Genomic DNA, 72,089 nt, shown 5'->3' with positions numbered 1-72,089 from the left:
TTGACTACGCCGATACTTTTGTTCCTGTTGCCCGTCTTGAAGCAATCATAATCTTTCTTGATTATGTTGCTCACAAAGGTTTCAAGGTTTACCAAATGGGTGTTAAGAGTTCTTTTCTAAATGGTGAACTTGATGTTGAAGTATATCTTCAACAACCTCCTGGTTTTGTCAATCTCTTATTTCAGAATCATTGCTACAAGCTGAAAAAAGTTGTATATGGCTTCAAGCAAGCTCCCCACGCCTGGTAGAAAACACTCACTGACTTTCTCAAATGCTCCAGTTTTCAAAGAGGAATCCTCGATCCAACCCTATTCCGAAGATCAAATAGAAAACATCTCATGCTTGTCCAAATTTATGTTGATGATATCCTTTTTGGATCCACATATTCATCTATGGTACACGACTTTGCTAAATTAATGATCAATCGATTTCAAATGAGTATGAATCGTGAATTGATCTTCTTCATTGCTCTCCAAGTCAAAGAGACCAATCGAGGAATCTTTATTCATCAAGAGAAGTACATTTCTGAACTCCTCAACAAGTACTCAATGGACACTTGTGCCTCAGCAAAGGTACCTATGGGTTTCGGTCACAAAATCTTCTCGGACCCATCCGGTGTTGCAGTTGATGAAAAAGAAGTACAGAGGAATGATTGGATCCTTACTCTATCTTATAGCAAGTCGTCTGGACATCATGTCAATCCAAAAATGTCACTTCTTTTGGCTGTAAAACAAATATTAGGATATCTAAAAGTAACAAAGAGTCTTAGAATCTGGTACCCAGCAAATGAGAGTTTTCTATTCAAGCATACTTAGACTCAAACTATGGTGGTCTTCAATTGGATAGAAAAAGCACTTTTGGTGGCTGTTAATTTTTAGGAGGTTGATTGGTTAGTTGGTCATCCAAGAAGCAAAACTGCATTGCTCTCTCAACTTCTGGATTATGGCTATCGCTTTCAATGCATTCCGATCTATTGTGATTCTCAAAGTGCAATTGCAATCTTGCACAACCCAATTCAGCACTCCATGACAAAGCACATTGATATATGGTACCATTTCATAAAAGATCATGTCCTAAATGGCAATATTGAAATCATTTTTTTTCCATCTGAAAATGAAATTGCTGATGTCTGTACTAAGGCATTAGACAAAACCATGTTCAATGGTTTTCTGAACAAAATGGGTGTGATGATGCCTGATCCTCAATTCTTTCAAGAGCTATGTTCTGTCTGATGGAAACATCAGGAAGTATAGTTGGTTCCGAAGCATAATCATTTTACATATCAAAACTACTATCTCTCGGACCAATCAGGATCATTTTATGTATCTTTTTATCTAACCTTTTGTCTCAGTATAAGTTGAACATCTCCTAAATCTCTTGACATTCAAAGACCAATATAGTCACATTGGTAATAACTTTATCTCGGAACTTACTTCATAATGTCATCCCGAAATTCAAATCCGGAAAGGTATTGTATTCTAAACTCCGAAAGCTTTTGAAATCTCACTCTAGAAAATTTTCAAATTATGCTCCGGAAATTCTTTCAAAATGCACCCCGGAACATCTCAATGATCATTCCGAAATTTCAAAGTTTTGCTTCGGGACTTTAAAAAATATTTGCTCCGGAACTTCAAGGTATCGCTCCGGAGTTTCTAAAATTTCATTTCTGAATTTTAACTCAAATTTTCACTCCGGACTCTTTTCAAACATGTTTTTCGTCACCTTTCCTGTTTTTTAAACCATGTTCCAGAATTCTTTCAAGTTTTTCGGACTTGTTTTTCAAACTCACCTCACTCCGGAACATGCTTCATATCATCCGAAACTCAATGGTTCCGAAATCAAACATGTTGAAGTCCAAAGGTTTTTAAGATGAAATGCTTTCCAATGATTAATTTTGTTGATAACTATCCTTTCACATCAAAATTCGCTCCATGAATGCACGTCTCCGAAAAAGCAAACATCCCATCACTCAAATGACGGTTTCTAATTCTTGCATTGATCCAATAAGAACTTTCGTGGTCACATGTCAGCACACTCTCAAAATAGCAAAACATTAAATGCAACCCATTTCTAATTCCGGATTTCATCATTTCCCATCCTAACCCGAACCCTTTCTATCACCTATATATACTCCCTTAAAACCCCTTTTACCTCTTTACACGCACAAAACCCTCAAACCCATCTTCTTCAAGCTTTCAAACTGTATTTCAAAGCTCTCAACTTGTTAGTCAAAGGCGTCTTCTTCTCCCACTGAAAATGTCCAAACTGCTCCAAAAATCTCGAAGTCCACTACGAAAAAGAAATCATCCAAGGGTTCCTCTTCTTCCATGACGACAAAACCTTTCATAAGGGAAACAAGTCAACTCTTTTCGCTGGATCTTAACGACTATGATGAGTCGATTAGAGTGATGATCGAGTTCATCGCTCATCGCCCAATCGTTGTGCCTCTCATAAAGATTCCAGATCCTCCAATCCCATTTTCTCTACTTCACACAACGTTTGAACCCATCAAGATTCACAATGGAACTCTTGAAACAAAAAACACTAGAGATAGGATCGTGCCTATTCACAAATCAACCTTCCTTAAGGCAATTGGGGTTGCAGAAAACCCAGAAGACTTCATTATTCAAGAATCAATGACTGAAGACTTTCAGTCATTTTTGAATCACATTGGGTACCATGGTGAATACAAGGCAAAAATTTTCAAGAAATCAGCGGTTTTAGGCTTGTGGACTGTTCTGATGCACTTTATTGTTCAAGGTTTGTCGGGAAAACACGGTGGTACCGACTCTTTAAGCAAGGATTTGTTTTACGTCGTATACAACATTTACTCTGGGAAAAAAATGTTGTTGATCATACGGAAGTGTTATGGCAAGATTTTAGAAAGTTCGCCATCAATCACAAGCCTCATTAAATTTCAAGCCCTAGATTTTAGGTTCTCATCATTCAAAAATTGTACAAGGAATGACGTGAACCAATTGATGTCAACATCATTCCAAAAGATGCATTTCTTTCATTTAACACTATTAAATCCTATCGTCTTCCGGACCAAAAGTCCTTCAGACCCACTAGGCGCTTACCAGAACACATGCTAGCCCTTATTCCATCCGATTCCGTTTATTTGAAACAACATTTAGAGATTTCAATTGTGTTCGACCCAACAAAATGCACCCATGTCTTTCTTGAGCCCATCTTGGACAAGGGCAAAGCAGGTGCTTCTCGAGGAAAGAAAAAGAAAGCGGCCAAGCGCAAATCTTCCCCATCTAAACCAAAAGCCAAAAAGAGATTTAAATTCGACCCCTCCTCTCAACATGTAAGTCCCAAATTTTCTTGATGTATCAATCAGATCCAATTGATGGTGCGGAATCCCAATCAATTGGATGATGCAAGATCAAATTAGAGAAGATGGAGAAAAAGAATTAAATGAATCTATGATGTTTATATGATATGAATGATAGTCCAACACTAGATCCACACACACACTTGCACCTTCTCTACTTTCTCTCTCTAGAACACCTTAGAGTACACACACTTAAGCTCCTTTCTAGCTGTCTTCCCTTTACCACCTAACATCTATTTATATGGAACATCGGCCGTGAACAGGTTCATGGCTGTGAACCAGTTCACGGCCGTAAACACCTACATGGGCCGTGAACACTCCTAACTGTAAATCCATGGTTGTTTCGGTCCTAGACTAAAATTACAATTGCCTAGAAAAGTAAAGTATAAACCATATTTTAGACCCAAAAATCTCGCCATTGGTTTATAGCCTTTTTTTTCTAATTGACCCAGCAAACTCCCCCTAAAAAGTAACTGGCTTTTCTTATCAATCTTGATTTGGAGCTTGGCTTCAACTTTAATCTTTAAATTCTTCACAGCTTCAAGATGAACTTGATGAATCTTCAATAAATGACTTCATCTTTAGCAGTTAGGCTTTTCTTCAAAATTTGACACTAAACGCACATTGGGTGAGGAGGCTTCATGTAAAGATTCTTCAAAATTAGCACTTTCAGCTAGAAAATCTTAAGAGAGAATAGACAATGAAATTTCTGGATCACTTTAGCAAGTACATAGATATTAACAAATTGATTGAGGAGGCTACAATGAAATTCTTCACATAATCTTCAAGTCAGCTTCACCTTGCTTCTGGGGTTGAAAGATTGAACGTTGAAAGATGATCTTCACTTCTAGTTCCTTCGAATGAATGTACTTGAATGATCACCGATGTGTCTTGAGAAGTAACCGGCCGTGACTAAAAAGTCTATGTGGATCACAAAAAGAATCATAAAGACCCTTCTCACCACAGTTGTTCAAGGATGAATCCTTGATTCAGAAAGAGACTTCTCTTAGTATTTGTGTGAACTCAGAAGAACAAACTGCGATTTGTTGAGTATCAGAGAACTACTCGTGGCTAGTTTTGATGTTAACCCCTGTATATCCTTGATCACAGATCTCAATATAATTATAAAGTTAACGAGTTAAGTTGGCCCTTTGCAAGACGTTCTGATATACCCGTTTCCCGATTGGGTGAATTGCCCTGGTGTCGTGACAGTTCTTAGGTAAAGAAAGCTAACAAGACCAATCTGACAATTTGTATAGTTTTAGACTTTCAATTCCTTAGATACGACAATTCTTAGATAAGAAACTACCTGACTGGAATTTTGTACAATGTCACAACTGGTATGAACCATTATCCGTCAATTCATGGGTGAAATCTAGAACATATAAAATGTTCATTGTCAATTAAGAAATAAATGGAGTTGGATTTTGGGTTTCACTTAGAGTCATGGTGACAACGACATCTAAGGTCATAAACATAGACTTTTTGGCGATCGTCAGCCGAGTTGTTTTATGCTCAAACCTCAAGGGGTACCGATACGTGGAAATGATTTGATGGAGAAAATTTTAGATATGGGTGAAGAATGGTTGGGTGTTTCAGGTTGGTCAAGGTGAAAATAACCTTTGATCATTAATATTTGATGCAATGACTCCTATTAAGACTGGTATATGTCTCAATATGGAAGAGGCTATCACTCGCATTTGAATTTTCTGTCAATTCCTTGTGAAAGTAGTGTGAAGTGTAATGACCGCCAATTCCTTTCCACTTTCAGGTTTCTTCTCCTTGCTCAGAATATTTCGATACATTCTTCTTGAGTCTTGTCTTCTCCTGAATGCACTTTTCAAGACAAATGAAAATTTTGAGATAAACATAAAAAATAAAAGTAAACTTAGCACATTAAGAAATAAAAATAAAAGTAAAATATGCTCAAAAAAACAATATTTTTTTGATTTTTGGTTTTTCTGAAAAAGAAATAAAAACATAAATGAAAATATTTTTGTATTTTTGACATTTTATAAATTTTTTTGTTTTATTTCTTTTAATTTTCCCCTATTTGTGCATATAAGAAAATATGAACAAATTTAACTACAAAACAAAAGTAAAATAGAAAATGTACAATTTTTAATTTTTGATTTTTCTTTTTTTTCTTTTTTTTTTTTGTATTTTGACTTCTCCCCCTTAAATTGAGCACAAGGAAGAAATAAAATAAATGTGCAAAATTAAAAGAAAATTGTATTTGAAACGAATCATTTTAAGAAAAAACTTAGGAGCATCTAAAGAATTCAAACCGAAAGACAACAAGTGAGGACGCAAGCAACAACGAATTCAACCTTAGCAATGTTTCAATCTCGGAAAAAATCCGAAATTTTTTCACATCATTAAGCACAAACCCCATTAGTGATCCTTTCCTTTCTTCCCTTCCCGCAGAGGACACATACTCTCAAAAAAAGTTCTGAATGCTGTACAGTTGAGAGATATCCCCTATCATGTGCCTGGAACAGCCACTTTCAACAAACCGAAGTTGGATGATATTCCTCCAAAGCTGCTCCAGCACAGAGTCCGGGATTAGCTGGTCTTTGTAACCCAATTCATTTTGAAACTGGGTTGACCTTTTTCATCTATGCAAGGTACTCTCTCCCACGACATATCCTACTTATCACAAACAGAAGATGTAGAAATTTTAGAATCGTTAGAAGATTTGGGAGATTGAACCTTTGGTACTTATCTGTAGTATGGGTTTAACCCATTTCTTGTTCAATCGGATGCGTGCCTCGACACTTGATTTTGAACTTGAAGCTGATCTTCGAGATGACTTTGATTTAACTGATCTTGGTCTCACTGGAGCATCTCTTGGATTGGACTTCTTAGCTGGCATTCCCTTCTTGCCCTTGGGATGTTGATTCTAGGCCTTCTGCGCGTTCCAGTCGTCGTTGCGCGATTGTGACTTCGAATGATTTCCTTTGGAGAATCTCCCTCTTGGCGCATTTTTCCATCATTATGTGTAGTAGGGAACGTATGCGCGATTTGGACAATTTCTGGCAATGTGTCCTGGTTTTCCATAGTCAAAAACATGTCTTTTTCTTCATGTAGGAATTGTTTCTTCCTGCACCTGGCGGCGTGCCCTTGCCTTGTCTCTTATTGTTCCTACAAGCACAGTTGCAGGAGGCACTATGATTTGCTGCTTTTTGTGGCCTGTATTTACCAACAGCTGGTTGATTAGTATCAACTGACTTAGAAGCAACAGATTCTGAGTTGAAGGAGTCATTTGTCTGTTCAATAGTGTTCTCCTTGTTCTCATCTTTCACTACTTTACCTGCATAATAAGTAGAAGCATCAGAAACGTTCACCTTAGTATTCTCAGTTGGACCAGATTGTTTAGTATTAACTGAAGCTGGAATAGCGGTTTGGCCAAACTAAGCAGGAATTTCTTCCTCGTTGGTCTCAAGGGTGGGTTATAGTTGTCTTTGAAGGGAGGTGGAACACTATTATACCATAAACCCTTATTTTGATTATCTTTAAATTTTGGTTGTTTTTCGATCATAGATGCAACTAACTCACTTGACACATCAAATTTCTTAAAGTTAAATTCAGCACCATTATATTTAGCTTTCAATACATCAAGTTCGGTAGTTAATTTGGTAATTTCCCTTTTAACATAGTTGTAATTTTTCACATTTATTACTATATTCTTTTTGAAGTCTTCAAAAGTCCTTTGTTTTGGCCTCTAATTGTTCTTTCAGGGGTTTCTGACCTTTCCTAAGAGTATAGCCTTCATATTTAAGGTCCTCATTTTCCCTTTTTAGCAAATCGATTTGTTCACGAAGAAATTTAATTGTAGCTTCACAAGATTTACTACATGAAACCTCATTGATCGGGATGCTTGAAGAACTCATTGTTTTAAAAAATTTCCCTTTGACTTAGAAACTCAAAAGTAAAACTTAAATGTCAAATTTAAAAAGTCAAACCGAAAAACTAAATTTGAAAATTTGAAAGTTAAACGAAAAAGTCAAAGTTTAAAGTCAAAGGTCAAACTTAGAAGTCAAAGTCAATTTTTTAAGGTCAAAAGTCATCATAGTTGTTCAAGGATGAATCCTTGGTTCCGAAAGAGACTTCTCTTAGTATTTGTGTGAACTTGGAGGAACGCACTACTATTTGTTGAGAATCAGAGAACTACTCGTGGCTAGTTTTGATGTTAGCCCCCGTATATCCTTGATCATAGATCTCAATATAATTATAAAGTTAACGAGATAAGTTGGTCCTTGGCGATACGTTATGATATACCTGTTTCCCGATTGGGTGAATCGCCCTGGTGTCGTGACAGTTCTTAGGTAAAGAAAGCTAACAAGACCAATCTGACAATTTGTACAGTTTTAGACTTTCAATTCCTTAGATACGACAGTTCGTAGATTAGAAACTGCCTGACTGGAATTTTGTACAATGTCACACCTGGTATGAGCCATTATCTGTCAATTCATGGGTGAAATCTAGAACATATAAAATGTTCACTGTCAATTCAGAAATAAATGGAGTTGGATTTTGGGTTTCATTTAGAGTCATGGTGAGAACGACATCTAAGATCATAAACATAGACTTTTTGGCGATCGTCAGCCGATTTGTTTTATACTCAAACCTCAAGGGGTACCGGTACGTGGAAGTGATTTGATGGAGAAAATTTTAGAAATGGGTGAAGAATGGTTGGGTGTTTCACGTTGGTCAAGGTGAAAATGACCTTTGATCATTAATATTTGATGTGAAGACTCCTATTAAGACTTGTATATGTCTCAACATGGAAGAGTCTATCACTCGCATTTGAATTTTCCGTCAATTCCTTGTGAAAGTAGTGTGAAGTGTAATGACCGTCAATTCCTTTCCACTTTCAGGTTTCTTCTCCTTGCTCAGAATATTTCGATACATTCTCCTTGAGTCTTATCTTCTCCTGAATTCACTTTTCATGAGAAATGAAAATTTTGAGATAAACATAAAAAATAAAAGTAAACTTAGCACATTAGGAAATAAAAATAAAATTAAAATATGCTCAAAAACAATATTTTTCTGATTTTTCATTTTTCTGAAAAATAAATAAAAACATAAATGAAAATATTTTTGTATTTTTGAAACTTTATAATTTTTTTTGTTTTATTTCTTTTAATTCTCCCCTAAATTTGTGCATATAAGAAAATATGAACAAATTTAACTACAAAACAAAAGTAAAATACAAAATGTAAAACTTTTAATTTTTTATTTTTCTAATTTTTTTTTGTATTTTGATTTCTCCCCCTTAAATTGAGCACGGGGAAGAAATACAATAAATGCGCAAAATTAAAAGAAATTTGTATTTGAAACGAATCACTTTAAGAAAAAACTCAGGAGCATCAAAAGAATTCAAACCGAAAGACAACAATTGAGGACACAAGCAACAAGGAATTAAGCCTTAGCAGTGTTTCAATCTCGGAACAGATCCGAAATTTTTTCACATTGTTAAGCACAAATCCCATTAGTGATCCTTTCCTTTCTTCCCTTCCCGCAGAGGACACATACTCTCAAAAAAATTTATGAATGTTATACAGTTGAGAGATATTCCCTATCATGTGCCTGAAACAACCACTTTCAACAAACCGAAGTCGAATGATATTCCTCCATAGTTGCCCCAGCACAGAGTGCGGGATTAGTTGATCTTTGTAACCCAATCCATTTTGAAACTGGGTTGACCTTTGTCATCTATGCAAGGTACTCTCCTCATGACATATCCTACTTATCACAAACAGAAGATGTATAAATTTTAGAATCATTAGAAGATTTGGGAGATTGAACCTTTGGTACCCATCTGTAGTATGGGTTTAACCCATTTCTTGTTCAATCGGATGGGTCCCTCGGCACTTGATTTTGAACTTGAAGCTGATCTTTGAGATGACTTTGACTTAACTAATCTTGGTTTCACTGGAGCATCTCTTGGATTGGACTTCTTAGCTGGCATTCCCTTCTTGCCCTTGGGATTTTGACTCTTGGCCTTCTGCGCGTTCCAGTCGCCGTTGCACGATTGTGACTTCGAATGATTTCCTTTGGAGAATCTCCCTCTTGGCGCATTTTCCCACCCTTATGTGTAGTAGGGAACGTATGTGCGATTTAGACAATTTCTGGCAATGTGTCCTGGTGTTCCATAGTGAAAACGTGTCTTTTTCTTCATGTAGGAAATGTTTCTTCCTGCACCTGGTGGCATGCTCTTGCCTTCTCTCTTATTGTTCCCACAAGCACAGTTGCAGCAGACACTCTAATTTGCTGGTTTTTGTGGCCTGTGTTTACCAACAACCAGTTGATTAGTAGCAACTGAGTTAGAAGCAACAGATTCTGAGTTGAAGGAGTCATTTGTCTGTTCAATAGAGTTCTCCTTGTTCTCATCTTTCACTACTTTACCTACACAATAAGTCGAAGCATCAGAAACGTTCACCTTAGTATTCTCAGTTGCCCCAAATTTTTTAGTATTAACTGAAGCTGGAATAGGGGTTTGGCCAAACTAAGAAGGAATTTCTTCCTCATTGGTCTCAAGGGTGGGTTAGAGTTGTCATTGAAGGGAGCTGGAACACTATTATACCATAAACCCTAATTTTGATTATCTTTAAATTTTAGTTGTTTTTCGATCATAGATTCAACTAACTCACTTGACACATCAAATTTCTTAAAGTTAAATTCAGCACCATTATATTTAGCTTTCAGTACATCAAGTTCGGTAGTTAATTTGGTCATTTCCCTTTTAACATAATTGTAATTTTTCACATTTATTACTATATTCTTCTTGAGGTCTTCAAAAGTTCTTTGTTTTGGCCTCTAATTGTTCTTTTAGGGGTTTCTGACCTTTCCTAAGAGTATAGCCTTCATGTTTAAGGTCCTCATTTTCCCTTTTTAGCAAATCGATTTGTTCACGAACAAATTTAATTGTAGCTTCACAAGATTTAGTACATGAAACTTCATTGATCGGGATGCTTGAAGAACTCATTGTTCTAAAAAATCGCCCTTTGACTTAGAAACTCAAAAGTAAAACTTAAATGTCAAATGTAAAAAGTCAAACTTAAAAAGTCAAACCGAAAAGCTAAATTTGAAAATTTGAAAGTTAAACGAGAAAGTCAAAGGTCAAACTTGGAAGTCAATGTCAATTTTTAAGGTCAAAAGTCAAAAATGATAGACAAAAACTAAAAGTCAAAACTTTTGGTTGAAAATGAAGTTTGAAAATTAAAAAAATTGAATTTTGGGCAAAAAGTGTCAAAAATGTGAAATTAAGTTTGAACCAACGAAGCTTTATGAATTAAATCGGGAAGGAGATATCATCCCGCAAGCTAGGTGAGTTGGAAGACGTGTTGATTGAGGAGGCAAAGGACTCGAGTTCGATCCTCGACACCCCCAAAATCATTTTAATTATTTGTTGTTGCTGCGAACTAAACCATATGCGAGGACTTTATGCACGAGGACCGCACACGCTGCTGGGCCGAGAAGGAGGATGACCAGGAACGCGAGCTGAACACTCGCGGATGCTGACCGTAAACCCACCAAGGACCAGGAAATCTTCTTCGGATCCAGCCGTGAACCCTTCTTCGGATCGCGAAAAAACAACATTTTTCACCTCTTTTTTCTCCAAAACTCGATCAAAATTCGTTTTTATGAAAAACACAAACAACAAACCCCACTATTTTGCCAAGAACTATCCAAAAACGAAAAAATGATTCAAGAAAAAGATCAAAAACGATCAAGATCTGGCCAAAATGATTGATACAATCCAAGCTCTAATACCAACTGTAAGTCCCAAATTTTCTTGATGTATCAATCAGATCCAATTGATGGTGTAGAATCCCAATCAATTGGATGACGCAAAATCAAAATAGAGAAGAAGGAGAAGAAGAATAAGATGAATCTATGATGTTTATATCATATGAATGATAATCAAACACTAGATCCACACACACACTTGCACCTTCTGAGGTACCCCTCGGAGTTTCAAAATCACCTGCAGAAACTTAGGGGGATTATGCTAATAACCGACCTTCACCTTCCCATCAAGGTGATGTTGGTGTTGAACAAAGTTCCTTGCCCTTAGAACGAACCACGTGTCACATTTGATATCCCACCTTCTTCTACACACGCACAGTCCGGTACCCCTGTTCTGGACCACAAGCATTCCGTAGATGGAGTTGTCCCTCCTACTTCAGATGCCTCAACTGCTTTGATACCCGGAAGGAGTACAGGACGATCAACCATTAATGACCCACTTTGGGATGATTTAAGGACAGGGCTCACTCAAGGCATCCGGAGCTCACAAGATCCCAAGCTGCAAGAACAATCATCTTCATGAGGAACATGGCAATTCAGAGCAACATGCCTTTTGTTGTACCTTCGGATGAAGTAGCTGATTTAGAGTTTGCTTCTGGAGAAACTTCTAAAACTCCATTTCAAGATTCATTGCACTCAGATCCCAATGAAGTGCATTCTGACGAGATTATGTTCGCTGATGAAGGTGCCTCCGTTGCTGTTCCCCAATTGTTCACATCACTCCTTTTTCCCTCAAAGCCTTCCTCATCAAGGCCAGATTTGGACTTCGGACTTTCATCATCCTCTTTGGAATCAGTTGATGAAGAAATTAATGTTGAGGATCATGTCCAAGCCACTCCTAAAGGTGAAACTGAGTCCACTCCCAAGAACATTGTTGCTTATCTTACTCCTCCTGACTCTCCTAAACAACAACCAAATCAAGAAGCTGACAAGAATAAGTCTCGGGACTCCACTTCGGACATCGGATCATCTGATGGAAACTACATTGATCCGTTTTCCCTTCTTGAAATCCATACTAATATCTCAGATACAATGAAGAGGGTGAAAACCCTCAAAGTATCAGCAGTGGGAGTCAACACTAAAATCGATGACAAAGTTTCTGGATTAGATTCATAGCTTGATGCCATTCTCCAGTCCTTATCCGAAGTCAACAAGGTTAGACCCCCCATTGTGGCACGAGAAGCTAAACTGGATCAACTCATTTCCTTAACACTCAAGCACACCATTAAGGAAGTTGAGAAGAAATATGATGAAAGTGTTGATCACTACCTTGACACCATCACCAAAATGATAAAGGTCCATGTGGATATGCTCAGTGCTTCCAACGAACTCATTAAGTAGACTCATATTCGTCATGAGAAGAAGATTCAACTATTAGAGAAGGAGATTCGAAAGAAGGATGAAATGAATCTCATCATGCAACAAGTCCTCATAAGCTTCTTAGAGCATGTTGGAACATCGTAGATGTTCCGAACCACAAGTTTGACGAAATGCTCTCGATCATCTGTCAACTATTTGATCATCTCAAATCTCAAGCTCCCGCTTTGCTTGCACCAGCTCTGTGGTTCACCAATGCAAGAGGGTGGAAGGTCGAAGTCATAGACATCCACCATGGAAATCTACCTCGGAATATGAGCTCCAAGATGAAAATTCCGATGATGAAGTCCAAGTGCTTTCTGGACTTCTAGGAATTGATGATGAAAGTGATGAAGTAGAAATGGAGTATGTCACAAATTCCATAGTAGGTCTTCAGGATCCTAGGAAGCTATCCACTTAGGTTTTGACGGAGGAAGAACAAAGAATTTGGTCCGCAATTTCATGGCCATCTTCACGGCCGGATGTTCTCAAAAGGAGTATTCAAATGGCTAAGGTCAAAATTAAATTGACGGTTGATGCCTTCCGGGCCACTTCATCCATGCTACCTCCTATTTCGGCTCCAAAAATTGATCCAATCGATGAAGGTTCTCCACTCCGGAAACCAAATGATATTCTGGAAGAGCGCCTACCCACCTCTCCTCCTAAATTTATGGTCGATGAAAACATGCAACTTATCCGCTCATCTCTTTAGAAGAATAAAGACAAGGGCAAGAAGCCCATTTCAGACGTCTCTTACACTCCTCCACCCTTGGCTGATAGGAGTGGCTGTTCCACAGAAGAGATTAACATAGCCCTCGAAAATAGCATCTAGATCCAATCATTCAAGGATGATAATCCACATCTGATGTTGCGTATCTCTCCGCTTTGTAGTGATGGAATCTTGAAGGATGTAGACATAGTTCCTTTATGTACTATGATCTTCCGAATCAATATTCAGACCAAATCGACCTGCCTTTATTTACGTTCAGCAACACCTACACCAAATTTGCTCCTCTACCTCCAGAACATGATCCTCAAATGATATTCTAAGCCAAACGTGAAAGATTGAAGACTTTCTATTCCAAGAATGCACTCCCTCTTAAAGAATTTTGGTCTCGGAAAAGGATCACAAAAATTCCCCGCTTCGGAAGAAAGATCTTGATCAAGTTTGAACTCGACTGGTGATGTTCCGGTATAACATATTCCGGAACAAACCCATTCAAAAAACCATTACTGATGCTGACTTTCCGGCCATCAATCCAAATGACATCCTGACTAATGTTGCTCACTTTTGAAGCATTCAGTCAAATGATCTCAGTATCGGAGCTTATCATTCTGCTCTAAGCTTCCTCAACAACTATGTTGCTGAATTCTACAAATGTGACTATGAACTGGCCCATATGTTTGAAATAGAAAAATTCCTGGCCAAAATCAACTTTAGACTGCCAAAAGTTGAAATCTTGGCAGAGGGCCCCATCGATGAACCAGTGCTTGGTTTTGTCTTCCATCAAAGAAAAACAAATCAGAATGACTTCTTCCGAGTTCAAGACAAACATCTGTTTCCCACCAAGACACTTCAGAAGTTCATTAGTTGAGCATCTAAGTCTAGAACTCCTAAGCGCCTGAAGACCAAGTTCATCAGTTAGTTACAGTGGTACATTGGAGTCTGAGAATGGTTGTACCGGGCGTATGTGTTCATCAAAGAAGAATCAAGCAGAACTGACTAGATTTCTAAGTTCACTTAGGGGGAGATTTTTGGAACCTAAAAGTGAACCTCTAGAAATCACTATCCTATGTATGTTCCGGAGTCAACTATGTTCCGAAGTCAGTCCTCATTCCGGAATCAACTCAAAGTCCGAAGTCTGTATGGTATCCGCAGCGAAGATTGGAAAATGTCCGAAAATACTCTTTCGTTTGTATTAATTATATTTTTCATTTTGTTTGATGTAACATGTCATATGACTTAGTCTATTTTGTCAAAACTAAGATAATCAGAGTGTCAGAAGCAAATCTTTTATCCGGTTCTATGTATGTGTTATGGTAAAAATGATGTAATCAATCTTCCTACTTATAGGAGAATTTAATGACAAAATCCATGTCGGATTTTTCAAACAAATATAGAAATATTCTAGCTTACTTCACCTTTCAAATTATTCTCCAAAACATTCTTCTTGTTCTTCATTTATTATCTTTACCTTGATCATTAACTTCACTCTTCATTTATATCTTGAATACTTTGTTGAATTCATTAACTCAAACTTGACTGGTCTTGCCAGACTTGACTGGAACATTTCTTAGTAAGTAGACATTGATCTTAAGCATTAAATCAAGGTTTGAGTTTTCAAACCTTGTCCCTATGCATTAGATCTCTTGCACTGTCATAGGAAATCAAAGATTTTTCAGATTCACCTAAGCACTTCAGATTAAAAGTGTTGTTCATTAATCTTAAGAACAAATTTTTACAGACCATTAGGGCTTTGTTGTAAGTTCTTATGTCCAACATTAATATAAAGAAGAAATATCTGCAGATCATGAGGGATTTATAACATGTTCTTATGTCCATTAAAAATTTGATCATTGGTTTACTTCCAAAATACAAGTGTGGGAACCTAATATGTGTTATGTTGGGGGTGTTCAATTCAGAATGGAAATTATTACCTAGAGAATATAATTTGAGGAATGTTTAACTTTGAATATAGGTATGGGACTAAATATATGTTATTGGAGGTCTATATTTTAGATTCGAAAAACAATATAATGCCATTTTTATGTTAATAACTGTGACAAAATTTATGTAATCAACATACTGTACTAATAACATTTATAAATCTATTGGTAATTTTATTGATTTTCATCTTCATACAAATTTTCCAGTATTTTCTCATCTTCATACAACTTTGCTTCCTCTAACAGCTTGATCAAGTTTGATGAAATACACTAAGATGATGGAGTTTGAGTTGAATAATGTTTTTTTATGGAGCAGAAGGTAGATGTCTAGTATATGTACTTTTCATTGGTTTTAAGTTTATCGAAACCAAATATTATACCGATCCACATCAGGTAATACACACCGAGCATAATTTTATGCTAGGGTTTTAAGGATTCAATAATGTGATCACATGTGTATCAACTTGATATCATGTCACTTTCCCTTTAAATTTTGTATCCTCAAACATAATTTCTCTAGGATTCAGTTAAGAACCAAATCTTTCAATTTCTTTCTAGGGTTTTAAGGATCCAATAACAAGATGAAACATGTATCGAATTTATTTCACATCTGATGAGTTTTTAAGTACTACATGCACTATGCACGCTCTAAAATAAACCATCACAAGAGTGTAAAATTTAAAACCTCCCCTTTTTTGTTTGTTATGTTTATATCTTTTTCTATTGATTATTGCTCAGTCAGTGGTTTTCATTGAAAGGGACACTCGCTTAGATAGAATGTAGTGCCCTCTGAAAAAATGCATTTGAAAAACATGTTTTTACTGATACTTTATCATGTAATGTGAAGGACGCACTTGTCTTAATCCAACCAAATATGAATGTGAAGATAATTGTTGAATACCTCAACAATTTAAAAATGTTTGAAGTGTTTCTAAATACAAAGATGTACCTTAGTTTCTATTACTTAGCGCAATTTCATCTGCTAGAGTTATTGACGAGAAGGTAGAATTCTATGTTGATGAAATGTTCAAATGGACATAACAAAAGAACTGTTCAGAAAATTAAAGAGTGTAGATGTTAATGGTGATTTTGTTGTACTATCTGACCAAGATCTTTCTAGATGGTTACTGATATGGGTTTCATTGGAGAAGATTTGAATGTTGAAATAAAAAAATCATGTTTATACCCATTGAAGTTTCCTTGCTACTATCGTCTTGCGATTTTTTCTTTGTTGAAAAGGTGGTAAAGACCAATTGGATTGAATAGTTCTGACGATGTGCTATGGTATTTACACTGGATTGAAGGTAAATATGTTGAAGTTAATTTGGGATGATTTTTTATATTTCAATTAAGGAAAGTGTCGATAGATATGCATCCTTTATTAGATGGTGGACTTTTATCATTGGTGAATGCTACCAGTCTTTTAATTTAGAAATGTATATACCTAAAGGTAACAAGGATAAAGCATTGATTAGAAAAATGAAAGGTTTGTAGCTCATAATTAGTATTCTTTTAGGGCATTAAATTTTGTACATGATCATATTTTATATGTGTATAGTGTTAATTGTAAGATGATGAAGCAGTATAGAAAGGTATTATGAATCGAAAATTCAAAGTTAAAAGTAAGTGAAAAAGGTAAGACCTCCAAACTTTTAAAGAAAAGAAATAATCAACTGGGAGAATCCAACAGAGGAAAACATATGAAGAGTGCAATAAGTATATCGCAAAAGAAGAATATAAGTAACATTAAGCAAAATGGTAATGCTCTTCATGAGGAAGAATCAAACGAGGATGAAGAATCTTATAAAACAACATTGGAATCTCCTTTTTATGAAAGAATTAGGAATGATGATCATACTGATCCACCTTACTCTTAAATTAATATAGTGGACAGGTCTACTTTTTTTTTGATGAAGAACCAAATAAGACTAAAAATATACAAAATACACCAAATGAGTCTCCTCTACAAAAGACTTCAATAAGTACCTTTTTTTTAAATTTACTTCTCAAAACATGAATAAACTTATCCGACATATTATGGTATTCATAGAAAAGTTGGTAGATGAATTAAAGATTTGGATGATGGGTATGAGGGAATTCAAGAAGGTGTGAAATACACACTTCTTGAAGTTAAGGATAATTCAATGTCTTTGATATAGAGATCGAATTATGAAATTGAAGGAAGCAATGCTTTTATTATTTATGAACATGGGTCTTTTTTTTTTACTTTTTAGGTGTTGACATTGATGAACCTGATTATGATCCTTTCAAAACTATTGGTAAATTGATATTTTTTGTACTTTCATTGTAATTTATATCACATTAGGCTTACATAGGATTTGTTTTGCATGTTGTTAGTGAAAGTCTCAAGAGTCAAGATGTAAATTTATTTAACTTATACATTAAGGAAGATGAAGAAAAATTTATACAATCAGGTCTTGTGAAATCAAATAATGATCCAAGTAGCCTAAGTGATTGAAATTGTTGTGATGATGATTTTAGTGGAACGGATTTGAAGGATGATTTGATGAAATCTTTGAAAGATAATTCCAATTTGATTACATAATAGGGGATCAAAGTTATATAAAAAACATTGAAGACTGATTTTCAGACTCTCAAGGGACAAAATTAGAAAAGCCTAGGAGCATTCTACAAATTTAGAGAAGAAATGAACTTTGAAGTTGCTAAATTAAGTAAAAAAGTTGAGAAATTTACAATCGAAGAAGATCATACATTAGAGCTTACTACAAAACAAGTCAAAACATTAGAATCGACAATCTCCCACCAACAAGAAACTAAAGAAAGACAACAAAAAAGATTGAAGAACTTGACAAGGTCATCATGTCTTCTCTGACGTTAGATCCTAAAAGACCAATAACTTTATCTAATCCATTTGAACATTTATACAAAACTATGCATGCATAGTTAAACATGAGAAAAACCTAAATTGCTGTTATCCATGTTTGTATGAAAGCTGGTGAACACAAAATGGTCTCTCAAGATGAAAACATTAAAAAAGAAATATATTTAGTACAAATTGTGAAGGACTGAACATATTATTTTGAAAGCTTTAAGGAGGATATAAGAAAGAAAAGTGATTCAAGAAAAGTTTGAACTCTTGAGGTTACAAAACTTAAAACTAAAGGTGGAATAAACAAAGGAGATAGTGCAAGTAGTCAAGATGATCATGGAAGTATGGATGCTTATTATAACCAAATTCAAGTGAAAAACTAGAAAAAAAAAGTTGATAAAATTTTGGAAAAGTTAAAATCATCAAAAACCCAAATGAATGTTAATTTAGCTCCTTCTGGTAAAGATAATGAGAAACACAACGACATGTGTTTCTCTAAGAGAGATTGTAAGACTATACAAAAACGAAACAATCCAATGTGTTTAAAAGAAAAGAAATTAAAACATTTTATCCAAGTTATTCGGTCTAATGAGGATACTAATTTGGGAGAACAGTTAAGATAAATTCTTTAACAAGGCAAGAATACACATATGAAGAGATTGTGAGAGAAGTTGACGAGGTGATATCGAAAATAAGAGAGCAGAAGTAGCAGGGAACTTGTGTGAAATTTAGAAAATAAGACTGCAATAAGAGATTAAATTCGTTGTCCTTCCAAAATATTTTGATGTTGGAAGAACTTTGATTCCAATTATTACATATGAGAATTATTACAAGGAAAATGGAATTATTAAAATATATGATATACCAAATTCTCCTCAGGTAAAAATATTCGATATTTATAGGTTGGGAGAGAATCCTACTATGTATGAGGTATATAAGATGACACTACAGTTAAAAAGGTTTTATGAGTTTTATGAATTTGGCTTAACCTTTAGGATTTAAGTTAAATTCAAATTTGTAAACCCTAACATGACTCCCTTCCTACTTAAATCTTTAACAATGAATTTAAGAGAGGTGATAAGGTGGAAGTTTTGGGACAAGAATCGGGTTTCAAAGAATCTTTCTTTCTTGCAAACATGATTTCTTTTACAACAAAACGAAACTTCATTCTCGAATTTCACACTCTTCTCAATGAAGATGGTTTTCTCCCATTAAAAGAGTTTGTTAAAATTGATCAACTCAGACTATTCCCTTTCTGAAATTTTGATAAATGATTTTTTAGCTTCATGTATTGTTGACGCTTGGCACATCGATGGTTGGTGGGTAGCAAAGACTATCATTAAAATATGTGAAAAATATTTGGCGTATTTCTAACATCCAAAAGAAGAAATTTTAGTCACAATGGATAAACTAAAGATTCATCAAGACTGGGTTCATGATGTTTGGGTATATGCCAAAAAATGGTTAGATTGTAGTATTTAATATGTTTTTTGAATAATGTAACATTTAGATTTGTGTAATGGTTAAATTACTTATTTTTTTGGTGTGAATATATGTGGTGTGCGTATGTATATGTAAGTCAACATTAGTATATTATACATATATATATATATATATATATATATATATATATGTATATATATATATATATATATATATATATATATATATATATATATATTTGTGTGCATGTGTATATTAGGCATCTTTGTACTTTGGATTTGGTTTTTACAGACACATATATGTTCCTTACATTTGAAAAATTGAGTATTTCAATAAGTGGTTCAACTAGATAGAGTGGAGATCACAAAGTTTTGATTATGTGTTATTTAGTTTACCACTAATATGTGTAAGTACAAACATCATATTGAAATGTTGTAACTATCTCTTTTTGTTAATCGGTTTTGAAGATCAATATCTTTGTGTCTATGTTGCTCTATATTTTCACCCAAATTTTTAGCCTTATTTCATAAAATTGTCTCTTTTACCTATTTTGAAATAATACATGACTAAAAGGAAGCAAAGAGAGTATATAAGTAAAAAATAAAAGAGATAAAAGAAGAAATACAAATATATATATATATATATATATATATATATATATATATATATATATATATATATATATATATATATATATATATATATATATATATATATATGACGAACTGCTAATGAGAAACATAATAGCTAAATACAAATAATGAAGTAAATACATTTAGTTAAACATTTAAAATGGTAATTAAAAGGCAATATCAATTATATCGAATGAAAATAGTGTAACACCTGGATTCCCAGGTATGATATTTTGTTCCTTTATTTTTGGGTTTTGTGGGGGAAACTCGGCGAGTTGGCGTCTTGACTCGCCGAGTATGGTCGTGGATTTGTACGCGAGTTCATAGCTGGACTCGGCGAGTTCTTGAGTGGACTCGGCGAGTCCACATTGTTTAATAAAACCTTAATTTCTAGGGTTTGAGACCTATTTAAAGGGCCTTATGGCCGTCATTTGTGGCCACTAACCCCCAAAGAGAAACCCTAAAGAGATCTAGAGCGTTTGTGAGGAAGGAGAGGTCAATCTTGAGCTTTGGTGGGTGTTTTTGCAAGAAGGAAGTGTTCACGGCAAGAGGAGCTGAAGGAGGTGCGATTTTGGTGGTTTTTGAGCTCATAGTGGTTGTATTGAGGTATTATTCTCGGACCTTCTTCAGTTTTGATGTTGATCCTTTGTGTTAGGGTTTTCTAACCCTTTTAGAGGTGGATTAAGTAGAGCACTTGGTCCCTTTTCGAGTTTGTGTTCTGGATCTGGACCCAAAGAGGTCCATAGACCTTAACCCTTGGAGCTTTATGAGTCATTTGGGGATTCTTGAGCTTGGAATGTCATTTTTTGGGGCTAAATCACCATTTTGGACCATTTAGATGTGATATGTGTGTCAAGGTCCAAACTTTACGTGATTATCATGCTTGGGGAGGCCAGATCTATGATTATATGGAAAAGATCTGACCTCAGGAGTTGTTTTGAGTTTGTACATGGCATGAACTCGCCGAGTCCAAAGAACAGACTCGGCGAGTAGCATGAGGGTTGCCCGTTAATCACTCAGTGAGTGGACTTGCCGAGTTGGGGGAATGACTCGGTGAGTCAGGGGTCTGAGTTCCAGTTGGAACTCGCCGAGTTATTCTTGAGAGTCGACGAGTTGAGTCAGGGTGGCCCCGCGATTCATGTCAGGTGGAACTCGTTGAGTCAAGGGAAGTACTCGACGTGCTAATAGAGGGTCTAAGAGAGAGTCAGTGGGCACGTGTAGACTCGCTGAGTCGCCCTAGTGCACTCGCCGAGTCGGGTCAAAGTTTGACCGTTGACCTTGTTGAATTTTAGGGTTGAGTACAGTTGTATTTATGAGAGTATTACTTTATGTGATTAGGCGGAGGCTAGATCACACTTCTTCCGAGTTAGATATTTACCGAGACATCGAGGTGAGTCTTCTCACTATACATTACCTAGAGTGGTACTATGCGATGACCAGAGGGTGTTATGTGTTATGTATGAGATTATGTGTTATGTGATATTTGTATGTTGTATGATGAACACTTGGAATAACCTTGAGAATAAGGATACTTTGGTTCTCTCTAGTGAAATCGGCCTTGCCCTTTTTTTGTACACACTCTAGTGCCCATTTCACCAACCAAGGACATCTTTATATAGTGCGGTGATTAGGGTTAAACCCATGACCCTTCATTTCATATGATCCATGGGTTAAACACTCCATGGACTATCCATGAAAGCTTAGCCCAACCTAAATGAACTTGGCCCATCGCACATATATATCTAAGAGTCCATATTTAAGTAGTTCCTTTTTGATCACTTAATTAATTATAAATTAATTCTTGATCAATACTAATTAAATAATATGATTATATATTAATATATTAGAACTTATAATATATTAATATAAATCACTAGTATCCTTTTTCCTCATCTTGTCTATCCAATTGTCCCGATGCCATGCAACCCAAATGGACCATGTCGGGTCGGGTGAAGTCTTACCAGTTATAGTTATGGACTTAGACATTAATCCAACAGTATCCCACTTGGATAAGTCTAAAACTATTACTGAGTATGACTTCAAACCCCGACTAGCAATCATAGCTCTCAAAATCTTCTATCAAACTCTGACCTTGCCGATGAACTCTGACCTTTGTCAATGACATGTCCGTTAGATAAGCGATCATATATTCCTCCATTCTAGATATCATATGGACTGAGAAATGGATTATAATCATTCTCTCTATCCATTTATTGTTTCCCGATTTCTGATTTATGATGACTGAATGATTGAACAGATCAAATCAGTCCTGGCTTGGCCAAGCACTCATATGTGTCATCACTAAATCATTGAGGGGCCCACATATATCGCTTTTATCCCGAAGGTAAAAGGAATGGATAAACTCCGACTCATATGGCTTGTTCTACTACTTGTTGAGTCATACACAAAGGCACATTTTATAACATCGAGTTACCAATGTGTTTTCGTGCAATCAATGTACTATCAACTCATTGTAACAACTCATATCTCTAGGTTTGTAGAATATAAGATATTATCATCTCATGATTACTCGTGATAAAATCCATGAAGTGATTCAAATGAGCGCAGGTTGAATCCAATACTCAGAACTTATGAGCACTCATGAGTGTTGTGGCACCACTTTGTCCACCAACTTGGACCTCTACAATCCAACCCATGATAGTCTTGATTCATATCTACTTCCAACATATAACCGACTGTGGATGGTTTGAATAACTTAGTCATTCTGGAAGAATAACCTAGTTATTATGGAAGTCAAAACATGCAAAGTGAAACACAAGAATAAATGAATCAAATATGGTATCAAACCCTATGAATATAAATAGACCACTTTTATTGATCACCATAATGATTACTCATTATTCATTGTTTCGGTTTTATCAGCTTTATACCTGAATTAAAAACACTAGTTTGTCCCATGCTCCAAGCATGTACACTATGTTTTTCTAAACAATAGCTTTGCCATACACCAAGTATGCACTCTATGTTTGTCTACGATCCTTTTCTTTGTGAGCTAGATTAATTGAACATAATTTCAATGATTCTCTTTTCACACTCCCAAATCCTTCTCTTAAATGTAAGAATTCCAAATTCATATCATTTATCGAAATTTGTTTAGATTTTAAACTTATATGCACTGTTCCTCTTGTATTGATTATGCACAAAGCCACAAAGACTTGGCAACAATCATTACAGAGTATTCCAATCGAGAGCAATTCCATGGAAACGATGTCTCAAATTCAAAGCGCATTGCTTTGCACATGCTTCTTGCATTAAGTTTCTTTAACCTTACACAAATTTCTTCCACCTATGAAGACAACTCTATATTCCCATTTTGACTACCACTTCTGAACAAGAGTTGCCTCTTTTCAAACTATGTCAATATGGTCCTTCCAATATTAACATTATACTTCCAACTGTCCTTGAGCAACCAATCTTTGGTAAACCTTAGATTGTCCTCGACAATTGCTTAATCACTTTAGTTATATCCAATTCTAGACATTTTCCTCCTTAATGTCCTAAGGCATTTGGAAAATTCAGAAAGGATAAACATTATAGCACATGTAATCGATCTTGTACCCAAAGTAAATGGGACACGATTCATGATGTCTCATATAAAGACATTGTTCTAGACCAGTCTTTTTCCATAATAATTTTTGTTTGCCATATTCACAAAATTTGACTATGAAAAGGGATGTCGTAATCATAATCAAATTTTGAGAACGCAATATATAGAATTTTCTTAAGTTGAACCAATCCAACATGAAATTCATATATATATTCTTGACTAAAGGTGATTAAAACCTCAATATAAGCTCTTTAGAATGGATATAAACTCAATCTAAGCTTTTTAGAATTGAAATGAAGTATAATTTCCTCTCCCTTAATTATAGCAAAACAACTTTTTCAACCCCTGCAACCTCACGAATTGAAACTTTTGTTTTCTATAATTAACATTACTAACTTGAAATACTTACCATAATTATCATGCTCCCACTAACATGATGATTATTAGCATAACACTTATGCTCTCACTAGCTTTGACATGTACCCAGAAATCAACTGGACTTCTAGAAATCAATACTTTATTGACTTTCTTACCAAAGTTCAGATTTCTGATACTAGATTGCCCTGATAAGACTTTATCAAAATCATACACCTCTCTTAGATAGCTCATAGGTGTGTCTAAACAATTATGAAGATGGATTCTGTAATCATAATGTTTAGACCTTTTGTCATTCCCACAATTGCTATCTACTCAAAATCTACTTAGTGAAATAGTTTCCTTACCATAATTTTCATGAATCGAATAGAAACCTTATGACAGTTAGATTTTATGGTGTAAGTGTTGCTATCCATGTGAATTTGTTAAAACCATAATCACAAGAATAGGTTAGTGACAAATCCTAACTCATATGGATTTAACTTGTGCAATCTTAACTTCTTGCCACCTGGCAGCTCAAGGGACCGCCATTGCTTCCAAGTAGCTATGCAAACAATTGAGAACATGTAGAACTCAAATGTATAGCCAACTTAACTGGAATGGGCACAGAAATGTCAACACGATAGGTTATAAACCTCTAGTCCTGTGCTAGTGAAGAATTTCAGGTTTTATTCTTGATTAGGTCTTAAAACTTTCAAGAGCTTTAGGACTCCCACTGTCCTCTTGACATATAAGACTCACTTGCCAAATATACAAGAGATAGTGCGGATTCTTTATCAAGACAAACACTTCACACAATTGGTCTAAGTTGGTCTCTGTTTTATCAAAAACATCACAACTTACCAATTTCAAATCTACAAGAGTAGATAACCTTTTACTCTTACATTTGACTAGTGTTAATAAACCTTCTTTAAGGTATGTCACTCAAGTTACAATCTTGGAGTATGACTCTAAGAATTGTTTTGAAATGAAGTATGACTCATCTTTTTGATTTAACCATTTCAACAATTCATGACTCCTCTTCTTAGTCATAAGAATGTACTAAGATGACCTTAGAGGATCAATTGTGGAATGGTATCTTAATCATTAAGATGATCATAAAAATGATACTAAAGTACTCTCCCATCTTTTCAGATTTGAGAAACTTTTATTTTTCAGCTAAATTTGATTCTTCTCATTCATTCTGCCATACATTGAAGCATTTTCAATGTTTCAGAATTATACTTAAACTTGTAAGTATAACCATATTTACTAAGATTTAATAAATCATGACGAATATTCTTTGTGGTGGACCAGACCAGCACACACCCAAGTGTACCCGATCCCTTTGTCCTTCCCTTGACTAATATATACTTGTGCATACGTAATTAGTCTTAATTTTCCAAAGATGAAAATTCTCATTCATCATACTATACAACTTGCATGATTCCAAGTTTCAGTCCAATTTAAACTTGGGTGTTGAGAATCTTTCCTTATTTCGTAAAATTAGACACTACCATAGACGAAAAAATCAAATCCATTTTCAATATTGCTGTGAATGGAATCTTATAAGCAACAATTTTTCCACAAATGCCAGTGTAAGGATACTTAAAATAAATGAAATCAAAAAATTTTCCTTTTATTTTAAAACTTTGCGGAAAACCTTATCCTTAAAATCCATATGAAAACCTTGTTGTTATCTATAACTAAGCAATATATCATAACTCTTAAGCAACAGCTCAAAGAATTCTGATCACCAAACCACGCGATCGAAATTCATCTTCGCAATCAGAATCAGGATATACTTCCTTTAAGTTTCCTTACTTTTCTTTGATTCTTAAAACATCAACATGTGACCCAGTCACATCATGTAATAAGAATCTCCAAGTAGGAACTTAATAGAGTTAGACAATGGACTTTACCTGAAATAAAGTCAAACTTATTGACTTTACCATCCTTAGGTAAGTTTGGCAGCTTCGTAACCAAAGCCCCTTCCTTTGGCAATAGAAAGATATGGACCCTTAGGTAATTGTACATGGGACTATCTCAGACTTAGCCTTTCTCTTTACCATTTGGTCAACCAAGTTGACTATGGCCAATCCCTTTCCATTGGGAAGAGAATGCTTTTCTGTATTTCCTGTGTCACTATTGTCCCTGTCCATAAAGTTTTTGGGAAGTTGATCTCCTAATAAAATTTGCTTTACTAGTACACCAAATCATTTCTGATTTTGCAGCACCAAGCAAATAGATAAGATCATTAAGGGTCTTGTCATAGTCTATTTCATAGGAGTCCCAAAGGAATTCACTATGTGACTTAGAAAGTGATTGAACATCCACTTCCTCTAGACTTTGACACCCAACTCTCCCGGCTTGTCAATACGTGACTTCATCTCCAAGATGTGATCACACATAGACCTTGCTTGCCATTAGCGATTGAGTGACCTTAAACTTTTCAAGAACTTGTGGGTTAGTGAAAATAGTTGCAGGAGGTGAAAGAAGTAAAGTTCCAAGAGATTTAGCAAGATCATAGACGTCTGAACTTAGAGATCTTTTGGGAGATATTCAAGATACTTGATCTAAAGTCCTTAATATGACACCCAATATGAAATATTAAGGCTAGGACCCAACAAACTATTTTATAACTTAGAAGAGGGATGTCGTAATCCAAGCAATAAAATATTTGAAGGTAAGTGAACGACGATTCACTAATTTCCACCAAGATAAACAAAATGTATTATTAGGTTTTAATTGGATTTGAAACTCCTAGATCTTTTGAGATTCATTGAACTTTTCAATGGCATGTTTCAATCTCGAGTGTGCCCTTCAGGTTTTGTGACTAGGATGCCGACGATCACAAACCAAGGTGTGAAGTAACCATGCAAATTACTTGGTACCCTTAAGTGTTTACCCCTCAATCGATGTGCTGGTTAACCACACACGCTCCATCGATACTATGATAAACATTAAGTTACCCTTTTCCTACCTTGTTAAATACGAGTTAGTGTGCCGGTTAACCACACACGCTCCACTAACCGACTTAAACAAAGTGCAAAGCGTAATTTCATGGATTAGCACCTTATTCACATTTTCCTAAAGTAACTAAGATTGGGAATTATAAAAAGCATTTAGTTACTTTATATTTATCGTTAATACTTTTAATGAAGGGAGAATTGTAGTCCTTGTCCTTCCCGTTCGGCTAACGACCCTTCACCGGTCAAGGAAGTAGTGGGTGAGAGTGGACACCCATTAAACTGTCATTTTATAGGCAGTAACCTTATACCTCCTTATAGATCGGCTTCGTGAATGAGGCCTACTAACGGTAAGACTGACTTTCTCTTATACATATATAAATATTATTAACTTATAATATTATAAAGTATAAGGGTTGAATTTTAACTCTTTAAAAATTTAAGGCTTAACTTGGAATTAAAGTATTCATAAAAGAAAACTTTTCAAATTCCAAAACTTGAGGGCAAGTTTTGAAACTATTCAAAACTCTTGGATTTTCATAACTTATGATTTTTTATTAAAGCTTTAAAACTTTTAATGAAGAGACTCTTGGACATCCATAACTTGAGGACAAGTTATGGAGCCATAAAAACTATTTATAAGGAAAGACTCTTCATTTTTTTTTTGTAACCTAAGGCATTTTTATGAGTTTTTAAGATTCATAAATGTGACATTTCATATAACTTGAGGACAAATTACCAAAACACATTTTATGAACAACTTTTAGATTAATTTGGATTGAAAACTACTAGCACATATTTTTCATTAATCTAAAAAATAACTCATAAAACAAGGTAGCACAAAAAAAACTTTTGGATTCCATAAATTATGGAGCTTAATGTTTCTTTTATGATGAAACTTTTTCATGTTCCATAACTTAAGAACAAGTTATGGAATTCTTTAAAACATTAAGACCAAGTTTTGTAAGTCCATAAAAAACTTTGAATCAATTTTTTTTAAAACCTTTTCATATCCATAACTTATGGAGGTTTCAAAAAACTCTTTAGACCAAAATTTTAAAACTAATAAAATAATCATATAATTTTATCTTTTACTAAATTTGACCTAATTCAACTCATATAGCAAATGATTCAAATTTTACAAATAATTAGTTTTTCACAAAAACAAGTAATTATCTTAAAATTTGACAAACGTCAAGTTTTTTTTCCTTTTTTTTTTTCAACTTTGAAAATAAAACATTTGCATTAATATAACAGAAAACAACCCATGGCTCTGATACCACTGTTGGGTTTTGAGCATTCTAACACTCCTAAGTGTACATGCAACCCTAAATACCTTGGATCTATGTTTTCTCTATTATACATGCAAATATGAATATCCAAGGTATTATCCTAACTAGCATACCAAAATGTTGATACATAGTAATGTAACAAGTTAGAATACATACCTCTTTGTTGTAATCTTGTCTTCATGAAGCTTGAGTGCCTAGTTCCCCAAGTGTGACACCTCAAATGGTTCGCACAACACCATGAACACCTGGAATAGCCTTGAGAATAAGGATACTTTGGTTCTCTCTAGTGAAATCGGCCTTGCCCTTTTTTTGTACACACTCTAGTGCTAATTTCACCAACCAAGGACATCTTTATATAGTGTGGTGATTAGGGTTAAACCCATGACCCTTCATTTCATATGATCCATGGGTTAAACACTCCATGGACTATCTATGAAAGATTTTCCCAACGTAAATGAACTTGGCCCATCACATATATATATATATATATATATATATATATATATATATATATATATATATATATATATATATATATATATCTAAGAGTCCATATTTAATTAGTTCCTTTTTTATCACTTAATTAATTATAAATTAATTCTTGATCAATACTAATTAAATAATATGATTATATACTAATATATTAGAACTTATAATATATTAATATAAATCACCAATATCCTTTTTTCTCATCTTTTCTATCCAGTTGTCTCGATGCCATGCAACCCAAATGGACCATGCCGGGTCGGGTCAAGTCTTACCAATTATAGTTATGGAATTAGACATTAATCCAATAGGAATAACATCACTTGAATATTGCAAATTATTATGATTAGTGTAAATTTTAGATTACATCCATACAAATAATGTCTCTAAGATTTAAGTACATGAACAGCCACTGCAAGCTCGAGATCATGTATGGTTAGCCAGCTCATCTGATTTCAAATGTCTTGAGGTGCATTTAATAATCTTGGCTCAATACACCATTGTCATCCCCTGGTTGGGTCGCTTCCACTAAGCAACAACATATTTGTGACATGAGTCCAACATCAAAAATGCAGACCTTCCTTTGAGATGTCATGCTTCTCGAGGTAGAAAGCTTAATCCAACAAGTAAACGTCTAACATTCTCTTGTCTGATCTAAACAAGGGTATTTATGGATAAAGTTTCTAACTTTATTCATTCATAAGTCTCAAAAAAGTTAACATCATAGCCTAGGTTAAAAATGGATCAAAAAGCTAACACTTTCTTTTCATGGGTCAAAAGAGAAGTCCAAAATGACTTCAAAATAACACAAACAGTCCATAACATCAACCAAAACCATCTTTGGACCTGGAGTTATCCAAACTCCATATGCATCATGAGAAAAGGGACCAAAAACCAATAAAATCTTGATCTCACATCAATCATTCAAAACCTTGAGACTTGATCACTTGCTGAACTTGAGGGGACCACAAGAAGGTACAAAATCATAGTTGTTTGCTTCTCTTGACACAAAATAGCAACGAAATCACTTCAATCTCTCTCTCTCTCTCTCTCTCTAAGGCACCAAACACCAGGAAATAATCTAAAAGAGGATAGGGTTTTAGGGGTGAAGGATTTCTCGGGTTAGAGACTGAGCAATAAGGAGACCTTAGGAGTTAATGTCATTATATAGGGCTCAAGGACCGAGAATAGGATTTAAGATTTTCATGGCTTCACGTCACTACCCCTACATGGTCATGTCACAGTTTGTGACGTATCTCACCTTGCTATACGTTAATACATGTGTCGTGAATAAGGGTTTTATTTCCTAATATCATCTAACTAGAAATCCTCAAATTGACAATTTGACAACCTCGGAAATGCGTGTTACATATTGACCATTATAGGATAAAAAATCATCCTATTATGGCCCAACTAACAGAGAATTTGGCCTCGCAACAGGTGGCACACTCCCAACAAAGTCTAAGTGGTCCATATATGGACCGTTAAACAACCAAAATTTACATTTTCTTTCTTTTATTCCCTTTAATCATTGTTACACATTAACTCATATCAATATGATTCCATACCTTAAAAATATTAACAACAATGACTAACTTAAATAAAAACTGACATATAAACATTTACCAAAAATTAAACTTTATTAAGTGCTTAAGTCATTAAGCCATTAAGTACTTAATTTATTAGACATGCACCTTAATAAAACATATAATTTAGATATAACGAACATTCACTTTTAGCTAAAAGCCTTCCCTTGGTGCACATGATCAAATTCATTGCCACAACATATTCCTATAATATATTCAGCACTTTAGAATATTTCTTAATACATTAAGAGCTTAATTGCCATCCATTATTACAATGACCACTCACTTGTTGCCAAAACTTTCCACGTCAATCTTTTATCATACATGAATATCAACTTATGTACGACTTAACTTATTAAGTATTTAGCTCAATTCAGGTGATATATTCGAGTTTAATCAACTCATTTAGTTTCACCCTAATTGAACACATAAGCTTAACATGAATGAAAGTGGATATCTTAGTCCACATGATAGCTTCATTCTTGTATCATTATGCTTGAAAAAATATTTCACCATCTCAAGCTGAAAATCACCATGGGTTTTCTCTAGTTTGTTTCAGGAAGAGAATAGCCCAACTAAAATAATTTTTGAAACTTATATACTGATATAAAGGTTGGTGATTATGTGTACATTTATGCATCATATCCAACTAAGTTGGATCGTGTTCCTCGTTCTGACTTAACCGCACAACAACATACTTTAAACGTGTAGTGTATGTTCTAACTTATGCTTCGTATTTTAGCAAAGTAGAATACAATTTCCAAGAATAGTAACATACGTCACCGTTCTATATCAAATCAATCCTACACATCGATGTCTTGGTGTTTCCTACTTCAACATTGAACATTCAACATGTTGTGTAATGTATGCTTAAGCATTGTGTTTAACTACTGTACATTTTCCTTTCTAAAATATCCATGTACAACACCATGTTATGTTAATTACCACTCGACTCACTATGTACTCCTTACATTGAATACTTTTACTATTTAACTATAAAATTATGCAGGTGATGAAAGTTAAATCTAATACCTTTAACATCTTTTAAAATCTATTTACCATATATATATATATATATATATATATATATATATATATATATATATATATATATATATATATATATATATATATATTGTTTTGGTCAAAAGTTGGTCAAGTGTAATTCGACTAAATTGTATGAGAGGCTATGGTGTTAGTGTAATGTAAGTATCAAATGGTAATCAGGGAGAGACAAATGAGTTATAAGGAAAGCCCTTGATCATTTGTAGGATCTCCGACATAAAACCTTAGGAGGTGATAATAATGACCTTCCTTGATGTGTTTTATTGATTTTAATCTGAGGTTACGAAGATTGTGAAAGTAATACGAGTACAAGAGTAATTTTAGGACAAGAAGTCTGATAATTTTGGGATCCTTCGGGATCAACATATGAACGTTATTTGACTTGGTATTCTAAGTCTTTTGCATGTTTGAGATGATTCTCCATTGAGAATGGGTCTTGTATTTGACTAGTTCTGCACATGTGAGAAAAATAAAGAAAAATATAGTTGTTATAAGCGTTAGGAAATATTAGTGACAATAATCCGGATTCTGGAGCATGTCTAAGAACTACTAGAAAAGCATCCTTTTACAAAACGCAAAACGTATCGTAAAACACTCAGACGATGCGCTAATGCGTGTCAAGGAAGGCCATGTTATAACGATAGACGACATGCTTTGTCGCGTCGTAACCTTACGACGCGTATTTACGATGCGCAATATGTGTCAACGAAAGCCCTGTCATAAAGAAGATGACACGCATTTGCGAGTCATAAAGAAAGACGACACACATTTTTGCGTGTCATAAAGTTTAAATGTTTTAAAATATATATATATATATATATATATATATATATATATATATATATATATATATATATATATATATATTGTAAATTTACTAATTTTCAAATTAGATCACACATATAATGTCTCATAATATAAAATAAAATTTCATACATAAAAAAGAAAATAAATTGCACAAATTATAATATGTCATACAAATAATCATTCAAATGTTAAACAAAAATAATACATTGCTAACTTGGGTTATACATTCCTGTCAAACTAACAACCCTCGGTGACCTTGATCTAGATCGTGGTCAACTTGGATCAATGGCGACGATTGGATTTTAGATACACAACATGATTAGTGGCCTAAGACCTTGTGCAACAAGTTCATCCCATGCCCTATTTTGCAGCAACCACCACACGTTTTAGTGTCTCAAGGGCTAGTATACTTCCTCCTTGTCATCCAATAGCTTTCATTAACAATGGAACCACCTGTAATTTATTAAGAAAAACATGGTCAAAACTGAAAACTAAGTATGTCCTTGCTCCTTTTTCCCCCTTAACATAGGTAAGTAATGACGTCTATTATGATAAAGCTTGTTCCTTTTCTAGACTGTAAGAGGATTTTGATTGAGTCATTAAGTCCATTAAGTCAAAATAAAACAGATACTAACAGTTTTAATGAAGTACATGACGAAAATCAAAATGATCATAAAATATAAATTAATAAATAAGTAAGAGACCTGAGTTGTCCATTAAGCAAATGCAGATTAGCTTTTGTTAGAAACATGAGCAATATCGACCCATTGCTCTTCGTAAACAACCACCCTCATGATTTGAATGTCCGAACCACCATCACTAAATTCTATAGTGTTTACAATCCATAGTATTTTGTGACACCCTTTAACTAAACACTAATTGATGATAGAAAATAGTTTAGTTTAAATCAGAGTTTCAAAACATGATGAAACCTTGAAAAAAAACTTACTTGCTCGAATTTAAAAGTTGGGGATAGGAAGTAATTGGAATCATCCACTTCTCCAAAATGTATGTTAATCGGATCCCTTGAATATGAGCCATCCTTTCATATAATATTTTTATAACAAATCAATCGAAGCTTTTTATAACAAATCAATAAAATATATGATTGTATAGATGTCACTTCCAGCTAGTCTTCAATGGCAGCTCAACTCTGTCTTCAACTTCCTTTGACAATTAATCAACCAACCACATCAGTAATATATAGATTATTATAATAAAAACAAACAAACAAATTTACACAATAAAATAAGTTAAGAATATCAAATTTGTTTACCATATGGTGTAGAATCCCACATTGAACTGCAAGAAATATGTAAAACAGAATGATGAGGGTGACAAGGGCAATTAAGTCTTTTTCACAATCAGCTTCATTTCTATTTAGCCTAAAAGAGAATACTTGTTCTTTTAATAAGCCTTGTTCAACCATGTTGTACTTGTAAATTGTACATAGAATAAGACCATAAGTCACAACAAAAGGAGAGGAAAAGAGTTGATCCAAATTCGGATGAGTTATTACCTGACTGTTGTTAACCAGAATGTGGAAACAGACTTTTTTAAAAGTATGTAGTGGCCAAAATAGTAACTATATCAAAGCATAAAACACAGCTTATAATAACAAAATACTATCTCATTACATAATCTTTCTAAAACAAAAGAGTATCTATGCATCACCGGCAAACTGTTTCCCCAAACAAACATTTAAAGTCACCTCGGAATCATCCACATGATAATAACAAAATCCTAACTCATTAAATAATAATAACAAAATCCAACTTTGTTTCTTACTAGAATATGTGTGTAATTATCTCCTTCATTAGCCTCCATGTCCAAATTCAGATCTACCTTCCTAATCTGTGTGTATAACAAAGACACATAAATATATTGTGAATTTGTGATCTGGTCTGAAATAAGAATCTTGAATGTTGGTTATACCTTGTGCTTAATTTCACTAGCCAAAATAGCATCTTTCCTTAAGAAAACTGCTAGATCACAATTTTTAGAAATGTAATTCTTTAAAAGTAAAAAGTGAAACTACTAGACCATAAAACAAAAGCACAATTATTTTAATATATTACTAAAAGGGGCAGAATAGTATTTTTGTCTGTTATTATCCTTGTCCCAATCCCTAAAAGTCATGTAATATATTAACTAATATATATTTTGAAACATCCAAAAACACAAGTATACCTTGTGAACCCTAATCTTTGAGCGATTGTCCATATTGGTCCCTAATAAAGAGAAGAGTGGTAGACGGGTACACGGGGGTACTAGAGTGTACGCTCAGTGTAGTCATGTGCGTGTTTGATCGCGGAGGGCCGCCTAGTACATCGGGTGTACCAAAGTGTACGCGGGGCGTACCAGGCCCAGAATGAAACCCTGGTCTTAAGTGATCCCCCTATTTAAATAACGTTATGGCCTCCTTGTTGGCCACCATTTCTAGAGACTTATCCTCCCCAAAATAACCTAACCCTTGTTCTTGTAGCAAGAGAGTGCCTTTGAGAGCTTGTGGGTGTGTTCTTGAGCATTAGAAGTGGAAAGGAAACTTTGGAGAAGAAGGAGTGAGAGCCCAAGCACTTGGATCTGAGCTTAGCATTGAGAGAAGCTTCATTTGGACGTAAAAAGCTCCATGCTTTCCTACTCTTTTGTTTGTGTTTATGTGTGAGGTGTTTTAGGGTTTTTATCCCCAAAGTTGATGGCTTTATGAGTTGATAAGTCCCTAAAATCCGAGATATGTCCCTTGTTAGCTTATTTTGTGTTATAGAGCCATAAATATAATCTTGGTCATTAAGAGCTGACCATGCATGAGTTACGAGTCTCTTAAGGAAGGAAGTGGTATGATTTGGGTGTTTGTGACCTTTACAGCCATGCAAAGGCATAAAGTCACTGACTTTATGGATTAAGAGGCATTAGAGTAACCAGATATGGGATATGAGCTTATGTCTTAGCCGATTCAAACCAAAAACCACGAGGAGTGTGAAACTGGGAATTACGCTGGGTGTAATCCCAGTACGCGCAGTGTACGGGTCGAGTTCCCTGTTTCTGGATAGCCACAGATTATGCCCCATGTACAGAGCCGGTATGCGCCGCGTACTCCCTGCTGTTGACTTTTATTGACTTTTAGGGTTTGGTCAAGATTGGGGACTATTAAGCTTTGGAGGGGTAAAATGGTCTTTTACCCTTCTGTGAGTTGTAGAAGGGTTAGTCTAGCTTCTTGAGGGCCAATATTAACTAGGGATAATTATTATGTGTTATGCAGGAGCTAGACCCGGGAGTATAGATCAAGACCCTGATTGCGAGATTTTCATTCATTACCTTACGAGGTGAGTCTTCTCACTATACTTACCTTGAATGGTAAATCTTATATGTGACCAGAGGATCTTATGTGCATGAACTGTGTAGTGAGATATCCTATAATTTACTTGTGTTATGCATTTTGAGTATTATATTGTGATGCTGAGTTGAGGGACCGGAGGGTCCATCTGAGTTGTGGGACCGAAGGGTCCCACTGAGACGCATTGACCAGAGGGTCTAATTGAGTTATAGCCTCAAGTGGCTAATGTGCTGTGTGTGGTATTTTGGGGAACTCACTACGCTTTGTGCTAACCGTGTTATGTGCTATGTGTTTCAGGTTTTCTCGGGATCGTGGGAAGGCACCGACTCAATTGTACACACCAGAGAAAGAGTTATGTTTTGAGGATCCTAGATTATTAAGCAAACAATTATGGAGATGCGTTTTGTAAATTAAATAAATGAGATTTTGTGAAATGCATTATGAGAATTATATGAGTTTAAATGAAAATTTTGTTTGGAAATTTACGGTGTTACATATTTTCTAGACCACAATTTATAAAAGTGATGGTGTTTTAGTAAACTAAAAAGTCAATATTTTGATAGAAAAGAAAAAAACCACAAATGGTTATGCTACCACATAGATTTCAACACACACCAACAATCTTTCCCCTGCGGCTGATGGTTTTGTTGTGTTGACCACGAACTCTCAGCACCTAGTATTGAAGCGAACATTGATTCCTAAAATGAACAAAACTTGTATCTCAAAATATTAATATATTCTTTTTCTATAACATATATCAAACTAACATTATTATGATTCACTTATGTGGATAAATCATCAAAAAGGAAAAGAAAATGAGAGACTTGGTTAAGGTAGTACTTCATGTGACCAAAGATGAAAATCCAATAATCCAACATAGCACAATTGTAAATGAAGGAAAGTTTGGGGATGAACATGTAATCCTAAAGCAACAAAGAAAAACACAAATAGCAACCAAGAATTAACTTTGGGTGTGAAGGGTGGGTGGTTAATGGTTGTAGATGGGTGTTTGGTGGGGTTGGTGGTGGGTAGCAATGGATGGTGCCATGGTGTGTACAGGCAGCAGTGTAAACAAAATACGCCATTAATGAATAGAATTTGAGGCTTTAATAGTTAAATTACACAAGTAGTGAAGTAGAAAAAACCAGAAACCTAAGCTAATCAAGTAATGAAGTTAAGTCAATGTAACACAGTAGCAAAGAACCAGGTCCATAAATCAATAAAATAATCATTAAAACAAACTAAAACCACAAAAACTTTTCAAATTCTAATTCATTTTAACTTCTTCCAAGAATTTTGAAACCACCAATGAAATATCCTAGTAGAGAATCTTATGAACAAGAGAACGTTGTTTGTCTAAGCAAGAACAGAACTACTCATAAAATTAAACACTCCCAATCAAAATCATAGGTATATTGTTTAATTTATAGAAGCAATATATGGACTATTTTTATTGATAAGAACAAACACTAATTTAATTAATTCAGTCAAATTGTTTTCTTTTCTATTAACCAATTGGAAAAAAAGCTCAATGATAAAATAGAGACCACAAAACACACTTTCAAAAAAGATTTGATTCCTTTTTCTTGTTCCAAATATTTATGAATCATCCAAAAAAGATGCAACGATAAGAAAAGAAAACGATTGAACACAAAGTGAAGCTCATCATCATATTATCAAAGTAAAACCAGAAAGATAAATAAACATACGTTTCGTCCTTAACAGCGAGGTTAAGAAGGGCGAACAGGGAAGCTTCATTCTCTTTCGGCGATGGAGAGCGGAGCATCGACACAAGGGGTTTAATTGCGGCGGAAAATTGTCGGCGACACCGCTGGGAAGCCTTGGTGAGTCGTCGAATCACGTCTAAGACTGTCGGACAGGAGGGACTCCACCGGTTGGGTCTCACTAGAAAGTGTTGGAGAGGAGGGGCTCCACCGTTTGGGTGTCACTGGAAAGCGTTAGACGATAGGGTGAGACTGGATGGAGGTCAGAGTCGGGAGGCGCCAGCACCAAGAGAAACGTCAAAGGTGGGAGAAGTTGTCGATGTCGAGAACTGTGAAGAAGAGAAAGCATTTGTTGAAGTGAGCAGGAGAGAAAGGGAAGTTGAAGAGAGAACGACCAGTAGAGGAAGGCGGCCAAGGCAAGTTCTTGACAAAAAGCCCTAGCTATTACAAAGAGGGAAACTAAAGTGGAGGGGAAAAAAAGGCGGGGGTTTTAAGTTTTTTGGGATTTTATTTTTCCCAGATGGAACATGCGTGTTCTATAAAAGTTTATAAAACTACAGTCTTAGACGACACACATTTTATTATCGGTGCCCTCTGTGTTTTTATGTTTTTTGATTAGACACTAATTTTACAACATGCAAAAATGTGTATCCTAAATCGTTTAAATTTTGAAAGAGATTACATTAGTTTTTGGACACAAACATTTGCGTATCATAAGTCACTACGTGTTGTGGTTCGCACGTTGTGAAAGACTGTTTTTCTAGTAGTGAAGGATCCTCATGCTTCATAAATATTTGAGGATCCTGAATATGATTCAAGGATCCTGCCCCTAACAATTGCCCCCACGTGTCAAATATCGAGGTCACTTTTCCCGTATTTAAAGGTATAATTTAAAAATAATAAATGAACGAGATAAAAGATTTGAATTTTAAACCCTAATCGGATAGTGTTTATCTGCCCAAGGTCAATCATCACACGGTCAAATCATACCCTCTCTCTCTCTTCTATCATTAGGTTAAATAGAGTTTATCGCCTTAACTTTTTTACCTTCCCCAACACTTCTTATGGACGTCTCCAGCCACATTCACTTGTAATTTCTTTTCCTTTTATTCTCTTTTTTTCTCCGATCATGAGCAAGAAGGTGAATTATTCTCGCGCCAGTATTACTGCTCCTCCAAAGAATGATTTTGTTGATCAGGGGATTCTGGCTTATGATGATGACTGCTCCTTCAGTGACGAGGACATGCAGCCCTTAAGGCCAATAGAGCTTTTCCCTCCAAAGCGATCTTCAGGTCCTTTGATCCTTTTATTTAGCATGATTTCATTTCTTCTTCTCTAGTATGCTTCCCCGGATATCCATTTTCTTTGGGTCTTAATACCCTTTTTCGGGTATTTTTTTTCTACTTTCTTTCAAGCCACCAAGCTATCATATATCCAAGCAATGCCCATCATTTAGAGGATTTTGTACTAGATTGAGCGATTGAATCACTCCCACAAATCGGACATTGGTCTTACCAAATTGACTTATGTTTATGATTTCTCTACTTTTGGGAGTTCTCATTTTCTGTTTAAGGTCAAAACCAAAAAATCCCCCCTTATCATGAAAACCAAGCACAACGATGGAGCCTGGAGGGAAAATTGATTTTTTATGAGGTGAGAGTCTATCAATGGTGGGGATCTTTTGCCTTGGGTTGAAAAGGGTATGATCATATTTATTGATTTTGAGGATCCAAGGATTTATGTTTCTTATTTTGTTCATTTTGATGCAGGTTACAAGTTTGGTGAAGCTTTTCCCTGTGGCTGAGGATACTGAGGACAAAGTGAGGTGTTTTCTTGCTATTCCTATAGACATCAGATCATTCAAACTCGAGTCTCTTAGTGTTCAACAGGGTTCTTCTTCCATAAATTTTATGGCCATTGCTAAGGATTCTTCTCAGTGTTTTTATCTCTTTTATCATTATGATCCTAAGCTTATGGGGATCCTTCTTAATGCGTAGGATCCAAAAACACTCGATCTAGTGCCATATTTTTCTTATCTAAACTTAAAGACGACATGTATAGTGGTTTGCTCGTGGTTAATAAGGAAAATATCCTCCTTCACTTCCTCCTAAGTAGACTCAGATAAACCTCAATGTAAAGACCCTAACATCTCGCAAGATAAAACGATCTGATGCTTGGGATCTTGAGAACCTTGGAACATAGGAGACGTTAGAGAATCTGATCTCCTTATCCTAATATATTAGTATTCATGTGCTCTTTTTCCATTCAGTTTCAATATCTATTTACCGTTGTTCTTCTACATAGAGTGTAGAAGCTGTCTAGGGAGAAAACCGGGAAGGAAAAGGAGCATGTGGTTTAAATGGATGACATGATTTGTTGAAGTGAGGATGAGTGTTGTTGCTTCTATTTGGGAAGAAAAAATCAATCTTGTAGAAGATCTCGAGAACACGGGATCCTAGAATGTACCAAGATGGCATGAATCCCTAAGCAAATTGATTGGCAAACCTGCTGCTGCCAATGAGGATCATGCATCGCAGCCAAAGGAAGGAGGAGAAAAGATGGAGGTGGCTCCCGGGTGAGGTGAGCAGTCTACAGCTTGAGAATGATTTAGCTTAAAAACAATTTGAATAAATTTGGGCATGTAAAACAATATTTCAATCTTTCTTTTGTGGGGTTGGTGGGTAATCCCTTTTTATGCTATGGTTGTTTTATATTTTTTCTTTACTGGTTGATATGCTTTACATAACCAGGTTCCTAAAACGTTCATGAACTTTTTTAAGATCTTTAAGGCTATGTTTATGTAGGAAAAATAACTTTAAAGGATAGGTAGAACCTGATTGTCCTTAGGATTAGTGACCATTTGACTTAGAAGAAGTATTTAAATCATGTATGATATTGAAGCTTCCATATGGAAAAGATCTTCTCTTTAGGAGTTAATCAGGGAGGATCCTTTATCGGCCTCAATTTAGTGAAATCGGGAAGGATCCCACCTTAAGTATCAATTGGAAATTACTCCATCTTCGAGAAAGATCGAGAAAATTCTTGTTTTGTAACATGATAACGCTATAAGCCTTGCATATTTTCTGGGGAGTATTCCAATTTCATACAACATGTTAACATTACAGTTCTTAGCAGATCACTAGGGAAAATCCTAAAACATATGATAACATGAAAATGTTATAAATATTACGTATTTTTTGGGGAAGATCCCAACTTATGATAACATGTAAGTGTTATTAACCTTATGAAATTATCGGGGAGGATCCCAACTTAACATAACACGTAAGTGCCATACACCTTATGTTCAAACTTTAGGATCTTGACATACGTTCGGAGATAAGACGGTTACCAGGTCACTAAAGCGTGAAATGGTACCCATATTCACATCCCGCAATAAGATTTTGTGCATCCAAGCAAGGTCAACAAACCTTAACTTGTATGAAAGGGGTAATTAACTCTTTAAACCTTAGAGGGAATTAAGTACTCTTAGTTGTAGAAGAGATGATCAGTCTCTATTCATAGTTATCTGGATAAGTACCTATTGTAATCGCCAAGACTCTAAAACTTTGTATCGATTGGGATCCCTAAATCATAGGATTCTCGAATGTCAAGATCGTCAAATGTAAGGGTACCTACATGTTAGTATCCTTAAATGTTAGGATCTTTGATATCCTACACAAAGAAAACGTTAGCTAACGCCCCTCCGATGCTTAAGTCGGTATTGCCTTTCTTAATAATAAAAAGAATCAGATAAAAGTATAGGGTAGAGAGAGTGTACCTTGATTTTGTTTGCAAATGATCGACATAACTTACATGAAGTATGTTTTTAGGTGGATGGCAATCCAGGATCTTCGCAGGATGTTACCCTCAAAGATGGGTAGCCAATATACCCTTTTCCTGCTTTTGAATTGATGAGATATTGTCCTTCCCATTTAGGTGTCAATTTCCCTACACTGGGATCCTTGGTATTTTGGAATGTTTTCCTGAGTACCAAATCACCTACCTAGAATCTTCTAAATTTGATGTTTTTGTTATATGATTTAGTCATCGTCTATTGATGAGCATCAATACGGATCTTGGAAAAATCCCTAAGTTCATCAATAGTATCAAGATCCTAGGCTAGGATCATATCGTTACTCTCCCAATCCTGCAAATGATATCTTGTTGTTGGGATTACAACTTCATTAGGGATTATGACTTTTGTTCCAAACATCAAGAAGTATGGATTTTGGTAACGCACGTAGATTCGGGCTAGTCAATTTACAGACAATAAGAGTCAAAGTTGAATTTTTGATAGAATATTATATAGAATAAATAATCTAACCAAGTTACAGTATATGTCACAAGTGTTCCATACATATAAAGAACGCTGAAAGCCGAGTTATAACGAAAAAGTTATGACCCGTCGAAGTTTTACGGCAAAACCGACATGACACCGGGAATCATAAAAAGTGAGTTTGCAATAAAATAATTTTTGGCCTTAGCGATCTAAACAAAAGTCGTATTAAACGTTAAACCGAGAACATGCATAAAAAGAACGTCCAAATCTGACTTCGTATGAGAAGTTATGATTTTCGGAAGATTTAGCATAGTAGTGCAGAACCCGAAATTCGAGTTTTAGGTCGGTCGATTTTTTTCCGACACGATCGAAACAAGAATTGAAGATCTCGATAATTTTAGCTCAACGATATAAAGACAGACAAAAATGAATGTCGGATGACAAAGTTATGTATTTTTAACGGGCTTTACCTGTCTAAGCCTGTTAAAATATAAATTTAAAAATAATTTCAAAATTAGCCAAAGAGTCTACACGAAAGTTGTATAGTACGTCGCCACCTACGTGTGGATATAAAGAACCTCAAAAACGGAGCTCGTATGTGAAAGTTACGGATTTTAGAAGATAATTAGTTTTTGGAGTAACCTGCGAGTAACACATGGCACAATCTTGACCACTGCTTCTTCCCCACGCCTTGCCACCAGATGGTGACACTTGGCACTCAACTCAACAAGTTGGAGGCTCAGAACTCGCCGAGTTGGGCTATTTCCCTGCCTATAAATAGAGGCCCAAATCTTCCATTTCCTTCACATGTCTCCCGCTCTTTCTCTCTCAAACATCTATCTAAACCCCTCCCAAGCCTTAGTACTTCCCAAGTGCTAAGAGGCGAGTCCCAGAGCACCATAAGCCTCCGAGAAGAAGAGCTTTCGTCTCGGAAGTTCTGCCCCCGTAGAGCCCAGTTCCTAGACAAACCTCCTAGTAACTGAGTTATGCTTACCCTACTTTAAGTATAGCTTATGTTTAAGTTCAATATCGTTACTATGAACTTATAAACTATATATATATATATATATATATATATATATATATATACATATATATATATATATATATATATATATATACATATATTATACAATATAATATACAAAGTGTTATTATAATATCTTTTAACTACTCGCGATACGGGAAATCTGGTTTGAAGGGCCGGATAGGGTTGTTGGATTTTAGAAGTGCTATAATGCCAAAATGGTCATGCCCTCCGATATTTCCTATTTGGCCCCTGTCTGTATATATAGTGGTTGAAAAGTATTGTTTAACGCTTATAAAACAATATTCCTTGTAAATAGTTGCAATAAAAATTAGACTAAAGTCTAGCGATAATGATACTAGGTTTCATCGAAGGAAAATAGAATTGTTAGAAGCAAAGCGCTGCCCGAGTTTGGAAATCATCACCTTAACAAGTGAGTGCATAGTTACTTTCATCTTACACATAGATGTGAAGTATTTAATATAAATTACATGCTATGTGTGCATATTATCTATGTTCTTGATATCAATGTTGGATGAACAAAATATACATGTTTCATTCAACTTAAACTTATACGTATCTTATACCTATAATTATGACGGGTAAAGATGGGTAGATTAAAGATGAGATTAGATGAGAGATGAAAGATGATATAGATGATGAGCGGTGAGAGATGATGAGAAGCGATGGACCAGTCATCTAACAGAGTATAGATGACAACCATTAACTATTCTTGACAGTCCAGTGGAACACTAGCAGGTTCGCAACCTGTAGGTGTTGTGAACGATATGTTCATAAGATGTAATCTAGTAACCCATTGACATGTATTGTGGGTGGACTCCCTAAAATAATATTGTCAATAAAAGAGATAAACCGTGGCAACTATGGACTTAGCGCCTAACAAATAACCACGACAGCTATCGACTTAGTGTCTATTATATAAACCCTGGCAGTGTTGGACTTCGTGTCTATTTTTTAGGACAATCATTAGGAATAAATGTCAATGAAAAGTGTAACATCCGAATCTGAGGTATTAAAAATATTAATTTAATTTTAAACTGCAATTTGAATAGGCTCACGACATGAGCCATAGTGGTCACCTCGTAAGTAGGACCCTTGACTATTTGGCCCGGTGTTCTCGGACCTCACGACATGAGGCATAACACCCCACGACGTGATTCATACTTGATGGTCCTGAACCTTGAAATTTGGGTATAAAATAGAATGAGGAGGCTAGGATCGTCAATCCTCAAAATCTTTCACTCCCAAGTCATTGAAAAACCCTAAATTTGGCCTTCTTGAACCCTTAAGCCATTTTTGGTGGTATTGGTGTGTTATAACGGTTGATTTCCTTGAAGAAGAAGAAGAAGAAGAAGAAGAAGAAGAAGCTCTTGTTGAGGTTCTTTTAGAAGAGATAAGTTCCTTATAGTGGCACTTCTAAGCTCATAAGCCTCTGTAAGTCTCAAAGATCCAACCTTTCTCTTCTAATCTTACCAGATCTAGGTTATGGTTACCTTCTTTGCATGGGATCTTGGACTATCATGCATGAGGTCCATAGATTTGGCAACTTTAAGGACCATTCAGTCATTTGTTGAGTTACAATACTTGGATCCAGATTTTGGAGCAAGTTATGGACTCCAAGCTTGAATCTTGATGTTTATACCAATCTTTTGACCTAACTAGTGTTTAACTCATGCATGAGACACGCATTACTGAAAAGATATGATTTTTATGGTCCTTTAGGCTAGAGATGATATCCTGGAGAGTCCAAAAGAGCATCAAAAAGGGTTAAGAGCTTAATGCCCATAGAGCAGTTCCCACGACGTCAGAAGTACAGTCTCACGACATGAGCATAGTGTTGCCCTGATCTGAAACCCTGAGATGAGTGAACTAAGTCGACTCGACGTGTTGACCCAAGATAAGTTGACTCTCACGACATGAGCAAGGGAAGGTCACAGCGTGAGGATAGAACAATGAAGAAAGATCACCATTGACCTTGACAATTGACTTTGACGATGACAATGGTTGACCAAGTTTGACTTTTGTGGATATTTTGGTAATTTGGAGTTTTAATCGAATTATTCATATGGTGGTTACAGGTAGTTGATTTTCGATTTGTGAGTTGGGATTCGATTTATCAGCTTAGCATTACTTGTGAGGTGAGCTTTCCTCACTATATTGACAGGGTCGAAGGAACCAATGTCGACCCTTTTTGGATTGTAATCATGGTTATTGCATGATGATATGCTTAATGATCTGTAGATTGGTATCCTGGTATATGGGATGATCCTATGTTCAGTGACATGTTAGGTCGGTATCCTAGTATATCGGATGATGCTAGGATAGTTATCTATTATATATGTCTGACTTTTTCTACATGCTAGCTAGCTTTGAAATCTATGTGTTGATTATGTGTTTGGGGGTGGTTAAGGCGGTCCTGCTTTGTGCTCTAGGACAACATACCCAGGGCGCCCTGGATAGACTGCAGACCCATCAGGTCATACTAGTCAGGTCGAAGGCTCGAAGAATGGTCTAGACAAGCTGAAGGTCCGGGAGGGCGGACCAGACATGCTGAAGGTTCTGAGAGAGGACCAGATAGACTGAAGGCCCGATGAGGGTGGTCCAGTCATACTGCAGACTCTATATGCATGATGTTTGTTATGATATTTTTTTGGTTTGTATGCGTTGGTATTTTGGGGGAACTCACTAGGTTTCGGGCTTACAGTTTTTGATTTTGTTTCAGGTACTTCGGATGATCGCGGGAAGGTGAAGGAGGCTAGGGTCATCCATCCCCAGCCTCTTTCACTCCCAAGTCACTGAAAAACCCTAGATTCAGCCTTCTTGAGCCCTTAAGCCATTGTTGGTGGAATTAGAGTGTTGTAGTGGTTAATTTCCTTGAAGAAGAAGAAGAAGCCCTTATGGAGGTTCCTTTGGATGAGATAAGCTCCTTCTAGTGGAAATTCTGAGCTCATAAGTCTCTATAAGTCTTAAAGATCCCACCTTTCTCTTCTAATCTTGCTAGATCTAGGTTATGGTTACCTTCTTTTCATAGGATCTTGGATTATCATGCATGAGGTCCATAAAGTTGGCAACTTTAAGGACCATTGAGTCATTTGTCGTGTGACAATACTTGGATCTAGATTTTGGTGCAAGTTATCGACTCCAAGTTTGACTCTTGATGTCTATACCAATCTTTTGAACTAACTAGTGTTTAAGTCATGCATAGGACATGCATTACTGAAAATATATGATTTTTATGGTCCTTTAGGCTAGAGATGGTATCCTGGAGAGTCCAAACGAGCATCAAAAAGGGTTAAGAGCTTAATACCCATAGAATAGTTCCCACGACGTGAGAAGTATGGTGTCACATCGTGAGCACGGTGTTGCCCCGATCTGAAACCCTGAGATAAGTGAACTGAGTTGACTCGATGTGCCGATATCCTAGTATATAGGTTGATATTATGATTACTGATTTGTTAGATCTGTCCGAATGCTTATACATGCTAGCTAGCATTTGATATCTATGTGTTGATTATGTGTTTGGGGGTGGGTTGAGGCGGTCCTGCTTTATGCTCTAGGCCAACATACCCAGGGCGGCCGGGATAAACTGCAGACCCATCAAAGCTAATTAGTATCGTCGAAGGCCCGGTGAACGGTCCAGATAGCTGAAGGCCCGGGAGGGCGGACCAGACATGGTGAAGGTTCTGAGAGTGGGCCAGATAGACTGAAGGCCCGATGAGGGCGGTACAGTCATACTTCAGACTCTATATGCATCCTGTTTGTTATGATATTGTTCTTGTTTGTATGGCGTTGCTATTTCGGGGGAACTCACTAAGCTTCTGGCTTACAATTTTGGATTTTGTTTCAGGTACTTCGGATGATCGCGGGAAGGTGAAGGATTGATCCTGCACCTCCTCGCATTTTATGATTTTGATTTCTGGGATAATCTGATATGAAACTATTTTGGAAACAGTTTGTAATAACTAATGGTTTTGAAAGTTGGAAAAAGTTTTAAATTTTTATGAATTTTATGGATGTTACAAGTTTGTATCAGAGCCTTGGTTTAATTGAATTGGAGGAACACTCGTGTGAATCCAGTCGCAAACTAAGGAAAAGATTTTCAAAATAATAAAGGAGGATGCATGGTGTACAATCCATTGGAGCCAATAGGTAGACCCCAAAATACCATACGAATATTTGATATTGTGATATGTTAGAATAACATGCCAGTGATAGGCTAGGGATCTTTAGAAATTGGATAATAGAATTTCCTAATTATATGATGCCTGATAGCCTAAGGTTTTTCTTATATGAAATTGACATCATTACTGTAGTTGCTTATAGCCTAAGGTTTTTCTTATATGATGCCTGATAGCCTAAGGTTTTTCTTAGTGTATGCATCATAGTTGTACATAATTAAGATCTTATAGCCAGAGAATTTTTGGTTTGGCCTTATTTCATGTTCTTGTTTGATGAATGGCTTAGGGTAGGATCAGATATTTGAATGTCTATAGGGTCCAACATATGTAGGACTAGCTTACACGGGTGATGCAGGGTTGGTGGAAGTTTCATGGATGAGTTGTGAGGGGTTAGTCGGCCAGTTATGAGATATTTAGCCTTCCTCTAGGAATGAGGATTGAGCACTCGCCATACTTATGTTTATTGTTAGGGTGTTGTGATGATCCTTGAGACAAATATGGGTATGTGTGGAAGGTAGTATAGGCCCGTACTACTGAAGGCACATGACCCATACACGTAGCAAGGAAGTCACAACCCTTAGGGCTTCTTGGGAGTTGGTTCCCTATTCATATATCTAATATCTTCCTAGTATATTTTCAGCATGGTGGTTATGAGGCGATTTGCCACCCGATCTGGGTTGGGATCAGGAGATAGTGGTCAGGATGGACCAGTAGTGCCTGAGACCATTGGTCAGATGAGTTGGACGCTAGGATTCGGGATATCCTGCACAATGAGGTCACTACACTGTTCCGGGCTCAGTTATTGGAGATGTTTGGGTCTATTAAGAACGCTATGGTTGAGTACTTTGATGAGCGTTATGCAACCATTGTTGAGACGGCTGCGACTGCAGCTTCCGCAGCCGTAGCAGCAGATGGTGGGGCCAGTCGGGTTTGTCACTATCGGGACTTCAATAATACGAAGCCCGACTTTCGATGGGATTCAGTACCCGATCATAGCCATGAGGTGGCTACCTGACATGGAGGGATGTTTCTTCACATGCTCATGTCTTACCGACCAGAAGGTCAGATGTGCTCTGAACCTGCTAACATCCGGAGCAAAGGACTAGTGAAGATTGATGATGGTGTCATATTCTGATGAGCAGCGAGCGGCGGTTACTTGGGATCAGTTTAGGGAGATGTTTCGTGCTGGATATATTCCGCGGTTTGAGAGAGAGCGGGTGGCACAGGAGTTTTTGGATTTGAGACAGGGATTGGATTCGGTGACAGAGATCAACCTTATGTTTACTAAGAGGGCGTTGTTCTGCCCAGAGTTTGCTTCAGAGCAAGCTCTGATGACACGTTATCTGAGCATGCTCAATATTGACATCAGATAGTTTGTTGCTACCCAGCGTTGTGATACATTACTAGAGTTACAGGAGGCCGCTAGGCGGCGTGAGCTTGAGATTGAGTTGCAGTTGAGAGAGCAGAGGTAGGCTTAGATGTAGTCACAGCCGGTGCCGAAGTGGTCCTAGACCGTTGATTCTAGGTCTGGAGGTCAGTGTGGCTACACTTGTGGAAAGTGAGGGAAGGCTCATTCGGGATTTTGTCGAACATGTAGTGGGTGCAGCAAATGCGTCAAGGAGGGGCACTTTGCGAGGGATCGCCGCCAGTTAGCCCCGGTACAGGATATGAGGATTTGATACCACTACATTCAGGGTTGTCACGTAAAGACCAATTGTCCATTACTCACTACAAGTATGGCGCAGGCTCCAACGTCGGCTACACTGAGGATTACTGACGAGAGTCAGGGTGGACCATAGCCCCCGAGGGCTCGGGGACGCGCCTTTCAGCTTACAGCCAAGGAGGCCAGGACAGCACTAGACATGGTGGCTGGTATGTTTTTATCCTTTATCTTATTAATTATATGTGTTTTATGCTTATGAGTTTGTACCTATGTTAGGTACGTTCTTAGTGATCTCCTTACCTGCATTGGTATTATTTAACTCCGGGGCGAGTCGGTCATTTGCCTCTCAATCTTTCCGTAGGGAGTTTAGTTTACTTGTAAAAGAGCTAGAGTGTCCATTTGGAGTCTCTATCGCCAATGAACTAGGGATTTCTGCTTCCTCGGTTTATCGGGGTTGCGTTCTGGAGATCTTCGGGGTATCCTTCCCGATAAACTTGATTCTGATTCCCATGGGGGATGTATGTGTTATTGTGGGTATGGACTAGGTTATTCGTTTTGGTGCCATGATTGACTGCGAAGGTCAGCGGGTGGTAGTTCAAACCCAAAGTAGGGGAGAACTGGTTATCTACAGAGAGGGTACCAGATTGGGTTTAGGGTTTTGCTCAGCTGCCAGGGATCTACACTATATTAAGAACGGGTGTGTGGGTTATTTGGCGTATGTTGTGGATACATGGGTCAAGGATCAGGTTTCAGTTCCGGTTGTTAGAGAGCTCCTTCATGTATCTTTGAAGGAGTTACTCGGAGTACCTCTGGAGAGGCAGGTCGAGTTTAGGATCGACCTAGTGCCAGGGATGGCCCCTATCGCCAATGTGTCATACCGATTGGCACCACTCGAGATGCAGGAGCTATCATCTTAGCTATAGGAACTACTGGGCAAGCAGTTCATCCGTCCGAGCAGTTCTTCATGAGGAGCACCGATTCTCTTCGTCAAGAAGAAGGACGGTTCACACCAGATGTTCATTGATTACTTGGAATTAAACATGTTAATGGTGAAGAACCATTATCCACTCTCGAGGATAAATGATCATATCGATCAGTTGCAGGGAGCATCTTGGTTCTCCATTATAAACCTGAGGTCCGGATACCGTCAGGTCAGGGTTAGGGAGGAGCACGTGGAGAAGACCGTGTTCCGGACTCGTTACAGACATTAAGAATTCAAGGAGATGCCATTTGGGCTCACCAACGCACCGGCAATATTTATGGGCCTGATGAATCGGGTATGCAGACTGATGCTCGATCGTTCAATCATTGTGTTTATAGATGACATCTTGTTATACTCCAAGACCACAGAGCAGCATGAGGAGCATCTTCGAGAGATATTGGGTGTTTTGAGGCGAGAAAGGTTATATGGCATGTTCTCGAAGTGCGAGTTTTGGTTATGAGAGGTTTAGTTCCTTGGAAACCTCGTTAATCAGGAGGGGGTTTTGGTTGACCCGTCCAAGATCAAGGCGGTTATGTAGTGGGAGGTTATAAAATCTCTCTCGAATATCAGGAGCTTCTTGAGATTGGCAGGGTACTACCTTAGATTCATACATGATTTCTCCAAGATTTCGGTACCCCTCACTTGTCTGTCGAGGAAGGGGGTGGATTTTCGGTTGGGCCCTGAGCAGCAGACTACATTCAAGACTCTGCGATAGCGACTCTGTGAGGCACCAGTTTTAACTCTTCCTGAGGGAGTTGAGGATTTCGTGGTGTTATGTGATGCATCGATCACCTGATTGGCAATAGTCTTTATGCAGAGAGGACGGGTGATAGCCTACGCATCGCGGCATTTGAAGCCACATGAGACGAGATATCCCACACACGATCTTGATTTGGGAGTGGTAGTGTTCACTCTCAAGATCTGGAGATATTACCTCTATGGGGTCCATTGTACCATATACGCGGATCACAAGAGTTTGAGACACATCATGGATCAGCCGAACCTGAACATGAGGCAGCGCAGGTGGACGGACGTAGTCAAGGATTATGACTACGCGATCCTTTACCATCCGGGTAAAGCGAATGTGGTTGTGGACAGCCTAAGCCGCAATTCGGCTGGATCTTCTATTCTAGAGGCATGTATGAGGATATCGGTAGATTCTCCACTTGTGAGCTTGATTAGGGATGCTCAAGCCGAGGGTGTGGGACAAGAGAATTGGAAGCCGGAGAGGATTAGAGGCAAGATCAGTAGATTCGTGCAAGATAGTCGAGGATTGTTGATCCGTTGTGGTCGGGTATGCGTTCCGATGTCTGGTGGGGTCCGAAAGATTCTACTAGAGGACGCTCAGATGTCTCGCTTCTCTATTCACCTAGGGACCACCAAGATGTACCGAGATCTGAGACTGAGTTATTGGTGGCTGTGCATGAAGAGGGAGATCGCACGATATGTCGAGAGGTTCTTGACATGCAGGATGGTCAAGGCCGAGCATCAGAGGCCGCAAAGCAAGTTGCAGCCTCTGGGGGTTCCCATGTGGAAATGGGAGTAGATCACGATGGACTTTATCACTAAGCTATCGAGAACGGCGAAGGGATATGATGATATATGGGTCATTGTGGATCGATTGGCCAAGAGTGCCCGTTTTCTGCCCATTCGGGAGAGTTCATCGGCCGAGAAGCTGGCTGATATGTATATTTGTGAGATTGTTTCTTGCCACGGGTTACCGGTCTCCATAGTCTTAGACCACGATGTTCGATTCACTTCCCATTTCTGGTAGAAGTTCCACGAGGAACTGGGTACACGACTGCGTTTCCATACAGCTTATCATCCGCAGACAGTCGGTCAGAGTGAGCGGACCATATAGACCCTCGAGGATATGTTGTGGGCCTGTGTTATTTACTTTGGTGGGAGTTTGGACTCCTACCTACCCCTTCCAGAGTTCTCCTACAACAACAGCTTTCATTCTAGTATTGGTGCTCCACCGTTTGAGTTGTTGTATAGACGGAGATGCCGTACCCCAGTTTTTTGGGGGTGAGGTTGGTTACCGGGTGACGGTTCTGACTAAGGTGGTTCTGTAGACTATAGAGATGATTCAGCAGATTAGGCAATGGTTGCAGACTGCTCAAAGTCGGCAGAAGAGTTACGCCGATCGGCGCCGATCTGAGTTGGAGTTTCAGGTTGGCGAAATGGTGTTGTTGAAGGTCTCACCCTAGAAGGGTATGATTCGCTACAAGAAGGAGGGAAAGTTGGGTCCCCAATACATTGGGCCATTTCAGATTATTTCTAGGGTTGGCAAGGTGGCATATAGACTGGATCTTCCGGAGGAGCTCAGTTAGATCCATAGCACATTCCACATGTTGCAATTCTGAAAGTGCATTTTGGATGAGGATGCGGTTGTGTCACTAGATGACATTCAGTTGGATGAGCTCCTGAATTACTTTGAGAAGTCGGTGGCTATCTTGGAAATAAAGGTAACGATTTTGTGCAACAAGGAGATACCTTTGGTAAAGGTACAGTGACGGCATCAGAGGGTATCCGAGTGGACTTGGGAGCCTAAGGCCAAGGTGCAGGAACATTATCCAGATTTGTTCACCGTAGTAAAATTCGAGGATAGCTCCTAGTTTAAGTGGGGTAGAGTTGTAACATCCGAGTTCTAAGGTATTAAAAATATTAATTTAATTTTAAATTGCAATTGGAAGAGGCTGACGACGTGAGCCATCGTGGACACTTCGTGAGTAGGACCCTTGACTGTTTGACCCGTGTTCTCGGACCTCACGACGTGAGGCATAAGACACCACGACATCAGTCGTGCCTGATGGTCCTAAACCCTAAAAATTAGGTATAAAAAAGAATGAGGAGGCTAGGATCATCCATCCCCAACCTCTTTCACTCCCAAGTCACTGAAAAACCCTAGATTCAGCCTTCTTGAGCCCTTAAGCCATTATTGGTGGTATTAGAGTGTTATAGTGGTTAATTTATTTGAAGAAGAAGAAGAAGAAGAAGAAGAAGCGCTTGTGGAGGTTCCTTTGGATGAGATAAGCTCCTTCTAGTGGTACTTCTAAGCTCATAAGTCTCTATAAGTCTCAAAGATCCCACCTTTCTCTTCTAATCTTGTTAGATCTAGGTTGTGGTTACCTTCTTTCCATGGGATCTTGGATTATCATGCATGAGGTATATAAACTTGGCAACTTTATGGAACATTGAGTCATTTGCTATGTTAGAATACTTGGATCTAGATTTTGGTGCAAGTTATGGACTCCAAGTTTGAATCTTGATGTTTATACCCATCTTTTGACCTAACTAGTGTTTAAGTCATGCATGGGACATGCATGACTGAAAAGATATGATTTTTATGGTCCTTTAAGCTAGAGATGGTATCCTAGAAAGTCCAAACGAGCATAAAAAAGGGTTAAGAGCTTAATGCGTACAGAACAGTTCCCACGACATGAGAAGTATGGTCTCACGACATGAGCACGTCGTTGCCCCGATCTGAAACCCTGAGATGAGGGAATTGAGTTGACTCGATGTGTCGATATCCTAGTATATAGGATGATGCTATGATTACTGAGTTAGATCTGTCTGAATGCTTGTACATGCTAACTAGTATTTGATATCTATGTGTTGATTATGTGTTTGGGGGTGGGTTGAGGTGGTCCTGCTTTGTGCTCTAGGCCAACATACCCAGGGCTGCCCGAATAGACTGTAGACCCATCAAGGCATACTAGTATGGTCGAAGTCCCGGAGAACGGTCCAGACATCTGAAGACACGGGAGGGCGGACCAGACATGTTGAAGGTTGTAAGAGTGGGCCAAATAGACTGAAAGCTCGGTAAGGGCGGTCCAGTCATACTTCATACTTTATATGCATCTTGTTTGTTATGATATTATTCTGGTTTGTATGGCATTGCTATTTTGGGGGAACTCATTAAGCTTCTGGCTTACAGTTTTGGATTTTCTTTCAGGTACTTCGGATGATCGCAGGAAGGCGAATGCTTGATCATGCACCTCCTCACATTTTATTATTTTGATTTCCGGGACACTCTGAGATGGAACTATTTTGGAAACATTTTGTAATAACTAATGGTTCTGAATGTTGGAAAAAGTTTTAAATTTTTATGAATTTTATGGATTTAACAAATAGATTACTCTTAGGGAAGATACTTAAGAATAAAGAAGATAATGGGGATGGGTAATTGGGTTAATTGTGTGATGATGAAACATAATAACATTATAATTGTGGGTTGAAACCCCTATGTACTCATCAGGTTTCCCAACCTGAACCACTCAGTTTAATTGTATCACAGGTGTCGATAGGAAGCTACATTACACTGAGAGATTAAAGGATACGTAAATCAGTAGTGTAAGTGAATGTAAGGTCTGTTTATGCTTATGTTTCTGTAATGACGATGACATCTCAAAGTTTTAATATGAACAAAATAAATTTCTCCAGAAATGATTTGATAAAATCTTTGTCATGTTTTCTGGGAACAAATTCCACAATATTATTCTTTAAAAATGAATACTCTAATTTTCAAACAAGCATAAATAAAATTTTTAAAATGAATGTGAATTTGGGGATGTCACAATTTTGGCCAGTGGCTGCCTTTGAAGTGGTCATATCTGCCCATAGGACAAGAGGAAGTTCCTCTGCCCATCTTCCTTTCTTCTCATCTAATCTTTTCTTTAGATTGTTTACTATGATCTTATTGTTGGATTTAGCTTGACCATTAGCTTGAGGGTGAACAGGAATGGACATTATCATTTTAATCCCCCAACTAGTGCAAAAGTCTTTAGTACTTTTGTTAATGAATTAGGATCCACTATCGCATGTGATATCTACAGGGATTATGAACCTAGTCAAGATATTACACTTGAAAAATAAGACCACTTCCTTGTCTTGTACGTGAACAAAGGCTTCAGCTCTATCCATTTCGAGAAGTAGTCTATCATTACTAGCTTGAAAACCTTTCCACCAGGAGATTTTGGTTTCTTGCCAACTATATCCATTCCATATTTCATGAATGGCCGACGGGAAATGATAGGATCCAACGGTTCTACATGTTGATGTAGGATGTTGTTGTGTCTCTGGCGAGCATCACATTTTTGGGCATTCGAAACAGCATCTTTTTTCATTATTGGCCAATAGTATATGGCCATTAATGCTTTGGAGCATAAGGATCTACCCTAAGTGTGGTTGCCATAATCTCCTTCGTGTATATCTTTTAGGACATCTTCAGCTTCCTGATCTTCTAAGCATCTAAGGTATGGAGCTGCCATGGATTTCTTGTACAGTCTTCCTTTGATCATCACAAATCGTGAGACCCTCATCTTGAATGCTTTCACTTTTTTCCTCTTTGGGGATTGTTCCATTTTGGAGATATTCCACTACAGGTTAGATCCAAGATTTGGAGTGATGCGAACGATCCTGAATGTTGAGATTCTAATTAACATGATCATGAGGAAATTGTTGAGGGTTAGGATCCTCGTTCATTGTCATGTCGGTTGTTTGGCCATGGTGATTGGGATCATCTAGTTTATTGGAGTGATCTTATGTTGCTGGGATTAATATATGGGTTATAGGGATCCTAACTTTTGGTGAGATCTGAAGGGAAGGTCCTAGGTTGGCGAGTGCATCTGCGTCAACATTTTCTTCTCTAGGAATTTGTTAGCTGAGTGTCACTGTTATGTTGGGCTGAGGTAGGTGGCACTCAGCTAGCAAGAGGACAGACACCAAGCAATGCACTAACGGGACCAGAAATCATACGAGAAACGACCGAGAAGATAATTCAAATCAGAGCTCGACTGCAAGCATCACGAGACAGACAAAAGAGCTACGCTGATAAACGGCGAAAGCACTTGGAATTTCAAGTCGGGGATCGGGTGTTGTTAAAGGTCTCTCCATGGAAAGGGGTGATTTGTTTTGGGAAACGGGGAAAACTAAACCCACGATACATTGGACCCTTCGAGATTCTTGCCCGAATCGGTCCAGTGGCTTCTAGACCGCAGCTACCCGCTGAGCTCAGTAGTGTACACCCCGTGTTCCATGTTTCCAATTTAAAGAAGTTCTTTTCCGACCAAAACTCTCGTCATTCCATTAGAAGAAATCAAAATCAATGAGAATCTCTTGTTCATCAAGGAACCATTTGAAATCATGGACAGGGAAGTGAAGCGTACTAAGCAAAGTCGCATTCCGATTGTGAAAGTTCGGTGGAACGCGAAATATGGACCATAATTCACATGGGAACGCGAAGACCAAATGAAGCAGAAGTACCCTCACTTATTCTTGCATTCTCAAATCTAACTTTAAAAAGAATTTTGGGACGAAATTCCCTCAAACGGGGGGATGATGTCACAACTAGGAATTATGATACTTTGTAAACACTTAACAAGGATAACATTGTAACTAAAACTTGAAAGCATGTGTGGTGCTTATTCAATGACAACAAAATTCCATCAAACACTCGATAAAAACATTTAAATAGTCAACAAAAGGTTGGAAACCCTAAAAATCCCAGTTTAAGTCCATTTTGGACTGGGGTTTCCATATTGGGCCTAATGGACCAATAGGCTTCCAATTTGTCTATTTTGGGCTTAGAACTCTTAAATGGGCCCTAATTGGATCCATTTGCATGAAACTTAACATTTTGGGCCTTATAAGCCTAAAATGAACTAGGTTATCTTTAATGGGCCTTATTGGGCCATAACAAATCTAATTACCCCTAATGGGCCATAAAACTCATTCTTTGATGCATATTGGGCCGTAAACTACTCTAAAGGCCCAATGGGCCGAAAATCATCAAGTTAGGCCTCATATTATGGACTCAAGCACAAAAGGCCCAAGCCATTCTCTTCCCTCTCTCTCTCTCAGCTCAAGTAGGAAACAAAAAAAAAGAGATTAAGTAGAATTATAAAACCTTGAAACATCATTATTAGTCAAAGGGTATCAAGGCTTAATACATCACATATATCTAAGACATCTCATGTCCCCATGCAACTTATGTCTTTTCTCCCCACACTCTCTTCTTCTACTCGGCCGAGAGCCTCCCAAACACACACACATCATAACAAACTCTCTCTAAGTCTCTCAAGACTCATCCATTTTCTTCATCCAAAATTCTCAAGACTTTTGCTTGTTTTTCAAGAGGTTTTCACAAGATAATCATCATTCTTTGGTAAGTTTTTACATGTCTAAGTTATACAACTCTTCTCTCTTGTAAGATCACTCCTTCTAAACAAGCTTTTGGTGATCATACTCCTAGAAAACTCCTTAAGCTCGAGATCTCTTCAAGGAGCTTGCTAGGACCAAATTTTCTTCATTTCTTTCTTCAAAACTGTGAGCAACAAAGCAAGGTGAGTTCACACCCCTCTCTATTCGGTTTTCACAAGTTTTACGGGGGAGAATACAAGTAAAATGTGTAGATCTATGTGTATTTGTATGTTATGTGTGATTTCATGTGTTTATGTGGTAAATATGTGCCAAAAATGAAAGAAATTTCTAGATAGTTCAAGGATAAAAAACACATGATCTAGGAGGTATTACACTTAACAAGTCAAGAAAAATTATCATCTAAGGTTATAATAAGCATGTTACAACATAAAACTCATTTTTGGGCTATTTTTGTCAAATAAACAAAAGTTGGGAAAAAGGTTGTGTTTCACGATTTTTATAAGGATCAAAATGGTCAAAACAGTTGAAAGAGAGGTTTTTATGAATATTATGCTCTTCAAAGGACTAAAAATGTAAATAGTAACCTATTGGGACAAAATTCGGGCTTTTCGGCCCATAGGCCTAAATTTGCAAAAAAAAAAAAAAATGGGTTTTAAGGGGCTGAAATGGTAAATTTCTCAAAACAGTGGGTACAAAAATAAACAAACCTATTTCAGGGGTTAAAATTACCTTATTTGCCAAAAAGGATTAAAAATGTAAAGTTTTTGGATTTTGGGTCAAAGTTGTAAAAGTTGCGAAAAGTTGGGATTATAAATGAAAATCTTTTATTAAATGGGCTGAAACTGCCAAAAAGCAAACTTTTGGCTGAAAACGTCTTTTAAATAAGTCTTTGGGCCAAAATATCAAGAAAATAGTTTAAGGACCTAAAGTGTCATTTTTTCATAAAATGGGACTAAAATGTCATTTTTCTTAAAGAAGGGTTGAATAGGTCAAACCAATATTTTTGAGTCGATTATTTTATTATTAAGATATTGGATCAAAAATACCAAAATCCTAACTAGGAATTTAGAATGGAAAAATGTGCATATATTTTCATTAATTTAAATATCGTTATAAACAATCGATAAACTTCGTGCCTTTGCGATTTAACAATTGATCAACCAGACCTTCCGACAATTATACCATACTTAAAACAAGTAAATATTCAAATTGTTGGGCTTGAAAGATTCTAACATGACTTTTGGGCCTAACAATAATAATATATGTTTATTGGGCCTCCTGTGACCCAATTACATACTTAAGGGACCCTCAATGGCAACTACATGTTGTTGGGCCTTAGTGGCCCACTAGCATTGCTAGTAAGGTCTAAATAAATCATATTGCAAAGTAGGCCAACGCGCCCTTCGTATACTCGATAGCCTTTAATAACACACGCGATTAGTGGAACCCTGCAGTCCTCTTCTCCTCGTCTGTTAGTCTTACGTTCTATCTAAGTAAACAAAAATCAGGTCGTTAATCAAGGATAATCAAATTCGTTTGGATTAAGTGAGTAATAACGGGCGACACCTTTAAGTGTCAGTCGTAGTCTGTAGTTATAATCAAAGTCCCCTGGAGGGAGAGCGAGAGTTTGTGTATAGATCTATATGGGGGTGACTCCCCCACACCTTAGTTGTTCGATGCAGTTAGACTCGGCCAATCTATGTTGACAAAATCTTAAGATTAACTCCGACCTTCACTAGAATGCCAAGACAGACGTACTAGTCTGTAACAACCCGAAATTTCATATCACTTCTTGTAACTCAAATTGTAATCCAATTCGATCAACCAAACGCCGTTTCCAATTTCGTCATTTAATTAAGTCATTAACTTGTATTGATCTAAAATGACTTAATGGGTGTCTTAATGCCATTTGAAATCATTCTAACACCCCATAATAGTCATCGGAATAATTCTAGAATCGACAATATCGGATTACGGCAACTTGGTCGGGTGCGACCAAAAGCCCCGCCTAACGCCGGTATCGGGTAGAATTCCGTCGTGTCCAATTCCCCAGCACTATATAAAGGATTCAAAGCTTCCATTTGAAGCTTTTGGCCATCTTTCCTTAATCACTCTCCAACCTCTCTCCTCATCCATAATCAAAGGTCCAAAAACAAAGATTTAAGGCTCCAAATCAAAGAGGTAACATCCCTAACTTGTTATCTAACCTCTTTAGCCTTCAAATTGATGTAAAAACAAGGATTTAAGACCTGGAACATGTGTTTACGGCCAAGGATCAAGCTTGGGCCATAAACACTTAAAAATGGGGTTTTTAAGCCAATTAACCCTTCCAAATCATTGTTGGGACTTAGATACGACTTTGAGGTTTTCAATCTTGGACTTGTGACACCTTAAACATGAATTTTGTGAGACAAAAGAGAGTTTACGGCCAAGGCATGTGCTTGGGCCGTAAACTCCTCAAACATGGGGAGTAAACACCTTTATACATGTTAGAATGCCTTGAAACTTAACCAATAGCCTTGGAATAAATCATAGAACCATCTAAAATTAGTTTGGGGGCCTTAAACATAACAAAACACTACAATTAGGAGTTTACGGCCATAGCACATACTCTTAGGCCGTAAACTCATAAAAGTGTGTCAAATGATGCCCTTAAACCACCCCAAGGCTTGGAAAAATTACTAGAATCACATGTGATTGTTTAAATAACTTAGTCATTCGGAAAGAATAACTTAGTCATTCGGAAAGAATAACCTAGCTATTTTGGAAGTCAAAACATGCAAAGTGAAACAAAATATTAATCGAATCCAATATGGTCTCAGAACCCTTTTGAATATAAATAGAACCACCTTTTATTTATCACCATATTGATTACACATTATTCATTGTATAATGTTTCAAACAATCAACTTAAGACTTGAATAAAAAACAACAGTCGTCCCATGCTCCTAGCATGTACACTTTGTTTTTCTAAACAATATTTATGCCATACTCCAATTATGCACACTATGTTTGTCTATGATCCTTACATTGTGATATAGATCGATTGAACATGATTCCATTGATACTCATTTCACAATCCCAAATCCTTATTGTAAATGTGAGAATCCCCGATTCCTATCATTTACCAAAAAGTCTGTTAGATTTTAAACTTTTATGCAATGTTCCTCTTGTAATGATTATGCACAAAGTCACCAAAACCTTGTCACCAGTCATTATAGAGTATTCCAAAGAAGGTCAACCTCTATGGAACGGAAGTCTCATATTCAAAGTACATTGCTTTGAACATCCTTCTTGCATTAAGGTTTTCTAATCTTACATAGGTTGAATAACTTCCACCTATGGACACATTTCCATAGTCCCATTTTGACTATCACTTCCGAACAAGAGTTACTTCTTTTCAGAATATGTCAATATGGTCCTTTCCGACAACTTACATCATACTTCCAACTGTCCCTGAGCAACCAATCTTTGGCGGACCTCAGATTTGTCCTCGACAATTGCTTAATCACTTTAGTCATATCCAGTTCTAGACTTTTCCCTTCTCAATGCCTTAAGCATTTGGAAAATTTAGAAAATATGAAGATTATAGCACATGCAATCGATCCTATATCCGAAGCATATGGGACACGATTCATGATGTTTGACATAAAGACATGATACTAGACCAGTCTTTTGCTACAATATTTTTTATTTGCCATGTTTTCAAAATTTAACTATGAAGAGGGATGCCGTAATCATAATCGAATTTTGAAAACGCAATATATATAGAATTTCTTCAAGTTGAACCATTCCAACATAAAATTCATATATATATTCTTGACTAAAGATGATTAAAATCTCAATCTAAGCTTTAGAATTGAAATGAAGTATAATTTCCTCTCCCTTAATTATAGTAAAACAACTTTTGAACCCCTGCAACTTCACGAATTGAAACTTTGTTTTCTATAATTAACATTGCTAACTTGCAACACTAAACGTAATAATCATGCTCCCACTAACATGATGATTATCAGCATAACACTTATGCTCCCACAAGCTCTGACATATTTCCAGAAATTTGCTGGACTTCTGAAATTTAGATTCATACACCCTTTCTTAGATAGCTCACATGTGTGTCTAAACAATATTCAGGACTATGAAAAGGGATGCCACAATCATAGTCTCAATTGCTTAGGCATTTTCCATTTCTCACAAGTCCATGTTAGTGTGTCGGTTAACCACACGCGCTCCACTAACGACTTTTGAAAACGCAAATAACACATTTGATATCTACGTAAAATCTACTTAGTGAAAGCGTTTCCTCACCATCATTTTCATGAATCGGAGAGAAACCTTATGACACTTAGATTTTATAGTGTATGAGTTCCTATCCATAATCGAAAATCGGGAAACAAACTGCTGGACAATAAGTACGACGTTGTTCCATGTATTTGTCCGGCTGATATCATGAGAACAGAGGATTATATGATCACTTATCTAAAATGGCGCTTCATAGTTCAACAGAGTTTTCGAGAGCTACGATTGCTGGTTGGTTCCTGAAGTAACATACGCAAATATAGTTATTAGACTTATCCAAGTGGGAGTATGTTGGATAAGGTGTCTAAGTCCATAACTTATTTGGTATATACTTGACCCGACCCGGCATGGTCCATTTGGGTTGCACTTCACCCGAACTATTTATGGATAATTTTATGAGAGTTATACACATATGTTTATTAATATATTATAAGTTATAATATATTAATATGAAGTTATGTTATTTAATTAGTCTTAGTCTTAAATTAATTATGAATTAATTTAGAGATTAACAGGAAGACTAATTAGATTGTGGGCTATTGTTTTATATGGTGTGGGCTAACACTCATTTGTTAATGGGCTAGGCTTATATGGAAGTCATGGATGATCCATGGAGCTTTTAACCAATGGATCCTTGGAAAAGGAAAAGGCATGGGTTATTAGGGTTTCACCCTAATCATGTACACTATATAAGCATGCTTATGTTGCATGAAATAGCCACTAGTGGCACTAGTGTGGTTTTGTGTGTGTGACCGATTTTCTATGTGTGTATACACTCTCTCAAGTTTTCCAAGTGTTTGTGGTGATTTGTGATTCCATTTGAGGCATTCACACTATTGGTGCTTGGCCCTCAAACTCCAAACAATCAACCATCATCAAAAGGTATGTATTTCTACTAGTACTTTTATGATTCATAATCCTTATGCTATGCTAGTTAGGAAGAAACCTTGGAAATTATTATTTGCATGTATTTAAGAAGAAAACATAGATCCAAGGTTTATTAGGCTTGCATGCACACTTAGGAAGTGTTAGATTGCTCAAAGCCCAACAGTGGTATCAGAGCCTAGGCTTGTTTTCTTGAATACTTGATGCAAATTGCTGAAAATCGAAGATTTTATGCTGTCTGCACAGCTGACTCGCCGAGTCCATGAAGGGACTCGACGAGTCCAAGGCAAAACTCATCCAACTCGGCGAGTTGGTTCATGCACTCGACGAGTTGGACCCCCCAGATAGCATATCATCGAGTTTTGGTGCTGGAATTGGTCTAGAATCATTACCTTAAACTGTTTTGGACTCATAAAACCTGTTTTTGATGTGGTAATGATGATGGTGGACCAATTTCAAAGTTATAATCAAAATTTGAAGTTTATATGTGTTCATATGATTCTTAAAATTGTTGATGTGGATGTTCATGTTCATATGAGTTTTGTTAGATCATAGGAATTATTTGCAAATTGTTTGTTAGTTAATTCTTGATCTTAATGTGTTTCAATAGAATTCTTAATTTGTCCTCAAGTTATGGAATTCCAAAAGTTTTTTCTTTTAAATGTTTTTTAAGAAGTCATAAGTTACACTTTTAAAGAGTTTTCTAATAAATGCTTTTATGGACTTCATAACTTGTCCTCAAGTTATGGATTTCCAAGAGACTCTTCATTAAAAGTATTAAACACTTAATTAAAACTCATAAGTTATGAATATCCAAAAGTTTATGAATTGTTCAAAACTTTCCCTCAAGTTTTGGAATTTGTAAAGTCTCACACAAACTTTAATTCCATACCCTAGAAGTTTTAAAAGTTAAAATTCTACCCTTATACTATTTATAACATTAATGGTTAATTATTATATATATGTATAAGAACAAGTTGTTTTACCGTTAGTAGGCCTCATTCACGAAACCGGTCTATAAGGTGGGTATAAGGTTGTTGCCTATAAAATGGCGACTTAATGGGCGTCCACTCTCACCCACCGCTTGCTTGACTGGTGGAGGGTCGTTAGCCGAACGGGTAGGACAATGACTTTAAATTCTCATTAAAAGTATAATGATTATTATAAAGTAACTAAATATTTTTTTATTTAATTCCCAATCTTAGTTACTTTAGGAAAAATGTGAATTTGGTGCTAGCCCATGGAATTCACACTTTGTACCTTACCAAGTCGTTGGTGGAGTGTGTGTGGTTAACCGGCACACTAACTTGGACTAGTAAGGATCACGAAGGGTGACTTAATGTTTGTCATAGATCAATGGAGCGTGTGTGGTTAACCGGCACATTGATTGGGTGATAATATTAAGGGTACTAAGTGAATTGGTATGGTTATTCACACCTTGTTTTGTGATCCTCGGCATCCCAGTCACAAAATTTGAGAGGGAACACTCGAGATTGAAACATGCCATTGAAAAGTTCAATGAATCTCAAAAGATCTAGGAATTTCAAATCCAATTAAAACCTAATAAATTATTTCGTTTTTCATGGTGGAAATTGGTGAATCGTCATTCGCCTACCTTCAAATATTTTATAGCTTGGATTATGGCATCCCTCTTCCAAATTATAAAATATTGTGTTGGGTCCTAGCCTTAATATTTCATATTGGGTGTCTGGTTCAGACAACTATGATCTTCCCAAATCTCTTGAAGATGGTGTCCCTCAACATCATGCTTCACTTCCTCCACCTCCTCCAATTCTTCTCCCTCACCCACAAGTTCTTGAAAAGTTTAAAGTCACTCAGTCCCTATTGGCAAGCATAGTCTATGTGTGCTCACATCTTGGAGATAAAGTCACATATTGACAAGCCGGGAGAGTTGGGTGTCAAAGTCTCGTGAGAGTTGGCCAAATGGTAAAGAGAAAGGCTAAGTCTGAGATAGTCTCATGTGCCATTACCAAAGGGTCCATGTGTTTTGTTGCCAAAGGAAGGGGCATTGATTGCAAAGCCGCCCTATTCACCTGAAAGGTCATAAGGTTGATCAAGTCAAGAGGTTTGACTCTACTTCGGGTAAAGTCCACTATCTAACCCTATTAAGTTCCTATTTGGAGATTCTTATTACACAAAGTGAATGGGTCACATGCTGATGTTTTAAGAATCAAAGAAAAGATAGGAAGCTTAAAGAAAGTATAAGTTGATTCTGATTGCGAAGGTGGGTTTCGATCGCATGGTTCGGTAATCAGAATTTTGAGTTGTTGCTTAAATATATTGCTTATGAATAGATAACAACAAAGTTTTCATGTGGATTGTAAGGATAAGTTTTTCCGCAAAGTTTTAAAATAAAAGAAAAAAAGGGTTTTAATTTTATTTATTTTAAAAATATCCTTACAATGGCATCTGTGGAAAATTGTTGCTTATATGTTTCCAGTAATAGCAATATTGGAAAGTGGATTTGATTCTTTCATTTGTGGTAGTGTCTGAATTTACCAAATGAAGAAAGTTTTTCATCACCCAAGTTTCAATTGGATAGAAACTTGGAATCATACAAGTTGTATTGTATGACGAATGAGAATTTTTATCTTTGAAAATTAAGACTAATTCTTTGATCACATGTATATGTGAGTCAATTGAAGGACTAAGGAATTAGGTACACTGGGTGTGCGCTGGTCAAGGTCCACCACAAAGATTGATTTGTCATGATTTACTAAAGATTAGTAAATATGATTATACTTATAAGGTTAAGTATAATTCTGTAACATTGGAAAGGTTACAATGTATGACAGAACAAATGAGAAGAATCAAATTAGGCAGAAAGATAAAAGTTTCTCGAATCTGAAAGGATGGGAGAGTACTTTAGTATCGTATTTCATGATCATCTTAATGATTATGAAACCATATCACAAATTCAGACTCTAAGGACGTCTTAGTGCATTGTTGTGGCTAAGAAGAGAGGTCATGAATTGTTGGATTGGTTAAAATCAAGAAGATGAGTCATAGTTCGTTCAAAAAACAATTCTTAGAGTCCTACTACAAGATTGTAACTTTGAGTGACATAAAAGAAGATTTATTAACACTAGTCAAATGTAAGAGTAAAATGTTTTCTACTCTTGTACATTTGAGATTGGTAAGTTGTGATGACTTGGATGAGACAAACACCAACTAAGACCAATTGTGTGAAGTGTTAGTCTTGATAAGAATCCGCACTATCCCTTGAATATTTGTTTTGTCAAGGAATGGTTCTTGACTAGGGAAACTTAAATATCAAGGGGACAGTGGGAGCCTTAAAGATCCCGAAAGAGTTTCAAGATTTAATCAAGAGTAAAACCTGTAATTTATCACTACCACACGACTTAAGGTTTGCAACCTATTGTGTTGACATAATTCTTATTTCTATACCTACTTCAAATAAGTTGATTTTGCATGTGAGTTATTAGAGTTCAACTTGGAAGCATTGGTGGGCCTTGTGCTACCAAGGTGACAAGAAACTAAGACTGAACAAGTTTAATCCATGTAAGGCTGAATTTGGCACTAACCATGAGTTCACGGCCGTGAACTCATGTGTGTGTGTGAGATATGGCCGTAAACTCCCTAATATGTTTACTCTTGGGGAGTAAACTCAAATCCCAAGTCCCTAGTGTCATTACACGTCCATAGATGTCACCCGGGTCACTCCAAATGCTCGTTTTGAGGTGTTTAACCTCGTTGGAGTGTAATGTTCCATATAATTAGTGAATGTAAATATAATTAAATATATATATGGACAATATTTCATTTTACATAGGGACATCGCGAGTAATCAAGTCCCGAACCAACGTCTAGTGTCCGAAACCGTCGCATTCCCGAGTCTGGTGAGTTCATACCCCTACCCTTTGTCACTGTTTTCAGGGGGAACACAAGCAAAGTACAAGGGTTTCTTGTACTCAAAAACTTGTTTTCGTGTGTGTGTTTCACATTTTATATGCTTTTAATACTGATTGATACAACTGGTAACCATTCGAGCATGCAAATCACGTAAACATTTATTTGTGAAATGGGTTTTATAAACTATTATGTTTTATATATTTCACAAATGTTTTCCACATTTTATCAGTTAAAAGCATAACATTAGAACATATGAACATGAAACTTGTACACTGTTTGTCCTCGATGACACTCCATAGAGATACGCGAGTGGAGGACTATCATATTATTACTAGTAAATTTGTTATTCATGTATGATTGGAGACACGTCCTCGGCGAACACTCCACAGAGATACGCGAGTGGAGGACTACACTCGTAACCAGAATCTCTGGGATTTAGAGAGCGTGACTTGAGTGTATAGATCTATACGGGGCTGACTACCCCACACTTGGCTGCTAGCTACAGCCGAACCGAAATGGTTCAAGGGTGACGAAAGTCATAAGGATGTGGACTACTTATTGCCACAGGTTCAGTCTACAGTATGGTTATGTAACTCGCAATTAGGATAACAGAGATTTACTTATAGTAATAAGGAATAACTTTATACGTTTCACAAGATAACCAGGTTTCGGAATACATCTTTTACATTGATAACCAACATTCAGGAAAGTATGGGACTTTCCTGGGAAACCTTATACATAACCAGGTCTAACCAGAATACATCTTTTACATCTTTTACAAATGGTAACCAACATTCAGGAAATCATGGGGCTTTCCTGGGGAAAACATTTACATAACTAGAAAAGTGTAACAAACTGGATAACCTTACATCTTTTACAATTGGTAATATATACAATCAGGAAAGTATGGGACTTTCCTGGGGATCCATTGGTACATAACCAGAACAGAATAACAAAACGGATAACCTAAATGTACATTTTCACAAGGGTAAACATGATTTCAGTGTACAACTTTACTTTACATAATGTGAAACAACCAACCAACCTTTTTAAGAAAATGTGGGATTTTCTTGGCGTGTGTTACATTTTCAGAAACAGAAAGGAAACATGAACATTTTCACAAAACAAAAAATGCTTATGAACTCACCAGCTTTATGCTGATTTTCAAACCGCTTGTGTTCTCAAGTCATTAACAGAACAGGTACCCGAAGATCCACTTGATCCAGTTTGGAGTGCGTACAAGACCCGTTTCATTTTGTTTCTATATATATATATATACTATGTATCACAACTGTACAACTTTACTTTTGAAACAATTGTAAAACTTTTTATATGTAATGTAATGGTTGTTCTACTTTACTTACTATGTACATTGGATTTGATACTCAACGTGGAGTCAACCCCGGAAATGTTTCCGCCTTCGGTTTTCGGGGTGTGATAGATTGGTATCAGAGCCCTTGTTTATAGTGAATAAAGTATACCAAACCTTACATGGTATAAAACTATAAACACTAAAGGGCCTAAGTGCTCTGAAATAAAAGTATCCTCAAACTATAAGTATTTTCAAAAAGTATATAAGTATACCGAGCCGTCGAGATCCGTAACTACAAGTAGAACAAAACATAAGTAAATGGGTGTTGTGTACTTCGGTTAAACCTGGGCAGTTATGTAGTCGTTTCTAGGATCAATATAGCCTGCCCAACTTTATTCATTCGAGACACGGCCAACATGTGCTTGGGAGTGACTGTGGTATGAGGCATGCCTAAAACTTACCCTAATACCACAAACATCGCGTCAGTGTAGTATCGAATCATGAAATACTATGGGAGTATTTCTCGAGCCAATTCTTCGTAAGAATCCTCGTTCACGTATAGATCCTTGATCATTCCATTAGCGATAGTTTACCTGCTTTGATAACTCTTTCCTGCTTTATCGCTTATTTGGAATAAATATCTGTCATATCTCTCGATTCAATTTAGAGGACTTATCATCCTCTCTTTCTTGATCTTATTAGATCAAGATGCCTCCCAGAAAGAGACCCAGTTCAAAGACCAACAATCCTCCGCCACCACCTCCTCCTGAAATTGATCCCGTGTTATTCCAAACAGCTGTTACCGCCGCGGTGGCAGCTTCCATGTCCCAATTGAACACCGGTGGTTCCAGTGGTTCGGGAGGTGGTACTCAAGATCAAGAAAGTAACCAGGAACGTGGAAAGGAGGGTTCTTACAAGGACTTCATGAATGCGAAGCCTTCATCCTTTGATGGCACTGGAGGTGTCATTTCCTTATTCCGATGGTTCGAGAAAATCGAATCCATTTTCGATTTTGCCGAATACTGTCCTCGTGGTGAAATGCAGAAGCTAGAGCACGAGCTCTGGAACCTAAAGATGAAAGGTTCCGACATTGTTGCATACACTTCCCGATTCGATGATCTCGCACTTCTCTGCCCTGGACTAGTCACTCCTGAAAGTAGAAAGATCGAGAGGTTTATTTGGGGGTTAACCAATCCAACAAAAGGTCATGTCTTAGCTGCTCGCCCGGATACATATGATAATGCTAAGACTTTAGCCCAAGCCATAATTGACCACAGTGATGATGTCGAGGAAACCACCACCGCCCCTGAGTCGACTAAAAGCAATGGTGAGAAAAGAAATTTTTGGAAGAAAAAGAAGGGTCAATCTTCCCAAGGATCCTCCAAAAGACAACAAACAGTAGCAGTTCATGCTTCTACTACCCCCGTTGTTGCTGCTTCTGTTGTGGGATCCACAGCTCCAACTCCTACCAGCCGGTATGCTGGTAATCTCCCTCTCTGTGACAAGTGAAAATATCACCACAACCCTGGCCCCTGTCGAGAACTTTCCTGCACAAATTATGGTAAGAAGGGACACATAGTCCGATTCTGCAAAGCTCCGGCCCAATCGGCCAATCAATCTTATGGAGCAGGCGTTGGTCAAGCCTGTTACAACTGTGGTGAGGTCGGGCACTTTAAAATGAACTGCCCTAAGAAGTCTACAGCTGACAACACCGGAAGGGTCCTCGCCATGGGTTGGGAGGAAGCGGTCGCCGATCCCACTGTTGTCTCGGGTACGTTCCTTCTCGACAACTCATATGCTAATATCCTTTTTGACTCGGGTGCTGAGAGGAGCTTTATTAGTCATGCATTCAAACATAACCTAAAACATAATTCCCGACTTTTAACCGAAACGTTTACCGTCGAGATGGCGAACGGTGAGAAAGAAAGCGCGAGCGAAGTATTCGTAGGTTGTACCCTTACCCTGAACGACCATTCGTTTCCTATCGATCTTATGTCGGTATCCATAAAGAGCTTTGATGTCATTATTGGCATGGATTGGTTGAGTCCCAATCATGCGGACATCCTTTGTTTCGAAAAAGCAATCCGTCTCAACCTTCCCACGGGTCAAACTCTCGTAATTTATGGCGATAAACTCAGTTCCAACCTTCGTATCATTTCCTGCATCAAAGCTCAGAAGCTCCTACGAAAGGAGTGTATTGCATTCTTGGCCCATGTAATCAACGAGAAACAGGAAGTTAAAGACCTCACGAGCATCCCCGAAGTCTGTAACTTTCCTGATGTATTTCCCGAAGAGCTTCCAGGAATTCCTCCCGAGCGTCAGGTCGAGTTCCGTATTGACCTAATTCCTGGAGCTACTCCCGTAGCGAAGTCTCCGTATCGCTTAGCTCCAGCAGAAATGAAGGAGTTATCCAGTCAACTCAACGAGTTGCTCAGTAAAGGATTCATTAGACCGGGTTCCTCACCCTGGGGAGCTCCGGTATTGTTTGTCAAGAAGAAAGATGGATCCTTTCGGATGTGTATCGATTATCGCGAACTGAACAAGTTGACTGTCAAAAACCGATATCCTCTTCCGCGAATAGATGACCTATTTGACCAACTCCAGGGAGCCATTTATTTCTCCAAGATAGACCTTCGATCAGGGTACCATCAGCTACGAGTTCATGAGAGTGATGTTACCAAAACAGCTTTCAGGACTCGATATGGACACTATGAGTTCGTAGTGATGCCCTTTGGTCTAACCAACGCACCGGCGGTGTTCATGGACCTGATGAACCGGGTGTGTCATCCTTATCTGGACAAGTTTGTCATTCTGTTCATTAATGACATACTCGTCTATTCCCGAAGCGAAGAAGACCACAAGCAACACTTGAGGCTAGTGTTGGAAACCCTGCGATCCGAGAAGTTGTACGCGAAATTTTCCAAATGCGAGTTCTGGATTCGGAAGGTAACTTTACTTGGTCATGTAGTAAGCGAGGAGGGTATTCATGTAGATCCTTCCAAGATAAAGGCGATAGAGAATTGGTCAGCACCGAAGACACCCACAGAAATCCGGCAATTTTTAGGTCTCGCTGGCTATTATCGAAGATTCATTCAGAACTTTTCCAGAATCGCCAAACCCTTAACCACTCTAACACAGAAAGGTGTACCCTTCTGTTGGAGTGATAAACAAGAAACCGCATTCCAGACGCTGAAGAAAGCCTTGTGCAGCGCGCCTGTTCTGTCCCTACCCGAAGGGACAGAGGACTTCGTTGTCTACTGCGATACGTCTAATCAAGGCTTAGGCTGTGTGCTTATCCAAAGGGGAAAAGTAATTGCCTATGCCTCTAGACAGCTGAAAGCACACGAGGTCAACTATACCACACACAACTTGGAGCTAGGAGCCGTAGTCTTCGCGTTGAAGATTTGGAGACATTACCTCTACGGAACCAAGTGCACGATCTTCACCGATCACAAGAGCCTGCAACACATCTTTGACCAGAAAGACTTAAACATGAGACAAAGGGGATGGGTAGAACTACTCAGTGATTATGAGTGTGAAATCCGTTACCATCCCGGCAAGGCAAATGTGGTAGCAGATGCCTTTAGCCGAAAGGAGAGTGCAGGCCGTAAAGTGAAGAACCAGACGATAACCATCCATTCCAACCTACCCATGCAAATCCGAGAAGCCCAGTTAGAAGCCCTCAAAGCCGAGAATGTGTCGACTGAAGCCTTGAGAGGAATGGAAAAGAAATTGGAGATCAGAGGTGACGGAGTTCGTTGTTTCATGGATCGGATCTGGATTCCCAAGTTCGGAGGATTCAGAGAGATAGTTATGGAGGAATCGCACAGGACCAGATACTCTGTTCACCCGGGCTCTGACAAGATGTACTTAGATCTCAAGAAACAATATTGGTGGCCAAACATGAAGGCTGAGATAGCTACATTTGTGGGCAAGTGTCTGACTTGCGCCAAGGTAAAAGTTGAGCACCAGAAATCCTCGGGTCTGCTCCAGCAACCTGAGATACCCGAATGGAAATGGGAGATGATCACCATGGATTTCATCACCAAACTACCCAAGTGTCCGAGTGGGTATGATACCATTTGGGTGATTGTCGATCGTTTAACAAAGTATGCTCATTTCATTCCGATCAAAGAATCATACAAGATGGAAAGACTCGCGCGGATTTACATCCAAGAAGTAGTCCGACTGCACGGTGTACCTGCGTCCATTATCTCTGATCGAGATAGTAGGTTTACCTCTCGATTTTGGCAGTCTCTTCAGAAAGCTCTTGGAACCAAAATTGATATGAGCACGGCGTATCATCCTCAGACCGATGGACAAAGTGAGAGAACAATCCAAACCCTAGAGGACATGCTTAGGACATGTGTCATTGACTTTGGAAAGTCGTGGGACACACATCTACCCTTGATCAAATTCTCGTACAACAACAGTTACCACACCAGCATTAAGGCTGCCCCGTTTAACGCCCTATACGGTCGCAAGTGCAGATCCCCTCTGTGCTGAGCCGAGGTGCGGGATACACAGTTAGCCAAGAGTCGAGTCCCCGACAGTGCTCTCACTGGTCCTGAAATCATCCGTGAAACCACCGAGAAGATTATCCAAATCCGAGAACGACTCAAAGCTTCACGTGATCGCCAGAAGAGTTACGCTGATAACCGTCGGAAACCACTGGAATTCCAGGTTGGAGACCATGTCCTGTTGAAGGTCTCGCCCTGGAAAGGCACAGTACGCTTTGGTAAGCGTGGGAAACTTAATCCGAGGTACATTGGACCTTTTTAGATCCTCGCCAGGATTGGTCCGGTAGCCTATAAACTTCGTTTACCTCACGAGCTCAGTAACATCCATCCCGTCTTCCATGTTTCAAATCTCAAGAAGTGCCTATCCGATGAAACCCTAGTGATTCCTTTAGACGAGATCAAGATCAATGAAAACCTCAACTTCGTGGAGGAACCGATCGAAATCATGGATCGAGAAGTCAAACGTACGAAACAAAGTCGCATCCCGTTAGTTAAGGTTCACTGGAATGCCAAGCGGGGACCGGAGTTCACTTGGCAGCGGGAAGACTCGGTGAGACAGAAGTATTTGCAACTCTT

This window comes from Lactuca sativa, chromosome 3 (assembly GCF_002870075.4).
Source record: "Lactuca sativa cultivar Salinas chromosome 3, Lsat_Salinas_v11, whole genome shotgun sequence".
Classification (NCBI taxonomy): Eukaryota; Viridiplantae; Streptophyta; class Magnoliopsida; order Asterales; family Asteraceae; genus Lactuca; species Lactuca sativa.
Note: the sequence above shows the minus strand (reverse complement) of the source record.